This window comes from Enhydra lutris, unplaced genomic scaffold, assembly GCF_002288905.1.
Source record: "Enhydra lutris kenyoni isolate GAN:26980312 unplaced genomic scaffold, ASM228890v2 scaffoldscaffold21, whole genome shotgun sequence".
In the NCBI taxonomy this organism is placed as follows: Eukaryota; Metazoa; Chordata; class Mammalia; order Carnivora; family Mustelidae; genus Enhydra; species Enhydra lutris.
This window is the reverse complement of record NW_019154105.1, coordinates 49,179,346-49,251,434: the sequence shown is the minus strand read 5'-3', so window position 1 is coordinate 49,251,434 and position 72,089 is coordinate 49,179,346. Positions and strand designations below refer to the sequence as shown.

The following is a 72,089-nucleotide window of genomic DNA, read 5'->3' as shown; positions in this document are numbered from 1 at the left end:
AATTTAAATAGTCATTCTTAAAATTTTAGACTATTTTGTAATATCAATACTCTCAGCAAGTCAGGATTGGGAAAACTTAGATCACTAAAATAAGCTGATTTTTTTAAATGAAAAAGTTAACATCCATACTTGTCATACCTAATGAAGCTAAGAGGAAATGTTACTATAAGACGTAGTAAGCCTTTCTTTTTTAATAAAAAAAAGTGCCGAGAAATATTTAAGGAGGCAACTGTTATCACCACTTGCAAATTGTAAAAAGCTGTTTAGGGCATCTTTTCTTAGACATATAGAAAGGCCTTCCCTCTTAAACTACTATTCTGACATTCACTTCAGAAGGTGCAGCAGTAAGATAATCAAATGGAATGCATAAATCAAGAGTTTTTCAGGCAACTGGAGTAATTCGTAATCTTTTAGTACTATACCAATGTTAATGAACAGTAGAACTTCTGGGTTTCATTTTATATTTTCAACAACTACAAAGGAATTAGATCACTAATTTAAATGCTCTGTATTGTTTAAAAAAGAAAAAAAAAGCAGTGACATATTTTAATTTAGATACAAACTGCTGATTTTTCATCAACTATGTTACACACCAAAGTCTTAATCTGCATCTCTCTAAGTTTCAAATTCAAATTCTCATAAGCAGAAACAAATCTGATAGACAGGAAATGCCTTTTATAGACTCCTACATTTTCTACCCGAACAGTAACAGCAAAATACTTATTTCAGCGATGAGGACAAATCTAAAATACTATTCTACCTAGTATGGCTGCCACAGTAATCACACTGTGGTCACACATAAGCTAAGAGAAGCCTGATGAGTAATTAATATGTACTTAATTTGTAGTTAGCTATTTCCAAAAAAAAGAGGAAATGTTTCCTTAGTAACACCCCTAGAGGCTGTTTTTAAACTTACTGAGGCAGACATGGCTATTAAAAAAATTGAGATTTTCCTAATATTCCATTTCTAATACTTTAACAAATCAGTTTTAACTGGTTCTAGCAATCACTTCCTAACGCTACTAGAATTCAGTTTTAACTGCAGCTAACATCTTAAGACTACAGACACAATGCTAAGGTAAAATAAATCTTACCTATCACTAGTATGGGAGTAATTAGACAAAAAAGAAAATATTTGTGAGTCAAGTTCACATCCATCTACAAATACTCTGTGTAAAGGGTAATGAGAGGTAATCCAATAAGCAAAGAAGCTTAAATACCTTAATGCACAAGATACTGAATCCTATAATATTTGACAGCTTAAGGTCCTAAATGCTCTCCCATTAATATCACTACATTTTTAAAATATCATTTAGGAGATCGTACCACTATTTCCTACACTACTACTTAGCTAAGCAGTTTTTTCCTGATATATTAAAGGCACTACAAAACCTGAACTATTTTTTTTTTTGCCACAGTTAAATCTATAACTGACATTTATTATAAAATACTTCTGTAAAGGGAGAAATTTATAAGCACCCAAAGCAAATGTATATAGAAAGATCTTACTTAAAAGAAATGAAATATTATTGATTTTCTATGTCTTTTGTGCTATATTTAACTTAATTTTAAAAGACTCTTCACTAGAGATAAACTGAACTGCATACCTGAATGCTAATGTCAGCTATATTTCTAGAATAAAAATACAAAACTTTACACCATAGTTCAGGATGTTAATGGACGGGAAGTTGAATTATATTAAGCATTATCTCTCACATGGCCTTTTGTAAATTGATTTGCAGTCGTGAAGCCCAACATTTAGCCTATCCCTCCCCATAGCCCCCAAATGTGCATAATTCACAAAATTTTAAGGGAAAATGTCCTAAGTAATCATGTTTTCTGAAACATACTGTTTCATGTTACAAGAGCAGACGAAAAGAGAATTTCGCAAATTATTATAGGATGTCTTATAGGGTTGGTAATAAATCAGAAGGGAAACCTAACAAGTGGTCTAACATGTTCACAATACCATGGAAGGGCAGATGGACAAGAGCCTATGGGTACAGATCCATGCACACCGAGGTCCGTAGGTGTGGATACCAGTACTAAATGCAGCACACGGTTGGGCCTGCGGCCTTCCGAAAGAACCTGGGCATTCTCGGCCGGCTGTGCAGCTCAGGCTGAAGTGCAGCTTCCACACACTCTTCTGTCAAGACCCCACAGCCAGGCCCAAAATGAGATGCTTCTGTTGACATCAACAACTCCACTTTCAGGGCGAAATCTACTCCTGTTTCCAAACTTAGCTTTGTTACAGGACAGTGTTTGCAGCTGTATGTCTGATGTTCTTCTAGAAGTTAGCTTGTCTTCCAGAGCCTCAGCTAACAAATGCTAGCCACTGGAGCAGCCATCTGCTGTCATTCCTCTTCCATACTCGGCCAATTCAGCAGGTATTTGCAACAGTGAATGATTATCTGCTTGCCCTGTTCAGCAAAGTGCTCTTTTAAAGGAAAGCTAAGCAGAATGATGGCGTTCTCTGGAAGCAAACAGAAGTCAGGAGAAACTTCTAAGACTGATCTTTCTTTCTGCTGAGAGAAACTCCTAGAAATAGTGTCTTAAATTTTAACCCCTTTTCTTAAAGGCCTCTTCAGTTAAATTTATGGCCATTTCTCCCCTGGTGAAAATGTGTGGCTCGGCAAGGGGCTAAGGGCAGAGGTTCAATTCACACACACAGTTCCACTCTCTCTGATCCTTTCACCCTTCAAAAAAGAAGACTTGAGAAGGAATGGCTTCAAGCTGAGTTCTTGTCTGCCTCTGCTGTGAAAAGATAAAGCCCTTTCTGAAGAGATATACTAGATGAAATAACCTCTAAAAATATCATTGTGGTGAATAAGGGCACAGGAAAAAAAAAATCCTAAGTTTTCTTTTAACACTCCTTTTTTTAGTACGCAATAACACCGATAATATGAAAAGGAGCTCTCAGTGATGGTATATAAATAGCTCTGGCTGAAGCAAAATAGCTTTACCTTAGCTTCTCCAGAGCTGAACCGATAAACTATCACGATTAAATTTTCACAGTTCAAAAGCAAGTCCATTTAAACAAAAGAAGCCCTTACTTCTGCAACAAATCCAATAAAAAAACAATATTTATGCTACATATATGCAATTAGGGTTTATCGAGGACATCCACATTTTTCAAGGAAAAGATCTGCCTGTTGAATGAAGTTGTTAAAGAGTAAACTTTTACTCACTTAAAATGACAGAGTTCTCAAAGGAGCACTTCGATCCTTTGAAGATTACTTCAGGTAGACTCTAAGTACATTCTATACAAAGAATTTTTAAATAAAACCAATTAATATATTAGAGCCTTTGGGGTTTTACATACCTCTAGTAGCTAAGAACAGAGAGTCACGAGATCTTAAGTTTTAGGGCGCCAATGCCTAGCCCAGAGCGGGAAAGCCCTCCCTCAATGCTGGATGAGTGAGCGGAAGCAGTGAGAAGAAGGTGATGAGACACAAAGCGCAGAGGCTTTAGAATCACACAGACCTGGTTTCAGGGGCAGCTCTGGCACTTTTTGTGCTCTTTGGGTAAGTACTTAATGTCTCTGAGCCTCAATTTCATCTGTAAAACGGGGGTAATACCTACCTCATAAACTTGCTTTAAGTAGCACATGAAATAATATAATAAACCTCACAGAGCTCCTCGCACACAGCAAACATTCATAAAAATGCTGACTTCCCACCCACCTACTTTTCCCTCCTAAAAGAGTTTCCAGATAAAATAACATTAGTGGTGTGTCTGGGTGGCGCCGTCAGGTGAGCATCCAACTCTTTGTTTCGGCTCAGGTCATGATCTCAGGGTCGGGAGTTTGAGCCCTGCCTAGGGCTCTGCGCTCAGTGCAGAGTCTGCTCAGATTCTTTCTCGTTCTCCTCTGCCCCCCAACCTCATACTCGCATTCGCTCACTTGCTCTCTCTCAAATAAGTAAATAAGTCTTTTTAAAAATAACTAAAAAATAGGGGCACCTGGGTGGCTCAGTGGGTTGAGCCTCTGCCTTCAGCTCAGGTCATGATCTCAGGGTCCTGGGATCGAGCCCCGCATCAGGCTGTCTGCTCAGCGGCGAGCCTGCCTCCCCCTCTCTCTCTGCCTGCCTTTCTGCCTACTTGTGATCTCTGTCAAATAAATAAACAAAATCTTAAAAAAAAAAAAACTAAAAAATAGTAACTAACATTAGCTGGCAGGACCCTTACAGACATATGCTAATACCCTGTAGCTACAATCTTATTCTTGTCCTATCCCTGTGAATTCAACTCTACTCCATCTAGATAAAAGGAAAAGAACAAAGTTCTGGATGTTACAAAGAGAGGTTACCTCTTGATATCTGAGATGGAGCCATCTGATTCATAAATATCACTAGAATATAAAATCTGGCCTACAGAATATTTATACAATGATTAACAAAGTCCCCATGGGAAGCAAAGCCGGGCTACCTGCTGGATCTATTTACCAGTCAAGCTACATATTCCTACAGGTCATTCCCAAAGCAGGTGGTTTTTCTTTTTCATGCTAAGCAAAAGTTACACACGCATGGGTATTTGGAATTCCCTAAAAGTATCTGAAAATTTTAAAGTCAAAACCTCAATGTGAAAAGTCAAAAGAACCATGGCATCATGGAAATTCTTAGATTCCAAAAAGATGACAGGGCACCCCTAAAATCAACAAGTCCAAAATCCCAAGGTAAGGAAATTATCTTGGAAGAGAAATACCTGCTAGGGAGGAAGAACTACTTCCAGAAGTATAATAACGGTCACACACAACAGGTATCACCATTTCAACTCACTTCTTTTCACAAATTTCCAACTAAAAATATATAGAGAAATATTTCTATGACAACATCTAACTCATAATGTAAGTCAGGATCAAAAAGTTAATTTACTTTCTAATTATCCAGAAAGATACTTATTCTGTGCAACGTAAGAGATGACTATATGAAACTAAACCTAGGTGTTCCCAAATACCATCCATTAGTTCATTCCACCAACATCTGATGAGCATCTACTAATATCAAGCAAAGGACATGAAGAGTAGAGGGATGAATGCAAACTCCAAGGTGGAAGCTAGTCTCCCAGACTACCTATAATCAAGGACCAAATTTCATTTCAGAGACCTGATGGTGATTCTGGGGGGCATGCACTCAGATAATCAGCTTAATTTGCTAGTTCAATAAATTTAACTACAAAATCACTCAAGACCTGTTTTAGTTTATTAAAACTAAACTAAGTTATTAGAGCAAATATATAATAATATTAGTTATCATATACAGTTTCAATTCAAGAACAGAAATAGGAAATATTAAATAGTATATTTGCTTGATATAATAAAAAGAGCATATAAAAAGTTTTAAAGTTTCTATCTATATTATAAAGAATAATCTTTAAATGTCTAACTTAAAACTTTATGTAATAGTCTTATCAGAGCTATTATAGATTCCAAAAATGAATTTTTAGCCAAATCTGCAGAGGGATCATTGTAAGGTAAAGAGCAGCCACAATATAAGACTGTATCTAGGATAATGGAAAAGATCAGAAATAAAGAGGTAACTAACAAGTTATATTGTTAAGCTTTGATATTTGGGATATTTATACAGTCTGTCTCAAACTCCATAAAATATTATCAACCTATGTATTCAAATGCTAGGACACTGTTATATTTCTTTTCCAAGTTTCTGCTATAGATACAAGTGACCTCTGTGTCCCCTAAACAATGGGTTTCAAACTAGGGTGTGCATCAAATTCATCAGGGAAGTCTGTTACAAATGCAGGTGTTTGAGCCCCACTCCAGAGTGACTGACTCTGAATTTATCCCAAAGGAAGACCAGTTTTATGAAGTTACCTAGAACAAACTCTCCAATAACTGGCATAGTACTTTGCTTTCTAGATTCAGTCTAAAATACCCTTTAACAGTTCAACAGTTATTTTAGCCATCCATTCGAGTTAATGATGACACCATAGGAGTCTAATAAATGGATGAGCTGTACTTCTGTAGAACAGATGTCTCTTCCTCAGGGAGGCCTTCCCCATCCCTGTTGGAACTGGGTTAGCTGCCACACGCTCCCCTACCTTCTGCTTGTCCTTTTCATAATGCCGGACAGATTTTTAATTGTTTATTTAATATCTAGATTTCCCCTGACTATAATTTCCATGACGGTAGAGACTATGCAAGTCTCATTTGTGAATTTACCTTAGGGCCTATGCATAAACATTTCTCTGCCTGAATAAAGAATGACAGGGTCCAATACTGCCAAAGTAATGTGAGAGCAGACTATAAAGGATCATGATGGCAGGCTAAGGAATATGGACTTTGTCTTGCCGGCAACCATAACCCAAAGCAGAATAACTTGAAGAACTTTAAAATATTAATCTAGCACTCTGCTATGCTATAACATAGCATATTAGAGTAGACTAAAATTGGGGATTGGGAGAAGAATTGGTCAATTACTGTAAGCATCCAGGTGTACTACGGTAAGGGTCTGAGCTACACGTGGTGGCAGTGGAAGGGGAAAGGAGGAAATGTATGTTGAGAAACATTACAAAGGACTCAAGGGTGTAAGGGGAATCAAAATATCAGTGTTAGAAATCGAGTTTATTTTTTTTTTTTAAGATTCTATCGATTTGAGAGAGAGAGAGAGAAAGAGCAGGAGCAGGAGGGAGAGGCAGAAGCAGACTCTTTGCTAAGCAGGGAGGCCGATGTGGGGCTTGATCCAAGGACCTGGGGATCATGACCAGAGCCAAAGGCAGACGCTTAACTGACTAAGCCACCCAGGCACCCCAGAAATCTAGTTTAAAACGGAAAAGGGAATTTGTTGGTTCATCTCACAGCCAAGTCTACAAGCAAGCATGGCTCGATCCAGAGACTCAAATGACTTTTAGTTTGTTTCCCTTTTGTATTCTCGAGTCCTAAGAAGGCTTTCTTGGCATGGCCAGAAATATGGCAGCTGAGTATTATCTCCTTATATATCTGCAAAGCAGCAAACCCTCTCTCTCTAAAGGACCTATCAAACCTGCTGGATGCAATCTACCTCTACATGCCCACCTGCAAACCAAGTTAGCCAGATCACATGCCCACTGCTCTGGACAGAGCAGGAAGGGGTGCTGTGATTGATAGTCTCACTAGGATCACCTGGAGTCAGGGATGGGCCATTCCCAACAACAGTGATTCTGCACAAGGCAAATACGTTATATCCTTTCTAAAATATAACTGCGCTTTTTTGGCCACGATCACTAAATTTATTCATTGTTTTTGCCTTCACTGGCTATTAGTAGACCCAAGTCTTCAGATTTATAGCTATATAAGATAACTATATAGCTACCAGGCCAGACTATTTATCTACATAAGGAAAGAGCAGTAGAGTTCAGAGGTTAAGACAGTGGATCAAAGGCTCAACTGCCTAGCTTTGAACCCATGTCTCACAGTTTACCTCATACATGTTAGCTCTCTATCCTTCTACTTCCTGTAAAAATGAGGGTAATGGGAACACCTCACAAAAAAATCTGTGAGTTCAAACATCTTTTTCATAGTGAAACAATCAGTTATAGGAGAGCTAAGGCCCACTGGCATCTAATACAACTAAGTTCTCATATAAACAATATAAACCCATGATAGTTTTGCTCATTTATAATCAGGCTTCATCCGTCATGTGGAAAAGGTTCCTTGGAACATTTATTGAGGTCTTCTCTTTGTAGCTACAACAATCTATGACCATGATGATTACCTCTGGGAGTATATCAAACCGGACTTTTATTCTAATCATTTGAAAATCTTTGTTAGGTTTATTGAGGCATAATTTACATATAGCAAAATTTCAGAGGCCCATTATTTAGGGGTCCACTTCTATGAATTTGGACAAACATACACAGTTGTGAAACTACTCCCATTGCCAAGATACAGCCCATTTTCCCATCCCATGAGTCCCTTCCCTCAACCCACAACTGTCCACCACTGATTTTTTTCTCTGTCCTGATATTTTTTGCCTTTTCCAGAATGGCATATAAATGAAACCAAACAACATGCAGCCTTTTGAGTCTGGCTTATTTCATTTAGTATAATGCATTTGAGAGCCATTATTTTGTTGCTTATATCAGTAATTTGTTCCTTTTTATTGCTGAGTATATATGCACCACAGTTTGTTTATACACCAGATGATGGACATTTGAGTTGTTTCCAGGGTTTGGCAATTATGAATAAAATCACTATGAACATTCATGTATAGGTTTTTGTACAGACATAAATTTTCATTTCCCTTGAGTGAATAGCTAGGAGTGGGAAAGCTACTTTATACAGTGAGCATATGTTTAACTTTATAAAAGCCGTGAAAGTGTTTTCCAAAGTTACTGTACCATTTGTGTTCTCACCAGCAATGTCTGAGAGTTCTCTACTTGCTTGAGCTCTTTGCCAGCATTTAGTATTGTCAGTGTTCTTTATATTAGCCCTCCTACTAGGTGTGTAGTGGTATCTCCCAGGTTTTCAGGGGCATTTCCTAAAGACTGAGGTTGAGCCTCTTTTCCTATATCTCATAAATCTTAAGAGATGTCCTCATAATACAAAGTAAGCAATTACTTTCCTATGGACTGAACTGGTGGGGGGAAAGGGATAACTAGAGGAAAGTAGGAACAAAATTTTTCAACTTCTGTTACATATTCATAAGGCTGTTGAGAGGATCTATCAGAAAATACAAAAAAAATACATAAATATATTATAAATCTCAGGGATTATAATTACTACTAAATGTTAGAAATTTACACAAATACAAAAACTGTACCAGGGGCCTCTAGGTCTCCCAGATGGGAGATGAATAAAACATTTTAGTCTGACCCACCCTGCCAACACTGTCTCTGTCTACAATTTTGGAGTTGTCCTGAATTAATTAAGCCAGTTTTTAGTGTTGGAGACAAAGTCCAGTTTTCAAGCACAAATGTCACTTTTCTTTTCACAGCCAACATAACCAATGAGTTCAGCATTCCAGTAATGACAAGAGATGAATGTATTACTTTAGAATGAGAAGCTGGCCAACTTCTGACCTGGTTCTTCCTCTGTGACTGTCATCTCACACCTACACACGTCTTCAGACTTCCAAAAACTAAGAAGAAAAAAACTTGTCCATTTGTCTCTCAAGACCCTCTATCTTTAAGTGATAAATGAACTGAATTTTACTAAACTTAGTAAGAATCTCTGATGTAAGAGTTTCTAAAAAAAAAAAAAAAAAAAAGCAAACTCACCTGTCCAAGATCACTCACAATATCTGAATAAACAGGACAAAATGATTAACTGAAATCACCTGGAATGATTCCACATCAAAGTAAATCCCTTAGGATCACACTAGCCATCTATACTCTCAACGTGGCAAACCAAAGGCAAAAACACCAATAATTTGGAATAATTCTAGTCAAGATTTTAGACCTATTTTATACCAAAAGGGAAAGCTTACCTTTCTTTCTTTTAATAGCTTCTTATAGCCATTTGATCCAAGTGATAATAAAGTAATAAGGACATCTAAAGAAGGTGAAGCTGAAGCTCTTCCTGAGATAAGATAAATAAATTATATTCAGGAAGGGGGGAAAACCTTTAGAAATTAAGATTTTTTTTTTTTTTATAGTAGCCTAGGTATAAATGGATTTTTGTTAGTTATTTCTTTACCTGGATACATCTTGCTGATTTCCTGAATGAAGGAATCATTAAAGCCAGCAATTATAGCGCCACCTACTGGAACCATAAAATTTTTGTCCAAGCTCTGAACGAAAGCATCTATTCTGCCAACACGAGCCCCCTAGAATGAAAGAACATGTAATGTTAAACATTGGCTTCTTGGAAAAAAACCAACAACTGCTATTAAGAAATAAATACCATTAAATAATGCATGAAAAATCATAAATAGATCAAATATCTTATTTTCTTTGTAACAGTGCCAATAAAACATTTTTAGTGATGAAAAAGTTTTTAAATATTGCTCCTTTTATGTGAAAGAGCACTTTATTTACAATCTGCTTTTATACCAAAAAAAAAAAAAATCATTAAATCCTCACAACAACCTAGGGAGGAAGGCAGAGTTTCAGTATTAGTTTAGGTGGGGACTCAGCTTTTCACCTTAGAGTTGGCTAGGAGAGTAGTTTCCTCCCTGAGAATACCAACAGTCCATCCTGCAACTATTAAGTCATTTTAAACACCCTCTGTGAGTTCAAGACTGGCCATCAGTATCTAATGGACGGCAGCCACCCATGTTGCCCATCAATCAGTTATACATTTACATCCTTCCCTTTGATGCTGGGACAATCGGCCATCTGCATGACCACTTTAAGCAACAAGCTCTGCTCCCACCACCACTCAGATCACAAAAAAGAAGAAAAAATATATTTTTAACATCAACTAATGGAATTTTTTTTGTATACTCTTGGCACTGTTTTTGTATAACTCACGTTTCCTAATGTTATCATCTTAGATGATCTCACTCCACTGCAAATGAATTTCAAGTGAAAATCTAATATCCCAGTGAAAAACTGAATACTTAACTTACCGGAAACGTAAAAACTAAGTTCTAGTCCCCATCCAACATAGTCTGTGACCTTCTATCTAATGTGCTTCAATTTTCTCCTCTTAAAAATAGAGATATTATCTAAATTTCAACTAAGATCGTTTTTTTCTTTATCTGTAGTGACAGATTTTCAATCTGTATTCACAATCTACATTCCTATTAATATTACAACCACATTTGACCTTCATCTTCACACTTTCCCTCCACATCCATATCTGAGGGCGAACAGAAGGAGCAGATAGCTGGTCTAATCTGAGAGACCAGATCCAGGCAATAGGGAAAAGCACAAAAGCAGGAAAGGGAAGCAGACTACTTTGGAAGCTACCGCATGATTGTTTAAATCTTAACCTTTCCCTGTTACTCTTCTGATGTCCTCATAAATTAAAATCAAAGAAAATCTTACCATATCACAAGGAAACAGAAAGAAGCATATAATGACTGATGGAATAAATATCCAAACAGCACGCAAAGTAGTATAACATAAAAACAAAGAGGAATTCTTAGCGTTGTCTTTTATTAACATTTAAGTACTGTCCAAGGCTTCCTGAGAGAAATGTGAGTCTCAATCAGGAGCAGGAGTTTTAAGTGAACAATCACTGCCAGACTTTGCTAGAACCCTTCATCACTAAAACACAGAAAGCATAAAGGGCAGCGCACTCCGTGGCAAGAAAACAAACAGCCTGACAAATAACAAATGGTTTTATCAAAGAAACAGACTGAATAAGCCCCAATATATACCTACATATGTTTTAAAAGAAAAATAAAATAAATGTGGAAGTAAAATATGGGTTTTTCATTTTTTTTAAATGAAAACATTATTTTGCCAGTTTTACTGAGATATAACTGACACATTCTGTGTATGTTTGAGGTGTACAATACGATGATTTAATATATGCATATATTATGAAGTGACTACCATAGTAAGTTTAGTTAATATCCATCAAATATGGCTCAATACGTTAACTGCTTCACAAAAAAGAACAACAACAAAAAAAAGTAGCAAGTTGGACCCACTCTCGCTGAAGTCAGAGGATATCAATGAGGAGGGGAAAAAAACACCAGAAGACTGAAAGGGCTTACGTAAAACAGGGAACATATGAGCATGTGCTATGAAGGAAAGGGCTAACATTTATCAGTTCATTTGTTTCCTTGTTTATTCACAAAAGAAATATCTGGGCACCTATCAGGTGCCAAACATTGCTTAAGGTGCTAGGGGTCCTGGTAGCAAATAAAACAGATTACTATTCATATAATAAAAATTTCTGCTGAAATTTACTGAGAACTTACTAAACATCAGGCACTGTTCTAAGCACTCTATATTTTTAACCCATTTAGCCCTCATAATAACCATATGAGGTAGATGCTACTATAATAGCTATTTTACAGATGAGAAAATTAAGGCATAATAAAATTAAAGTGGCCTGCCCAAGGTCAGAAATGTACTTAACAGCACAGCTGGGATTCAAATCCAGGCAGTTAAAGCACCTTATTGAAAGTCACACAGGCAATCAAAGGCACAGCGGGTCCTAAAACTGAGGTAACCTGGAGGAAGAGCCCACGTTTATAAAACAAAATATTATTCCTGTGGCATTTCCATTCTTCCAGCTACCCAAGCCAAAGCCCTGGAGTCCCTGAATTCTCATTTCCTCATACCTCACGTCTGATTCATCAGCACACCCTGTAAGATCCACTCTCAAAATACATCTGAATCCAACCATGTCTTAACCCTTAATGGCCACCACCCTGGCCTGAGGCACCAACACACTTCATGTGGGCTCTGCAACAGCCTTCCACTCTTGCCTTCCTACAGTCTACTCCCCACATAGCAGCCAGAATGAGGGCTGAAAAATGTAAATTACATGTCACTCTTCTGCTCAAAACCCTCCCGTAGCTGACAACCATACCACAGATAAAATCCCCAATCCTCAGGGCACCTCAAATCTCTTACTATCATTGCTGTCCTCATTCGCCCTGGTCCAGCCATATTGGCCTCCTTGCTCTTCCTCACATCCTCCGAGCACACTCCTGCCTCAGAGTCTTGGCACTTACTTGCTGCTGTTACCTTCTGTCTGGACTCTGGAGAGCTGCAGGGCTCACCCCTTCCTATTACTCAGGGCTCTGCTCAAATGTTACTTCCTGGAGAGGACTTCCCAGATCACTCCATTTACTCTGACACCCCCTCCCCAATCCAGAGCATTTATCAAGACCTGTCATACTTATTGTTTATTGTCTCCTTCTGCTCCAGGAATATAAGGACACTGTGGTATTTACTACTGTATCCCCAGTGCCTAACCTGATGCCTGGCACATCAGGGGGAACCCTGTATCTGTTGAATGACCTGACAAGTAGGTCTGTGAATAAGTAGTATAACACCTACTTTTTGCAAATTCTTAGTAAATGAAGCTGCTGCTTCCCACACTCTGGGAGCTTTGTAATCCATTCCAACTCTAAATCAATCTTACGTATTTCTGTGACTTTACGACATCCCTCTCCATTAATCTGTCCTACCATCCGTACTCCATCAGTCTCCTAAATTAGTCAGTTTACTATATAAACAGAAGTAGTGGTTCCTCAAAGCCACCTTCCTGGGGATGACACATGCATACCAAAATATTTTATATGCTCTTCATTAAACCATTCTGGAGCATCATCTTTAAAATAAAAAAAGAAAAAACTGGGGTGCCTGGGTGGCTCAGTCAGTTAAGCATCTCCCTTTGGCTCAGGTCACGGTCTCAGAGTACCATTGCTCAGCGGGGAGACTGTTTTTCCCTCTGCCCCTCACCCTGCTCTCATGCTCCCTCTCTAATAAATAAATAAAATCTTTCAAAAATAAAAATAAAATGAATAAAGCTGAAACATTTTAGTTATAGCTTTCTCCACTGACTGATTACTACAATACTATCTTCTCAAGAATGTATTTGCAATTTCAGCACTCTGTTTTTTAAGAGAAAATATGAGGCTCTGAAGTCACACTGAACTAAATGGGCCATTTTGTAGCTACGGGACCTAGGGCCAGTCACTTAATCCTTCAGAGTTTGTTTCTTCATTTGCAGAAAGGAAATAAATAATAAGTACACCTTAAATTGTTAGGATTAAGCTAATAAACTTTAAAAGTCTAGCAGAATGCCTGACAAATGGTGGGTACTCAATAAATGGCATTACTAATGGCATATTACTAAGAAGAACTATGGAGATGAATTAAAACTATAATTTTTTTTAGAATGTCATCAACAGCAAGTCTCACTCAATAAGACCCAAGTATTTCCTTGGCTTAAAGCAACAGTGCCACCAACTCATTTTGTGAGGGCCAATTTGGGAACATTAAAACATTTAAGTACAGTTTTTTTTTTTCCTTTTAAGAAATGCTCATTTTAGAAGTTAATATAGTATCTGCAACAATACAGTAACTATTTAAATATCACTCACCCATCTTAAAGTGTTATTTTCTGATTAAAGTTTCAGTAAAATCACCTCACAAATTAGAAGTGATGACAAAGTAGAGCATGCTTTCAAAATAACTGAGACTGCTAAAAATTAAAGAGGAAAAGGGAAAAGGGAAATAAAAACAAATCACTGAAATAAAATGTTTTCAAGAATTCCAGTATAGAGGGTGCCTGAGTGGCTCAGTTGGTTAGGTGTCTGCCTTCCATTCAGGTCATGATCCCAGAGTCCTAGGATTAAGCCCTGCATCGGGCTCCCTGCTCAGCCAGGAGTCTGCCTCTCCCTCTGACCCTCCCCTTTCTCGTGCTCTCTCTCAAATAAATAAATAAGATCTTAAAAAAAAAAAAAAAAGATTTCCAGTGTAGAAAATTATACAACCTTTCTTGGCTACCACTCACAGTGGAAATAATCTTGTCTAGAATTATGACAGAGGGGTGCCTGGGTGGCTCAGTGGGTTAATAAGCCTCTGCCTTCAGCTCAGGGTCGTGATCTCAGGGTCCTGGGATCGAGCCCTGCATTGGGCTCTCTGCTCAGCAGGGAGCCTGCTTCCCCCTCTCTCTCTCTGCCTGCCTCTCTGCCTACTTGTGATCTCTGTCAAATAAATAAATAAAAATCTTTAAAAAAATAGAATTATGATGGAAAAGTTCCTTAAAAAGTTAAGGAATAATGGAAAAGGATATGAAAGTATGGTTTGTTGGGCATTGCCCAGTGAAATTGACCCTTCAGCATTCATATCTGAGACTGGTTTGTTGGGCATTGCCCAGTGAAATTGACCCTTCAGCATTCATATCTGTGCCTCTGCCCTGAAGTGGCTTCAGGGGGCCTCCCAGGTCTGGCATTCTCCCCAAGGATTGGGCTTCCTCCCCAGATCTTAAGGTGCTAAGAAGACATCCCGGCCCCCAAAGGGGCCCTGTGCCTTCTGCTCACTGGTTTGCCAGATTTAACAGAAATGTACTCCTCCTTTTTTCCAAACGTATTAAAAAGGAATATTTCTAGAACAGGCTTACAGTCAACCCTATTGGTTATTGCTCTAGAGTGAGAAAGTCAGTTGATCATTTGTCCAAGAGATATTTACTAAGGCCCTTCCACGTACAGAGGAGAAGGAGGAAAATGTACGAAGTAGATCAATGACACCCCCCAGAAAGGAGGCAATCCAGGGTATGGGCAGGGGAGGCTGGGCAGGCGAAATTGAATCTGGTGCCATCACCACTGTGCGCTGAATCGACTTTATTTCTCAATGTGTCTAAGCAAGTGAAAGATGGAGACAAAAAGGCAGCAGGAGTCTCAGAAGGTATGGTTAGGCTTGAATAGTTTTGCAATACAGAAGGCGCAGGCATAAGCCACATCTTGAGAGTGAAGGAGTATTTGGAGTTGGTGCCTGGTAACTCCAGGCTGGGGTCTGTGGCTGTGCTGAACCCCCTCCCCCGTACAGAAGCCCTGCCATCTTGGAGGCCCTCCACACAAAGGCCAGGCTGGAGCCCCACAGCAGCCCTGCTCTCCGGTCTATGCCCCCCGCCCTGCATCCCCCCCGCTGGCACTGTGCATGCCTGACACTCAGCCGATCTTTTTAAAAGTGAGAGACAAACAAAACTGTGTGCAGAATTGGATGTTTATTTCCACCATCTGCGTGGCAATACAAGTTCAAGTTTTAATGGCATCCGCTCTCCATCAGTATTAGGGGACCGTTTAAACATCCACAGCCATTTACTGATTATAAACACACACTAAAAAAAAAAGGCGGCAAGTGGCATGTGGCCCCCGCACCTGCTGCCTTTGTGTGCGTCAGTCAATTTCATGCCTAGGAAGTGCCGGGCTCCGTGGGGATGGCCATATACGCAGCTTGCTTGGTTGGGAGTTGTGCTGTTTTTCTTTTTTTCAGGGGGAATAGCATAAACCAAGTTGGCCCCAAAATACTCTTACTGCAAATAGATGGGAATGGAAAATAGACAATGATCATAAATGCAAACCAAAAAAAAAAAAAAATCCTCTGAATTTCCTAATGTCAAAAGGTCCATTTGCTTATAATTAGTAGATTAAAACTGGAGAGTATTTTTACTGGCTTTCAAGAAAAGTCCCAGGGGTCGCTGTGCAAAAGGCTCCTGTCTCCCGCCCTTCCACTGACCCTCCCACCTCACCCACAGCCACCCCTGAACGTTTGAGTCACCTGGCAATGGCAAATAGGGCATACATTGGACACAGTGAGAGCAGCCATGGGAAATTGAAGGAACAAAGAGAACTTGATGCGTTTTATAGGGAAACAAAAGTTTACCCCAAAGCTGTGTGAATGTTCTTTGGATCAACTTTTCTATCTTGCAAAGGGTTTCTCCACCTCCTTCAGACCCGCCCCTGCCCTGTCATGAGTCCACCCTTGGCTTTGGCCTCAATTCTGACCTTGAATTAGCTGCTCAATTTTGGGTCGCATTCTAGAAACCTGTTCTTATTGGGGAAAGCTGAAGGGGCTGGGGCAGGGGTGTCCCATCGGACCAGTGTGCTCCCTAGGACCTGTGGATCTCACCTTTCCAGGTTAACCTCTCCAAGGAGAAGGGTTTGGTTTGTTTTGTTGTTGTTGTTGTTGTTGTTTTTGGCTTTGTTTTGCTTTGTTCTGTTTTGGATTTTTTTTTTTCCCTGCCCCTGACAGCTTCCTAGCTCAAACTACTATCTGCATTTGTGGTGTAAAGGACCCATTATTGCCTCTGACCCGATTTTTGGAGGGGGAAGTGCAGAACAGCACTCTGTTTCTTGCCTAGTCAAAAACTCCAAGTACTTCCTAAGAGTTCCTTTGTCTCTCTGATGTGATGCACAAGGCACGTGAAACCCAAGGCCAACTCTCGCTACCGGAGCATCACCTTCACTCCTCTGATCCATCCCAGGGGGCCTGTCTGCCTCCTTTCCCTCTGAACACTGGTTTTGGATGGCACTCTAGTTTCCATGGCTCATTAAACCTGGCCAGCTGGAGCCAACATAACGGCTCACTCCTTTGATACATTTATTTAGAACAAGGGTTCCTCTATCTAGAACGATTACCTCCACTGCCCTGTGGGCCAAAGTAGTTGGGGTTCTAATTCACAGCCTTATGCTAAGGAAGCTGGCGTTGAACTTGTACACATATATGGACTGAAGTCCATTTTTAGGTGAACCAGCAAAACTGGGAGCAGGTCCAATCGTAACTTCCCCAGCGTCCTGGGACGTCTTCGGGAGCCCATGCAGAGCACAAATCTCCTTCATGAATCCAGTATCACCCATCTGTGGAAAAGTTGTTAGAAAAAAACCAGCTCAGGTGTTTTGCATCTCCTCTCTCTGCACTGGTCACATTTTCATTGGTTCCTCGAGCTACTTCTCGCCTCTTTGCCCTTTTCCACTAAAATCTACCCCCAGGAAATCTTATTTGGATCCTGATTCAAACATAAAAAGAAAGGTAATTAGAAAAATGGGACACTGACAGCATTATTTGATGCTATCAAGATATTGTTATTAATTCTTTTAAAGTGTGATAATGGTATTGTAACTTTTTTAAAAAAAATGAGTCTTTTACTTAGGAGATATATATTTAAATGAGCTGTGAAATGATGCCTGGTAGTTAATTAAAATAAGGTGGTGCTGGGGACACAAAATTAGACGTGAGTTGATAAGTGTCAAAGCTGAGTAATGGATATGAGACTTCATTATATGGTTCTCTCTCTTTTATATATGTCTGAAATTTTCTGCCAGAAAAGGTCTTTTTGTTTTTGTTTTAAATAACCTGCTCCTGAGGCACCTGGGTGGCTCAGTGAGTTAAGCATCTGCCCTCAGCTGAGGTCATAATCTCAGGGTCCTGGGATTGAGCCCCATGTCAGGCCCTCAGCTCAGCGGGGAGTCTGCTTCTCCCTCTCCCTCTGCCTCTCCCATCCCCGCCACCTGGCTGGAACTCTCTCTCTCAAGTACATAAAATCTTTTACAAATTAAATAATTAAACAACCCACTCCTAGGGAAACGTGATAAACTCATCTATGGTAAAATGTTGCTAACTGATTAGGATAAATGGCAGCGTTCTATTTCTTGATGTATCTGCATTTTATTTTACTCTTTTTAAGATTTTATTTTATTTATTCTGAGAGAGAGAGAGGGAGAGAGAGAGAGAGAGTACATGGGCAGGGTAAGGAACAGAGGCAGAGGGAGAGAAAATCTCAAGCAGACTCCATGCTGAGTGCAGAGCCCAATGTGGGGCTCGATCTCATGACCCTGAGATCAGGACCTGAATCGAAATCAAGAGTCAGACACCTAACGGATTGAGCTGCCCAAGTGCCCCAACGTTAGCGACCTATTAACAGGAGAAAACAGACTTAAGACAGAACAATGAGTCCAACCCTGGTGGGTGGGGCAGAAGCAAAGAGCAGGGCGGGGAAGGAGCGGGCCAGGAGGGAACAGGCCACGTGAACCAAGACCTCACAGCGCAGTTCATCTCCGTGTTCTTGTTTTCATCTGACCAAATAAGATCTAATAAAGATCACACGGCTGTATTGTGAAATGATGGTTTTTGGTGCTACTTAATAAAAGATACTTTCCATTTCTCCATTCTCAAGTAAAAATAGCTACCGTCAGACCACTTGCTCTGAATCAGAGTCTTTGCTCAGTACTTGACACATATGAGCTCAAAGGACCTTTATTAACCCTTTTAGATTTTTTTGTCCCCATTTCACAGATGCATCAAAAGTGACTTGTGCAAGTCCCCTTGGCCCAGGGGGAGCCTGCCTTTTAATTACTTCACAGCCACGACAGGGCCTTGAACGAAACTCCTCCCGAAGGTTGGTCAGTGGAGGGGATTTACTTCTCTCCCAGCATACTGAGTACTCATCAGAGTTGTGTTCAATTACAAAGTCTTGCTACATAGTCAAAAACATTAATTAGTATTTTAAGTTACAAAACAGCTAACAAATGATGCCAGACAAAAACAATATAAGAATCTGGGATGGCCAACAAGTGAAAGATTAATTAGGCTAATGAGGAACTGTATTATGCATTCATATTATTTAAATAGTAATAAGCGGATGCCCTCTGGGTTTGTCTGGTCTGTTTAGAGCCAGGGAGAGAGGGGTGGGAGACGTGGTCCTGGGAAAGGTAGGCAGGGGACTAGAGCGCACCCTGAGGCCACAGGTGTCCTAGGTTGGAGTCTCAGGGAAGCAGAGGCTGAGAAAGAACCTGCATTATGTACTTAAGAATACAATGGGTTTAGGGGGAGTAAGGCCTGTCAAAGAAGGGGGGTGCAGGCTGCGGCAGGAGGAGCCAGCAGATTGCAATGCAGAACCCACCAAATTCAGCCTGCCCTGTGGCGGGATCTGAAGCAAAGACAACCCCTTTGAGAAATCCTACATCAGGTGGAAAGAGCCAGGCCGTCGTGTCACTGCCTTGCTCGGAAATGGGCCAAAGGTGTGACTTTGGCTCAAAAACGGAGGTTTGTGCTAAACTTGAAGGAGCTGAAGGCAGGGAGGCTGTCAGCTAAGTGCCCTCCCTGCAGCTGGGTAGTTAGTCCTTTCTTGAAGGGAGGTCTGAGCAAGGTCTCTGTGTCGGTCACAACAACCAGGAGTTTGGGGACTCTGTTCTAGAAGTAGTAGAAAGCCACAGTAGAGTTTCAATCAGACATGACGGGATTTCATATATAGTTCTAGAAGTATTTAGTAATACCTAGCGAATCATTCCTACCACAAATATTTGAGAGTCTGTCACGGGCCAGGTACTCTTTGGGTGCTTGGGATACATGAGTGGACGAAACAAAGATCCCGCTCTAGTGGAGGTTCTGTTCTAACCGAATGGACAGAGACAAACAACAGGACACAATAAATATGTAAATTACATGGTACGCTGGATGTATGCTCATGTGTGGTTCGTGAGATCAGTATCCCCCCGGGGTTTGCTAGCAATGCTGACTTAGCCCCAGATCTACTGATTCCAAATCTGCATTTTTTTTTTAAAGATTTTATTTATTTATTTGACAGAGATCACAAGTAGGCAGAGAGGCAGGCAGAGAGAGAGAGAGAGGAGGAAGCAGGCTCCCCACGGAGCAGAGAGCCCGACATGGGGCTCGATCCCAGGACCCCGGGATCATGACCTGAGCCGAAGGCAGAGGCTTTAACCCACTGAGCCACCCAGGCGCCCCCCAAATCTGCATTTTAAAGAGAACCCAAGGAGATTCTTACACACAGTAAAACTGAGGCTTCATTCTCAATTTTAAGACCATTTTTAGAGACACTATTAAGGGAGGGAGGGGAGTAACCACGGTATTAAAAATGAATAGTCTGGGGGCATCTGCTGGTAGCTCAGGTCATGATCTCAGGGTCCTGGGATGGAGCCTCAAAGTCGGGCTCCCCACCGAGTGGGGAGTCTGCTTCTCCCTCTTCCTCTGCCCCTCCCCCACTGCTCATGCACATGCTCTCTCTCTCTCAAATAAATATTTTTAAAAAGTAAATAAAAATAAACAAAAGAGATTGTCTGGGTAGACATCATCAAAAAGGAAAATTCTGATTAAAAACAAGAAGCAGGGGAGGCGTGTAGCCAAGCATCTGGGTCGGAGGGTTCCCGGGTCGGGGGGGGGGGGGTTGGAGGTATCCAGGATCAAGGCTCTGAGGCAGAGTGTGCCCGCAGTGTTTGAGGCACAGCAAGGCAGCCAGGTGGGCTGGAGTGGAGGAGGCAAAGGTAAAGCATGGGAAGAAAAGTCAGAAAAATCCCACAAGCTGCAGAACCCTGGGGCCAGCCAGGACTTTGGCGTCTGCTCAGTAGCAGTACCAGAGTCCGAGCAGACAACCGATAGGATCAGTGTCTTAAAGGTTCACCCTGGATATTGTATTCCCAATAGACTGCAAAGGGGCCTGGATAGAAGGCAGGGAGGTTCTTTGCGGGGGGGGGGGGGGCCGGGGGGGGGGGGGATACTGCAATAGTCCAGACCAGGAACAGACAGTTCAGATGTGGCTGGGAGCAGAGGAGGAGGTAAGGAGGGGTTTGATTCTGGATACTGTTTAAAGGTAGACACAATATGATTTCTTGATGGGTAAGACATAGACTGTGAGAAAGAGAGGAGCAGAGGATCTCTCCAAGGTTTTCGGATTAAATAATTGAAAGAACAGAAGACTATTCAACTGAGAAAGGGAAGGCTGTGGGTGGAACACGTTTTCTGGGGGAAAAGATCAAGGAATCACCCTTGGCATGAGGGAGATAAATGTCTAGCACATCTAAAAGATGAATAGGCAGTTTCATTGAGTGTGGAGTTGAGGGAAGAGGTCTACTAGAGACGTAAATTTGGGAGTGTTAGTCATTCTGCTGAATGTGGAAAGCCATCTAAGAATAGGGCTAAATATAATGAACTTAGCTATGCTTGCGGGTCTGCTGGCTATCCCAAAAACTTTAGTCCATAATACAGCCAATTTGGAAGTCACTAGGGCATGAACTGTTTCTGTCCATCTCTCCTGAGTTCTCCTGAGTGATCCGAATCCAAGTCCATAAAATAGTGAATGCATTTTAAATATGTTTCTTGAAAATAATTCTCAAGTGTAAACAGAAAACAAAAAGAAATTCATAGTGGGGCGCCTGGGTGGCTCAGTGGGTTAAGCCGCTGCCTTCGGCTCAGGTCATGATCTCAGGGTCCTGGGATCGAGCCCCGCATCGGGCTCTCTGCTCAGCAGGGAACCTGCTTCCTCCTCTCTCTACCTGCCTCTCTGCCTGCTTGTGATCTCTCTCTGTCAAATAAATAAATAAAATCTTTAAAAAAAAAAAAAAAGAAAAGAAATTCATAGAAACCAAAATAGAAACTCTGAAAGTTAAAAAAAAAAAAAAAAGTGGTCATCTAAAATCAACCACATACTTTTTAACTTCCACTGGAGAAGGGACAAAATCCATTGATGACCCCCCCCTCAAAAAGAGTTCTACTAAATTAACTAGAAAATGAATGTATTTTAATTTAACTCTAGTACAAATTAACTTTATGTAGCACATCATAGCAGTTATTAACAGAAAGTGCTATATCAGGCACTGAGTTAAATCTTTACATATATTATCATCTTATTTAATTCTCAATCCTATAAGATTGTACCCATTTCACATATGATGGGACCAATACTCAGAGGTTAAATATGTGAGCTCACATGGTTAATAAGTACCCATGCAGAGATCCAGCTCCAAAACAAATGAGAACTACCTGCAAAATTCAAACAGCACAATTTAAAAATGAAATCTGAAGAAGTAACACATTTTATTTTCAAATAAAAGATAAAGTGTTTCTTTTAGAAAAGATGAAACGCATCTAACTTTCTGTAGTCAACAGATCTTTTGCAAAAGGTTGCTGTAATGTCATCTCCTTCCTCTTTAAACAACAACAAACTAGCCCCCAACCCCGTGAGACTTGTGATTCGCATTATAAATAGGACTTTTCTTGCTGATTGGTACTGATGACTGAATCAAAAAATGAGTAAGTAATTTACTGGTGTTCATTATCTGTACTTTTCAGATTTTATCTCCAGCCATGATTAGGTAAACTAAGGAAATGCACTGTCAATTATTTATTAAAAATTTATTTCATGTTGTAAATTATATAATTCATTTTTAAAGTCTACACCGAAAATATTTTTTGAAACATCTTTCTCCTTTGGTAAAGCGTACAGGGTAGCAGGCTGACATCAGCTTCAATTCTAGTAGGTAGAGTCCCCTCACAATTACACAGTGAAATGTAGCTTTTCTTCACATTTCTCTAGAAGTTCAAGTTGACACTGCTTACTAAAAACAGGACAGTATAAACACTTCCAGATTCTGCCTAAGGCCTTAGATTGACCTAAATAGTACGTAGGAGATTATAAAGATATATTCATTAGCCCTGCACTCATCGGCTGATCTGTGTACACACCATATGGCTGAAGGAACAGGAAAACAAGACGAAAGGCACAAAGGGATGTGGTGGGGACGTCTCACACCTGTACACTAAGCGCGGCCACAAGAGACAGAGAATCAACACAATGGGACAGACAAGGAAAAGCTGCTGATGGGAATTGTTTTTTAACCGCTAACAGAATATTCATAGTTTTTATTTAGAAGGTACCTAACTTCTGAGATGATCAGGCTTCTGTGTATACAAACCGGATTATATTTTTGTTCCCAAATAAAGTCAACCTCATGAATGCAAAATACAACAAAATCACTTAAGGGCTTGGGAGAAATTAGGACATCTTAGGAAATGAGAGGAGAAACCCCAAGTCTTGTGTGCACCCGATGTGTATGTTTGCAAAAACCTTTCTCTGAGCGTTACATGAATGAGACTCACCAGTTTGCTTCAATTATTTTCAACTGTTAGCTATTCTCCTCTTTGAAAGAACACAGAATTTTACTCTCATGATGAGCTACTAATTCAAGATTAAAGTAATATCACTAGTTAAAAAAAAAGTTTTTAGTTCATTTAACTTTTACTAAAGCCTCTCATAGACATATTGTCTACAAATGAAAACACAGCCTATAGCTTGGGCTCGATGACAGTCATGATGGGGTGCTTACAGAAACAGAACCACAGGAAAGTTATGTGCTGGGGAGAAAACCAGAAAAAACTTAATTTATATTTAAATTTACCATTCTGTATATCAAGGGCCTATTGCTGAACAGAACTGTATTCAATAATTCACATTCTATAACTTCACTCAACTAATGCAAAAAGCTAACTAGAAAGATTTATGGTGGAACACTGAACTCCTGAGGCTGGTATCATGTATCATTCCCTCACAGAGTGAGAATTCATCAACAGAGGACATAAGAGCCAAATTGAGAGCTGGATTTTAAAATACCTTTCCCTGCTGTCTGTAGAAGTAACACATTGTGTAGTGACCTAAAGAATATTTTGTGTTATTCCATTTTCTTTTCTGGGAAGACTACCACAGTCCAATGACTTTAAAAACCAAACTCCAAAACTCTACCTGAGAGCCTTATTAGGGGCAGCTGGATCGTGAGGACAGGTCATCTTAGTCATGACTGGAAAATGGATCAGCCATTGCCCCTCCACCACAGTTCAAGGGTAATGAAGGCCAATTACGAGGTTTACCGATCAGTACTAGCAACTTAAAGTGAATTTAATTGTACATACATACTTTTTTTACACTTACATGTGGAAATGGGCGAGAGTGAGCAAAAACAACACTGGGGTGGGAGCAAAGGCAAGCCCGAATCAGCAGAACCTACAGCACCCCTTCAGAAACTCTTGTGAATTCCAGGACCTCAAGGTCAAATTTAAACCAGCAGGAACAGAGCTGTTACTCCAAAACCTCTGAAAAGAAAGAACTAATAATAAAAACTGCAGCTGATTTTATGCACCAGGAATGAAATGTTACAACACATCTATCATTCACATGTGGGTTCATGTAATTTATCTTCAATTAGAATTATTATCTATTCAGCAGCTGAAGCCCAAGAACTGCTGATACACTGCAGATGAGAAAACATTTGCTGGTCTCTCGGCTCCGGCCTTCTCAAGCTAAATGACGCTCACACGGTATAGATCACTTGTTCTAGAAACCCGCCCTGGCTCCCAGGGCATCCAGGAAGCTGTGCCAGCAGCACTTAGCATCTGCAACACGGCTCCATTCCCTCTTGCAGACTCCAGAGGCATGGTTGGGACCCTTTCGCTTTATTGGTTCTACAGCTCGGTCCCAAATCCACATAAAAAACCTCACACCACCTTTTCACCCAGGTATGACTCCTCCGGAGTGTGTTGTTACAGCTATTTAAAAAAAAAAAAAAAAGATATCTAAAATATTAGAACCCCAAATACAATAATTAACTTAAAAGTAACCTTTACAATATTGATAATTAAACTTTATGACGTCCAAGGAGGTCAAGCTAGGGTTAGAGTATTTTAACTTACGCACTGACAGGGGTGGTATCTGTCTGAGCTCGTATGTGAGACAGTTTACACCAGCAAGTGACAGAGAAAAACACAACCCAGAAACCAAGGCCGCATTCTCAACTGCAGTGTTTTTGAAAGCATGTTCAGTGGGATGCCAGTAAGTTTTTAGTTGAGAAAAGGGTGCCACATTTGGATAAGGGCACACTTAAGTTAATTTCCAAGGAATTCTCAGAGCCTTTAATGTGCTGATAGGCAGGTTTACGAAGGCCCAAAATGATCTGCCCATGGAATACTTTATCCCTGTGAGCATCTCATAGAAACACCGCTCCAGCGAGCAGGTCTTGAGGAATATGGCTTTGGCATTTTGGCGTATTCAAAAGCTTCGCTCATTCCTCAGGCTTGGAGGCATTAGTCTATTTCTTAAAACATAAACAACAAAAATTGTTACAGCCGGTAAGTCTGGAATATCAGACTAAGAAAGTGAGCGTGTGGGAGGGGGGAGGAGGCAAATACACCTGTTCATCCTACTACATCATTTTCACCTTCCTAGCAAAAACAGATCCCCAAATACCCAAGTTAACCACTCTTGATAATGGCTGTGCATAACACCTGAACTAACCAGTATGCAAAGCCTGCTTAGAGCAGAAACAGTGGGAGAAAGCTTTCACTGGCCCAAATGGAAAAACGCACAAATGCCATATAATCTCAGGTTTAGAACAGGCAGCCCAGCTTATCACTTAAGAATCTAACGCTATATAATTTGGTAACATTTAATGCTTTCTTCTTTGAAGCACTACTGAATAAGGAAAGTTGCTGTGGGAAACTTTGCTTGAGGAGTTGGGTTATGGTGGTATTTCTCCTTCTCAGCATTTCTGAGATTTGGGGCTGTGTTCCAGAAAGCCACTCATCCACTGTGGGATGTTGAGCAGCAGGACCCCTGGCCTCCAGCTCTAGATGTCAAGAGCACGCCACAGGTTGTGAGCACTAAAAATGTCCCCAGGTGTTGCTTAGATATAAGCAAATCATCCCCGGCTGAGAACCACTAAGTGAAAGCTAAAGCTTACGCTGGACTCTGCTTCCCTGGGGAATGACCATTTCACAGGCAGAATGTGACTTACAGACACCAACATCTTGTAAATAGCAGTAGTGGATCTTTCTCAATTCTCTGTGACCAGAAACAGAAGTCATTTGTGAATGGTAGAGAATGGTCAGGAAGAAACAATTTACACATTTCAAAAAGAATTAGAAGTAATTTTACTTGTCACGCTAGTAAGAATGATCTGAATCATAACGCTTAATTGACAAATATTCTAACAATTAGAAAAATCCTAATGGTAGTTTTATCTGTTAAGGAACATAATAATTGAGGCAGTCTAAGAATAAAAAAAATAGCAAGTCATCAGATGGCTAGCTCAGACCCCAGTCTGTACCTCGACCAAATATCCTCCAAATCCTCCAAGACATTCTCAGTTCCAAAACCTCAAGCCCTATCTTTAAACTGCTTTGTTTGTACTGTAGCCTCATCACTTCTTTCAAATAGTCAAAAAGAAACCTTACACATGTCATGAAGAATTCTGGGACGTGTCAAGAAGCACATTATCTAGTTTTAAGGCCATTTCTTCAATATCTACATCTTCAGTTTTGTTGTAATTTTCAACTGCAGATGCATTACTCTCTTTATTTTGTTCTTTTCTTACTGTCTTTAAACACTTGTCAAGTCTCTTCACGAACAAGTCCACATCCTGTGTCTTCATTCCAACGGCTGCTGCAGCGTTGAGGTAAGCGCAAGGGTAATTATTTGTATGTGCCATAAAGCCTCGGAAGGTGTGGCCACTCACGGCTTGCACAGACCCAAGAGGCACAACCCTGAAAGGGAGAAGATTTAGCAATTTAATATGTCTGGTGGTGTTAACAGAATATTACCCATAAACAACAGATACCAGTATTACTAAGCCTTAGATCTACTGATAAAGAAGTTAAAAACAGCCATAAATCAGGGCCTATGAAAATAGACGGTGGCAGCCTTAAGATAAAATTATACAATACACGGCTATTCTCCGTAGAAGAGTGCTGCCTGGAGATGACCAATGACTTATCTTCCATTAAAAGCTATTACTTCTAGGAATCACAAATACCTTTGCCCCTTCTTCAAAGAGAAAAAAAAAGAAAATTATTTCTGTTTTTGTACTAAATATGGAATCTGACTTCACATATATATACTTCAAATGGAATACTGAAATTTCTAAGTCAAACCACGTTGACGAATTGCTGTGTATCACCTCCAACAATCAACAAACCAAAATTCCACCTATCTGATCCGTGCTATGCAATGGAGGGTTTTAATGCAAGGATCCAGAAAGAATTCTGTGACTGCTTACGGGGGTGGTGGTCAGCATAAAGGGATATTTGGTGATGGCACATGCATTCTGTAAGCTTGATTTCATTGGCATACTTGATATAAGCAGATTTCTAACGGTACTTTAAAAAAAAATAAGTCAATTAAATCATCCTAAACAAAAAGACAAATAGTGGCAACACTAAAAGCAAGGCCAAGAAAACCATTTTAGAAGCGTCAAAACTATGCCATGAATGGATATAATTCATCAAGGTAAAAGCTGAATTAATCTAAGATTTTTTTCTTTTAAAAAGTTGTCCTTTGATGTGAAATCTCTAATCTCTGGTAGTCAGAGAGAAATTCTTTAATAAAGGGACGTAAAGAAGAGTACTTAGAGCAAGATAGTTCTTTCCAAGTCCTTTTTCTCTGACCTCATCAAATATAAAATGAAAAATGAAATGCATTTTTAAGACATGTACATGTAAGAGCAAAAAGTCCATTTTTCAAAGGCAGTACTTAGACAAGAATTGCCTAACTTTTTGGTTTAGGAAATGAGCTTTTCCTTAAAAATGTTTTCATCTGAATTTAGTAATGAAGATGACTTATCTCTAGCACCAAAATGTGACACCACTGAAGATGATCCAACAAAGGAAAATAACGATAAAAATCTGTACAGAGGGGTGATGCAACTTTGTTTCTGGATGTCCATGAAAACAGACAAGGTCCCTCTCCTTCTGAGACTGCTTCAAGTGCAGGCCTTCCACACATGGGCTACCATAGCCCTACACACTCTCCGCCTCATCGTTCCTTCACCCATGAGGAACACTCACACGGAGCTCAGCATATACTTGGGGTCAACTGTTTAGGAAAAATACAGTTAGGTTTTTGGAGACGCAAATAAGTCCAGGCCTCTTTCACACATACCTACCTGGCTCCAGAAACCTGTCTGGTAAAAAGCATTGAGCCAAGCTGAGTGACAGATCTGTCCCGGTGTTCGCTTAGTGTCTTAAGTGTCATAGCTGAAAAAGAAAAAAGGATCCCAATACGCCTTGGTTCAGCAGCACAGAATCCCTCAAAAATCAACACTTAATGAAGGAGACCCTACTTTTGTGTGTGTGTTAAAATACACACAACATAAAACTTACCATCTTAACCATTTCTAGGCATACAGCTCGGTGCTATTAAACACATTCATACTGTTGTGCAAACACCACCACCATCCACGCCCATAGTTCTTTTCATCTTGTAAGACTGAAACACTGCACCTACTCAACAGTAACTCTTCATTCTCCTCCTGCCCATCCCCACCCCCACAACCACCATCCTGTTTCCTGTCTCTATGATTCTGACTACTCTAAGTACCTCTGACAAAAGGATCATGTACTTTTTTGTAACTGGCATGGAGACATTATTTTTTATTCATTGCCAAGTGGCATGATTTCATTTTAATGCACTAAATAAATGATAGTAAGGATCTGTTTACCTATCAGACAAAAAGATGTTAATACAAATTAACACAGTAAGAATCAGAATAGAATTTCCCTATCACCCTTCTAAAGAGTGAACTTGCCAATTGAAAATGGAACACTGTCATGATCAATATGGCAGTTTATTCAAATTCAACCGTGTTTTAAGAACATATAAGATGAGAATGTGGGAAATTTTCAGTACATATGTGAGACTAAGTAAAATCAACTTCTGCATATGAAAAGGAGAATGATCTTTCTGATGTTATGTGAGTAAACTATATTCTCACCACTACTGCTTGCTACCATTTCCTGATATGGTATACTATATACTTGATAACCTCAACCATTTTTTAAAAAAGATTTTTAAAAATTTATTTGAGAAAGAGGGAGGGAGAGCAGTAGGGACAGGAGCAGAGGGAGAGGGACAAGCAGATTCTGTGCTGAGCTCAGAGCCCAACATGGGGCTCAATCATGACCCTGAGATCATGACCTGAGCCTAAATCAAGAGTACTAAATCAAGAGCCTAATCAAGATACTTAACCTACGGAACCACCCAGGTGCCCCTTAACCATTCTTTAACAATTTTGTTTGTGAAGGATCGTTGTCTCTATTTTATAGATAGGGGAAAGGAGGTTAGAGGTTAGTAAATGGCAGAACTGGGATTCAAACCATACCTTATCATCTTCTACAACATTTACATAGATTAGAAACCAGCCAAGGACTAACTAGGGTGGGTTTTATTATGTATCAGTGGCAAATGGTTTTCCATGGAAGCCTATTCCTGAAATAGGCTTCAGTTACAAATGATTGAGTCCTTACTTTCCTTAGATACACATAAAATATGAAGTTGGGTAACTGTCATTCACAAAAGGGATAATAAGGAAACTTGAAAGTTAAATGCATAAAAGTCAACATTCATATTAACCTGTTTCATAGTCCTTGTACTATGTGACAAAAATATATAGTCCTTATAAAAGGAAATTATCATGAATACAGAGTTCTCTAACATAGACAGTCAGGAAAACAATCACAGTATTAAAAACAACACAGATTTAATTTCTAATATTATAGTTTTTTGTAAACTGGTAGAAACTTTTTAAAATTTTTAGAGTTCTTACTAGTGACTAAATTATTTTGGTTAGAAGCAGGAGTTAAAGTATCATTTTCTGCATATGCATTATAATACTTAATATCAATTTGGATTCTTTTCAGTGTATACTTTTTATCTCAGAAATACATTAAAGCATTTCAAAAGGCTAAACTTTTTCAATTTCCAAATTAATACTGTAATGAATTTAGAAATATCATTGTAACCACAAAGAATTCATACTCTTTCTAGAAATACCAGCGCCCTGCTGGGGAGGGTTAAGAAGCAATGATTTTTTTTTTTTTCCTTAAGAAAAATATATTACCTAAAGATATGGGATTGTGAGGTGTATACAACAGTCTTTCATTGTAGCATTCTGACAGCTTCTCTAGTTGGCTGGACAAATATGAAAACATTTCCTGCAACAACAAAATGGTACATTTTTAAAAAAATCAAATAAATGCTTACTGCAACTTGCCAGATTAAATAAAACAAAATCTATTTGATATGATGTCTGTGCTGTAAATTAACTCATCTACATGCCCTACCAGCAATTCTTCCTTTGACACAATATAGTGAGATTCGAAGCTGCCACAATGATCAGAAACCACAGGATTTAGGTAAAGAAGGCAAAGGACCAGCATATTTCCTGCTTTGGGGCTATTATGTATCTATCACAAATTCATCCTCTTTTCAGAACCTCCAGGGCAACCACTGGAATCCAAGCAGCCATCAACCCGTTTCCTGGACCGCAGCAAAGATTCTAAATGATTTCTCTGCCAACTTCCCAGCCCCTCTAATCTGTTCTACATGCACAGGCCCTATGCAGTCTTTGAAAAGCATAAATCAGATCATGTCCTTCCCAATGACTGACTCCATTCTCTGTAAGTATTACCTAGAAGGCCCCAAATGAACTAGCCAGCCAACACAGCCAACTGAGTAACAGTCATTCCCCCACTTAGTAGAGCACCACAGCAGCCTCCTTTCCAACTGCTGAACGTGTCAAGCTCCTTCTGGGGTCAGAACCTTGATGCCTGCTTCCCCTGAATGGGACCTCCCTTTATGACTTCCCTATTAATGTACTCCCATCTCCCTCCAACCACTACATATTCTGGGTTTTCCACTGTACCTATCACAATCTGAAAATACCTCATGGACTTGCTTAAATGAATACTCCCGGTGACTACCTGCTCAAATGGGAAAACTTGAAAGCAGGGACTTGGTGTTCTTCACTGTTTTCCAAACACCAAGAAGACTGTGCCAGACTTTTAGTATGTGAGTAACTTAGGAAAAAGTACTTTAAAATGCATTTTCTTTAAATTGCACAAACTCAAAATCAACAATTCCCTCAAATCAAAAGAATATAGCAACTAAAAATGAAAAACTGTATTCTTAATACTCTGGAAAATAAATAATATCTAATAGTAGAAAATAAAATAAAAATATTTTAGAAGTATAAAATTTCATGTACACATGTAAGTAGTTCAACAAAGTTTAATAAAATATTGTAAATAAATATTAAATTGTCAACTGTTTGACTGAAAATTATACTTTCTTCTAGAAAGTAAGCTCTTTATAAAGTGTTAATATAAAAATATGCCCAAATAAGTCTTTCCTGAAGAAGCCCATTTGCACTCACTTCCTCCAAGTTATAGTCAAAACACATAAAACTCTAGAGATACACCAAAGAGCCAATGACCAACAGAGCTTGACCCAAAAAGAGACAGCAGGAAATGATATTTCTACTTCAAAGGCCACAAAAACTGCTTCAATTTTTTCTAAGGTAAAAGTTAGATAGTCTGATCCTACTAAATCCATCTTTTGTTAAGTAAAGATTAAGAAGAGGAAAAGTTGTACCAAGTTTGTCAATTATTAATGAGTCTACTTAAGACCACAAACATTTTTACCCTTGTCAACATGGTATATTTTATACTCTGACCTGAAAAAAATTTAAATAGTCATTCTTAAAATTTTAGACTATTTTGTAATATCAATACTCTCAGCAAGTCAGGATTGGGAAAACTTAGATCACTAAAATAAGCTGATTTTTTTAAATGAAAAAGTTAACATCCATACTTGTCATACCTAATGAAGCTAAGAGGAAATGTTACTATAAGACGTAGTAAGCCTTTCTTTTTTAATAAAAAAAAGTGCCGAGAAATATTTAAGGAGGCAACTGTTATCACCACTTGCAAATTGTAAAAAGCTGTTTAGGGCATCTTTTCTTAGACATATAGAAAGGCCTTCCCTCTTAAACTACTATTCTGACATTCACTTCAGAAGGTGCAGCAGTAAGATAATCAAATGGAATGCATAAATCAAGAGTTTTTCAGGCAACTGGAGTAATTCGTAATCTTTTAGTACTATACCAATGTTAATGAACAGTAGAACTTCTGGGTTTCATTTTATATTTTCAACAACTACAAAGGAATTAGATCACTAATTTAAATGCTCTGTATTGTTTAAAAAAGAAAAAAAAAGCAGTGACATATTTTAATTTAGATACAAACTGCTGATTTTTCATCAACTATGTTACACACCAAAGTCTTAATCTGCATCTCTCTAAGTTTCAAATTCAAATTCTCATAAGCAGAAACAAATCTGATAGACAGGAAATGCCTTTTATAGACTCCTACATTTTCTACCCGAACAGTAACAGCAAAATACTTATTTCAGCGATGAGGACAAATCTAAAATACTATTCTACCTAGTATGGCTGCCACAGTAATCACACTGTGGTCACACATAAGCTAAGAGAAGCCTGATGAGTAATTAATATGTACTTAATTTGTAGTTAGCTATTTCCAAAAAAAAGAGGAAATGTTTCCTTAGTAACACCCCTAGAGGCTGTTTTTAAACTTACTGAGGCAGACATGGCTATTAAAAAAATTGAGATTTTCCTAATATTCCATTTCTAATACTTTAACAAATCAGTTTTAACTGGTTCTAGCAATCACTTCCTAACGCTACTAGAATTCAGTTTTAACTGCAGCTAACATCTTAAGACTACAGACACAATGCTAAGGTAAAATAAATCTTACCTATCACTAGTATGGGAGTAATTAGACAAAAAAGAAAATATTTGTGAGTCAAGTTCACATCCATCTACAAATACTCTGTGTAAAGGGTAATGAGAGGTAATCCAATAAGCAAAGAAGCTTAAATACCTTAATGCACAAGATACTGAATCCTATAATATTTGACAGCTTAAGGTCCTAAATGCTCTCCCATTAATATCACTACATTTTTAAAATATCATTTAGGAGATCGTACCACTATTTCCTACACTACTACTTAGCTAAGCAGTTTTTTCCTGATATATTAAAGGCACTACAAAACCTGAACTATTTTTTTTTTGCCACAGTTAAATCTATAACTGACATTTATTATAAAATACTTCTGTAAAGGGAGAAATTTATAAGCACCCAAAGCAAATGTATATAGAAAGATCTTACTTAAAAGAAATGAAATATTATTGATTTTCTATGTCTTTTGTGCTATATTTAACTTAATTTTAAAAGACTCTTCACTAGAGATAAACTGAACTGCATACCTGAATGCTAATGTCAGCTATATTTCTAGAATAAAAATACAAAACTTTACACCATAGTTCAGGATGTTAATGGACGGGAAGTTGAATTATATTAAGCATTATCTCTCACATGGCCTTTTGTAAATTGATTTGCAGTCGTGAAGCCCAACATTTAGCCTATCCCTCCCCATAGCCCCCAAATGTGCATAATTCACAAAATTTTAAGGGAAAATGTCCTAAGTAATCATGTTTTCTGAAACATACTGTTTCATGTTACAAGAGCAGACGAAAAGAGAATTTCGCAAATTATTATAGGATGTCTTATAGGGTTGGTAATAAATCAGAAGGGAAACCTAACAAGTGGTCTAACATGTTCACAATACCATGGAAGGGCAGATGGACAAGAGCCTATGGGTACAGATCCATGCACACCGAGGTCCGTAGGTGTGGATACCAGTACTAAATGCAGCACACGGTTGGGCCTGCGGCCTTCCGAAAGAACCTGGGCATTCTCGGCCGGCTGTGCAGCTCAGGCTGAAGTGCAGCTTCCACACACTCTTCTGTCAAGACCCCACAGCCAGGCCCAAAATGAGATGCTTCTGTTGACATCAACAACTCCACTTTCAGGGCGAAATCTACTCCTGTTTCCAAACTTAGCTTTGTTACAGGACAGTGTTTGCAGCTGTATGTCTGATGTTCTTCTAGAAGTTAGCTTGTCTTCCAGAGCCTCAGCTAACAAATGCTAGCCACTGGAGCAGCCATCTGCTGTCATTCCTCTTCCATACTCGGCCAATTCAGCAGGTATTTGCAACAGTGAATGATTATCTGCTTGCCCTGTTCAGCAAAGTGCTCTTTTAAAGGAAAGCTAAGCAGAATGATGGCGTTCTCTGGAAGCAAACAGAAGTCAGGAGAAACTTCTAAGACTGATCTTTCTTTCTGCTGAGAGAAACTCCTAGAAATAGTGTCTTAAATTTTAACCCCTTTTCTTAAAGGCCTCTTCAGTTAAATTTATGGCCATTTCTCCCCTGGTGAAAATGTGTGGCTCGGCAAGGGGCTAAGGGCAGAGGTTCAATTCACACACACAGTTCCACTCTCTCTGATCCTTTCACCCTTCAAAAAAGAAGACTTGAGAAGGAATGGCTTCAAGCTGAGTTCTTGTCTGCCTCTGCTGTGAAAAGATAAAGCCCTTTCTGAAGAGATATACTAGATGAAATAACCTCTAAAAATATCATTGTGGTGAATAAGGGCACAGGAAAAAAAAAATCCTAAGTTTTCTTTTAACACTCCTTTTTTTAGTACGCAATAACACCGATAATATGAAAAGGAGCTCTCAGTGATGGTATATAAATAGCTCTGGCTGAAGCAAAATAGCTTTACCTTAGCTTCTCCAGAGCTGAACCGATAAACTATCACGATTAAATTTTCACAGTTCAAAAGCAAGTCCATTTAAACAAAAGAAGCCCTTACTTCTGCAACAAATCCAATAAAAAAACAATATTTATGCTACATATATGCAATTAGGGTTTATCGAGGACATCCACATTTTTCAAGGAAAAGATCTGCCTGTTGAATGAAGTTGTTAAAGAGTAAACTTTTACTCACTTAAAATGACAGAGTTCTCAAAGGAGCACTTCGATCCTTTGAAGATTACTTCAGGTAGACTCTAAGTACATTCTATACAAAGAATTTTTAAATAAAACCAATTAATATATTAGAGCCTTTGGGGTTTTACATACCTCTAGTAGCTAAGAACAGAGAGTCACGAGATCTTAAGTTTTAGGGCGCCAATGCCTAGCCCAGAGCGGGAAAGCCCTCCCTCAATGCTGGATGAGTGAGCGGAAGCAGTGAGAAGAAGGTGATGAGACACAAAGCGCAGAGGCTTTAGAATCACACAGACCTGGTTTCAGGGGCAGCTCTGGCACTTTTTGTGCTCTTTGGGTAAGTACTTAATGTCTCTGAGCCTCAATTTCATCTGTAAAACGGGGGTAATACCTACCTCATAAACTTGCTTTAAGTAGCACATGAAATAATATAATAAACCTCACAGAGCTCCTCGCACACAGCAAACATTCATAAAAATGCTGACTTCCCACCCACCTACTTTTCCCTCCTAAAAGAGTTTCCAGATAAAATAACATTAGTGGTGTGTCTGGGTGGCGCCGTCAGGTGAGCATCCAACTCTTTGTTTCGGCTCAGGTCATGATCTCAGGGTCGGGAGTTTGAGCCCTGCCTAGGGCTCTGCGCTCAGTGCAGAGTCTGCTCAGATTCTTTCTCGTTCTCCTCTGCCCCCCAACCTCATACTCGCATTCGCTCACTTGCTCTCTCTCAAATAAGTAAATAAGTCTTTTTAAAAATAACTAAAAAATAGGGGCACCTGGGTGGCTCAGTGGGTTGAGCCTCTGCCTTCAGCTCAGGTCATGATCTCAGGGTCCTGGGATCGAGCCCCGCATCAGGCTGTCTGCTCAGCGGCGAGCCTGCCTCCCCCTCTCTCTCTGCCTGCCTTTCTGCCTACTTGTGATCTCTGTCAAATAAATAAACAAAATCTTAAAAAAAAAAAAACTAAAAAATAGTAACTAACATTAGCTGGCAGGACCCTTACAGACATATGCTAATACCCTGTAGCTACAATCTTATTCTTGTCCTATCCCTGTGAATTCAACTCTACTCCATCTAGATAAAAGGAAAAGAACAAAGTTCTGGATGTTACAAAGAGAGGTTACCTCTTGATATCTGAGATGGAGCCATCTGATTCATAAATATCACTAGAATATAAAATCTGGCCTACAGAATATTTATACAATGATTAACAAAGTCCCCATGGGAAGCAAAGCCGGGCTACCTGCTGGATCTATTTACCAGTCAAGCTACATATTCCTACAGGTCATTCCCAAAGCAGGTGGTTTTTCTTTTTCATGCTAAGCAAAAGTTACACACGCATGGGTATTTGGAATTCCCTAAAAGTATCTGAAAATTTTAAAGTCAAAACCTCAATGTGAAAAGTCAAAAGAACCATGGCATCATGGAAATTCTTAGATTCCAAAAAGATGACAGGGCACCCCTAAAATCAACAAGTCCAAAATCCCAAGGTAAGGAAATTATCTTGGAAGAGAAATACCTGCTAGGGAGGAAGAACTACTTCCAGAAGTATAATAACGGTCACACACAACAGGTATCACCATTTCAACTCACTTCTTTTCACAAATTTCCAACTAAAAATATATAGAGAAATATTTCTATGACAACATCTAACTCATAATGTAAGTCAGGATCAAAAAGTTAATTTACTTTCTAATTATCCAGAAAGATACTTATTCTGTGCAACGTAAGAGATGACTATATGAAACTAAACCTAGGTGTTCCCAAATACCATCCATTAGTTCATTCCACCAACATCTGATGAGCATCTACTAATATCAAGCAAAGGACATGAAGAGTAGAGGGATGAATGCAAACTCCAAGGTGGAAGCTAGTCTCCCAGACTACCTATAATCAAGGACCAAATTTCATTTCAGAGACCTGATGGTGATTCTGGGGGGCATGCACTCAGATAATCAGCTTAATTTGCTAGTTCAATAAATTTAACTACAAAATCACTCAAGACCTGTTTTAGTTTATTAAAACTAAACTAAGTTATTAGAGCAAATATATAATAATATTAGTTATCATATACAGTTTCAATTCAAGAACAGAAATAGGAAATATTAAATAGTATATTTGCTTGATATAATAAAAAGAGCATATAAAAAGTTTTAAAGTTTCTATCTATATTATAAAGAATAATCTTTAAATGTCTAACTTAAAACTTTATGTAATAGTCTTATCAGAGCTATTATAGATTCCAAAAATGAATTTTTAGCCAAATCTGCAGAGGGATCATTGTAAGGTAAAGAGCAGCCACAATATAAGACTGTATCTAGGATAATGGAAAAGATCAGAAATAAAGAGGTAACTAACAAGTTATATTGTTAAGCTTTGATATTTGGGATATTTATACAGTCTGTCTCAAACTCCATAAAATATTATCAACCTATGTATTCAAATGCTAGGACACTGTTATATTTCTTTTCCAAGTTTCTGCTATAGATACAAGTGACCTCTGTGTCCCCTAAACAATGGGTTTCAAACTAGGGTGTGCATCAAATTCATCAGGGAAGTCTGTTACAAATGCAGGTGTTTGAGCCCCACTCCAGAGTGACTGACTCTGAATTTATCCCAAAGGAAGACCAGTTTTATGAAGTTACCTAGAACAAACTCTCCAATAACTGGCATAGTACTTTGCTTTCTAGATTCAGTCTAAAATACCCTTTAACAGTTCAACAGTTATTTTAGCCATCCATTCGAGTTAATGATGACACCATAGGAGTCTAATAAATGGATGAGCTGTACTTCTGTAGAACAGATGTCTCTTCCTCAGGGAGGCCTTCCCCATCCCTGTTGGAACTGGGTTAGCTGCCACACGCTCCCCTACCTTCTGCTTGTCCTTTTCATAATGCCGGACAGATTTTTAATTGTTTATTTAATATCTAGATTTCCCCTGACTATAATTTCCATGACGGTAGAGACTATGCAAGTCTCATTTGTGAATTTACCTTAGGGCCTATGCATAAACATTTCTCTGCCTGAATAAAGAATGACAGGGTCCAATACTGCCAAAGTAATGTGAGAGCAGACTATAAAGGATCATGATGGCAGGCTAAGGAATATGGACTTTGTCTTGCCGGCAACCATAACCCAAAGCAGAATAACTTGAAGAACTTTAAAATATTAATCTAGCACTCTGCTATGCTATAACATAGCATATTAGAGTAGACTAAAATTGGGGATTGGGAGAAGAATTGGTCAATTACTGTAAGCATCCAGGTGTACTACGGTAAGGGTCTGAGCTACACGTGGTGGCAGTGGAAGGGGAAAGGAGGAAATGTATGTTGAGAAACATTACAAAGGACTCAAGGGTGTAAGGGGAATCAAAATATCAGTGTTAGAAATCGAGTTTATTTTTTTTTTTTAAGATTCTATCGATTTGAGAGAGAGAGAGAGAAAGAGCAGGAGCAGGAGGGAGAGGCAGAAGCAGACTCTTTGCTAAGCAGGGAGGCCGATGTGGGGCTTGATCCAAGGACCTGGGGATCATGACCAGAGCCAAAGGCAGACGCTTAACTGACTAAGCCACCCAGGCACCCCAGAAATCTAGTTTAAAACGGAAAAGGGAATTTGTTGGTTCATCTCACAGCCAAGTCTACAAGCAAGCATGGCTCGATCCAGAGACTCAAATGACTTTTAGTTTGTTTCCCTTTTGTATTCTCGAGTCCTAAGAAGGCTTTCTTGGCATGGCCAGAAATATGGCAGCTGAGTATTATCTCCTTATATATCTGCAAAGCAGCAAACCCTCTCTCTCTAAAGGACCTATCAAACCTGCTGGATGCAATCTACCTCTACATGCCCACCTGCAAACCAAGTTAGCCAGATCACATGCCCACTGCTCTGGACAGAGCAGGAAGGGGTGCTGTGATTGATAGTCTCACTAGGATCACCTGGAGTCAGGGATGGGCCATTCCCAACAACAGTGATTCTGCACAAGGCAAATACGTTATATCCTTTCTAAAATATAACTGCGCTTTTTTGGCCACGATCACTAAATTTATTCATTGTTTTTGCCTTCACTGGCTATTAGTAGACCCAAGTCTTCAGATTTATAGCTATATAAGATAACTATATAGCTACCAGGCCAGACTATTTATCTACATAAGGAAAGAGCAGTAGAGTTCAGAGGTTAAGACAGTGGATCAAAGGCTCAACTGCCTAGCTTTGAACCCATGTCTCACAGTTTACCTCATACATGTTAGCTCTCTATCCTTCTACTTCCTGTAAAAATGAGGGTAATGGGAACACCTCACAAAAAAATCTGTGAGTTCAAACATCTTTTTCATAGTGAAACAATCAGTTATAGGAGAGCTAAGGCCCACTGGCATCTAATACAACTAAGTTCTCATATAAACAATATAAACCCATGATAGTTTTGCTCATTTATAATCAGGCTTCATCCGTCATGTGGAAAAGGTTCCTTGGAACATTTATTGAGGTCTTCTCTTTGTAGCTACAACAATCTATGACCATGATGATTACCTCTGGGAGTATATCAAACCGGACTTTTATTCTAATCATTTGAAAATCTTTGTTAGGTTTATTGAGGCATAATTTACATATAGCAAAATTTCAGAGGCCCATTATTTAGGGGTCCACTTCTATGAATTTGGACAAACATACACAGTTGTGAAACTACTCCCATTGCCAAGATACAGCCCATTTTCCCATCCCATGAGTCCCTTCCCTCAACCCACAACTGTCCACCACTGATTTTTTTCTCTGTCCTGATATTTTTTGCCTTTTCCAGAATGGCATATAAATGAAACCAAACAACATGCAGCCTTTTGAGTCTGGCTTATTTCATTTAGTATAATGCATTTGAGAGCCATTATTTTGTTGCTTATATCAGTAATTTGTTCCTTTTTATTGCTGAGTATATATGCACCACAGTTTGTTTATACACCAGATGATGGACATTTGAGTTGTTTCCAGGGTTTGGCAATTATGAATAAAATCACTATGAACATTCATGTATAGGTTTTTGTACAGACATAAATTTTCATTTCCCTTGAGTGAATAGCTAGGAGTGGGAAAGCTACTTTATACAGTGAGCATATGTTTAACTTTATAAAAGCCGTGAAAGTGTTTTCCAAAGTTACTGTACCATTTGTGTTCTCACCAGCAATGTCTGAGAGTTCTCTACTTGCTTGAGCTCTTTGCCAGCATTTAGTATTGTCAGTGTTCTTTATATTAGCCCTCCTACTAGGTGTGTAGTGGTATCTCCCAGGTTTTCAGGGGCATTTCCTAAAGACTGAGGTTGAGCCTCTTTTCCTATATCTCATAAATCTTAAGAGATGTCCTCATAATACAAAGTAAGCAATTACTTTCCTATGGACTGAACTGGTGGGGGGAAAGGGATAACTAGAGGAAAGTAGGAACAAAATTTTTCAACTTCTGTTACATATTCATAAGGCTGTTGAGAGGATCTATCAGAAAATACAAAAAAAATACATAAATATATTATAAATCTCAGGGATTATAATTACTACTAAATGTTAGAAATTTACACAAATACAAAAACTGTACCAGGGGCCTCTAGGTCTCCCAGATGGGAGATGAATAAAACATTTTAGTCTGACCCACCCTGCCAACACTGTCTCTGTCTACAATTTTGGAGTTGTCCTGAATTAATTAAGCCAGTTTTTAGTGTTGGAGACAAAGTCCAGTTTTCAAGCACAAATGTCACTTTTCTTTTCACAGCCAACATAACCAATGAGTTCAGCATTCCAGTAATGACAAGAGATGAATGTATTACTTTAGAATGAGAAGCTGGCCAACTTCTGACCTGGTTCTTCCTCTGTGACTGTCATCTCACACCTACACACGTCTTCAGACTTCCAAAAACTAAGAAGAAAAAAACTTGTCCATTTGTCTCTCAAGACCCTCTATCTTTAAGTGATAAATGAACTGAATTTTACTAAACTTAGTAAGAATCTCTGATGTAAGAGTTTCTAAAAAAAAAAAAAAAAAAAAAGCAAACTCACCTGTCCAAGATCACTCACAATATCTGAATAAACAGGACAAAATGATTAACTGAAATCACCTGGAATGATTCCACATCAAAGTAAATCCCTTAGGATCACACTAGCCATCTATACTCTCAACGTGGCAAACCAAAGGCAAAAACACCAATAATTTGGAATAATTCTAGTCAAGATTTTAGACCTATTTTATACCAAAAGGGAAAGCTTACCTTTCTTTCTTTTAATAGCTTCTTATAGCCATTTGATCCAAGTGATAATAAAGTAATAAGGACATCTAAAGAAGGTGAAGCTGAAGCTCTTCCTGAGATAAGATAAATAAATTATATTCAGGAAGGGGGGAAAACCTTTAGAAATTAAGATTTTTTTTTTTTTTATAGTAGCCTAGGTATAAATGGATTTTTGTTAGTTATTTCTTTACCTGGATACATCTTGCTGATTTCCTGAATGAAGGAATCATTAAAGCCAGCAATTATAGCGCCACCTACTGGAACCATAAAATTTTTGTCCAAGCTCTGAACGAAAGCATCTATTCTGCCAACACGAGCCCCCTAGAATGAAAGAACATGTAATGTTAAACATTGGCTTCTTGGAAAAAAACCAACAACTGCTATTAAGAAATAAATACCATTAAATAATGCATGAAAAATCATAAATAGATCAAATATCTTATTTTCTTTGTAACAGTGCCAATAAAACATTTTTAGTGATGAAAAAGTTTTTAAATATTGCTCCTTTTATGTGAAAGAGCACTTTATTTACAATCTGCTTTTATACCAAAAAAAAAAAAAAATCATTAAATCCTCACAACAACCTAGGGAGGAAGGCAGAGTTTCAGTATTAGTTTAGGTGGGGACTCAGCTTTTCACCTTAGAGTTGGCTAGGAGAGTAGTTTCCTCCCTGAGAATACCAACAGTCCATCCTGCAACTATTAAGTCATTTTAAACACCCTCTGTGAGTTCAAGACTGGCCATCAGTATCTAATGGACGGCAGCCACCCATGTTGCCCATCAATCAGTTATACATTTACATCCTTCCCTTTGATGCTGGGACAATCGGCCATCTGCATGACCACTTTAAGCAACAAGCTCTGCTCCCACCACCACTCAGATCACAAAAAAGAAGAAAAAATATATTTTTAACATCAACTAATGGAATTTTTTTTGTATACTCTTGGCACTGTTTTTGTATAACTCACGTTTCCTAATGTTATCATCTTAGATGATCTCACTCCACTGCAAATGAATTTCAAGTGAAAATCTAATATCCCAGTGAAAAACTGAATACTTAACTTACCGGAAACGTAAAAACTAAGTTCTAGTCCCCATCCAACATAGTCTGTGACCTTCTATCTAATGTGCTTCAATTTTCTCCTCTTAAAAATAGAGATATTATCTAAATTTCAACTAAGATCGTTTTTTTCTTTATCTGTAGTGACAGATTTTCAATCTGTATTCACAATCTACATTCCTATTAATATTACAACCACATTTGACCTTCATCTTCACACTTTCCCTCCACATCCATATCTGAGGGCGAACAGAAGGAGCAGATAGCTGGTCTAATCTGAGAGACCAGATCCAGGCAATAGGGAAAAGCACAAAAGCAGGAAAGGGAAGCAGACTACTTTGGAAGCTACCGCATGATTGTTTAAATCTTAACCTTTCCCTGTTACTCTTCTGATGTCCTCATAAATTAAAATCAAAGAAAATCTTACCATATCACAAGGAAACAGAAAGAAGCATATAATGACTGATGGAATAAATATCCAAACAGCACGCAAAGTAGTATAACATAAAAACAAAGAGGAATTCTTAGCGTTGTCTTTTATTAACATTTAAGTACTGTCCAAGGCTTCCTGAGAGAAATGTGAGTCTCAATCAGGAGCAGGAGTTTTAAGTGAACAATCACTGCCAGACTTTGCTAGAACCCTTCATCACTAAAACACAGAAAGCATAAAGGGCAGCGCACTCCGTGGCAAGAAAACAAACAGCCTGACAAATAACAAATGGTTTTATCAAAGAAACAGACTGAATAAGCCCCAATATATACCTACATATGTTTTAAAAGAAAAATAAAATAAATGTGGAAGTAAAATATGGGTTTTTCATTTTTTTTAAATGAAAACATTATTTTGCCAGTTTTACTGAGATATAACTGACACATTCTGTGTATGTTTGAGGTGTACAATACGATGATTTAATATATGCATATATTATGAAGTGACTACCATAGTAAGTTTAGTTAATATCCATCAAATATGGCTCAATACGTTAACTGCTTCACAAAAAAGAACAACAACAAAAAAAAGTAGCAAGTTGGACCCACTCTCGCTGAAGTCAGAGGATATCAATGAGGAGGGGAAAAAAACACCAGAAGACTGAAAGGGCTTACGTAAAACAGGGAACATATGAGCATGTGCTATGAAGGAAAGGGCTAACATTTATCAGTTCATTTGTTTCCTTGTTTATTCACAAAAGAAATATCTGGGCACCTATCAGGTGCCAAACATTGCTTAAGGTGCTAGGGGTCCTGGTAGCAAATAAAACAGATTACTATTCATATAATAAAAATTTCTGCTGAAATTTACTGAGAACTTACTAAACATCAGGCACTGTTCTAAGCACTCTATATTTTTAACCCATTTAGCCCTCATAATAACCATATGAGGTAGATGCTACTATAATAGCTATTTTACAGATGAGAAAATTAAGGCATAATAAAATTAAAGTGGCCTGCCCAAGGTCAGAAATGTACTTAACAGCACAGCTGGGATTCAAATCCAGGCAGTTAAAGCACCTTATTGAAAGTCACACAGGCAATCAAAGGCACAGCGGGTCCTAAAACTGAGGTAACCTGGAGGAAGAGCCCACGTTTATAAAACAAAATATTATTCCTGTGGCATTTCCATTCTTCCAGCTACCCAAGCCAAAGCCCTGGAGTCCCTGAATTCTCATTTCCTCATACCTCACGTCTGATTCATCAGCACACCCTGTAAGATCCACTCTCAAAATACATCTGAATCCAACCATGTCTTAACCCTTAATGGCCACCACCCTGGCCTGAGGCACCAACACACTTCATGTGGGCTCTGCAACAGCCTTCCACTCTTGCCTTCCTACAGTCTACTCCCCACATAGCAGCCAGAATGAGGGCTGAAAAATGTAAATTACATGTCACTCTTCTGCTCAAAACCCTCCCGTAGCTGACAACCATACCACAGATAAAATCCCCAATCCTCAGGGCACCTCAAATCTCTTACTATCATTGCTGTCCTCATTCGCCCTGGTCCAGCCATATTGGCCTCCTTGCTCTTCCTCACATCCTCCGAGCACACTCCTGCCTCAGAGTCTTGGCACTTACTTGCTGCTGTTACCTTCTGTCTGGACTCTGGAGAGCTGCAGGGCTCACCCCTTCCTATTACTCAGGGCTCTGCTCAAATGTTACTTCCTGGAGAGGACTTCCCAGATCACTCCATTTACTCTGACACCCCCTCCCCAATCCAGAGCATTTATCAAGACCTGTCATACTTATTGTTTATTGTCTCCTTCTGCTCCAGGAATATAAGGACACTGTGGTATTTACTACTGTATCCCCAGTGCCTAACCTGATGCCTGGCACATCAGGGGGAACCCTGTATCTGTTGAATGACCTGACAAGTAGGTCTGTGAATAAGTAGTATAACACCTACTTTTTGCAAATTCTTAGTAAATGAAGCTGCTGCTTCCCACACTCTGGGAGCTTTGTAATCCATTCCAACTCTAAATCAATCTTACGTATTTCTGTGACTTTACGACATCCCTCTCCATTAATCTGTCCTACCATCCGTACTCCATCAGTCTCCTAAATTAGTCAGTTTACTATATAAACAGAAGTAGTGGTTCCTCAAAGCCACCTTCCTGGGGATGACACATGCATACCAAAATATTTTATATGCTCTTCATTAAACCATTCTGGAGCATCATCTTTAAAATAAAAAAAGAAAAAACTGGGGTGCCTGGGTGGCTCAGTCAGTTAAGCATCTCCCTTTGGCTCAGGTCACGGTCTCAGAGTACCATTGCTCAGCGGGGAGACTGTTTTTCCCTCTGCCCCTCACCCTGCTCTCATGCTCCCTCTCTAATAAATAAATAAAATCTTTCAAAAATAAAAATAAAATGAATAAAGCTGAAACATTTTAGTTATAGCTTTCTCCACTGACTGATTACTACAATACTATCTTCTCAAGAATGTATTTGCAATTTCAGCACTCTGTTTTTTAAGAGAAAATATGAGGCTCTGAAGTCACACTGAACTAAATGGGCCATTTTGTAGCTACGGGACCTAGGGCCAGTCACTTAATCCTTCAGAGTTTGTTTCTTCATTTGCAGAAAGGAAATAAATAATAAGTACACCTTAAATTGTTAGGATTAAGCTAATAAACTTTAAAAGTCTAGCAGAATGCCTGACAAATGGTGGGTACTCAATAAATGGCATTACTAATGGCATATTACTAAGAAGAACTATGGAGATGAATTAAAACTATAATTTTTTTTAGAATGTCATCAACAGCAAGTCTCACTCAATAAGACCCAAGTATTTCCTTGGCTTAAAGCAACAGTGCCACCAACTCATTTTGTGAGGGCCAATTTGGGAACATTAAAACATTTAAGTACAGTTTTTTTTTTTCCTTTTAAGAAATGCTCATTTTAGAAGTTAATATAGTATCTGCAACAATACAGTAACTATTTAAATATCACTCACCCATCTTAAAGTGTTATTTTCTGATTAAAGTTTCAGTAAAATCACCTCACAAATTAGAAGTGATGACAAAGTAGAGCATGCTTTCAAAATAACTGAGACTGCTAAAAATTAAAGAGGAAAAGGGAAAAGGGAAATAAAAACAAATCACTGAAATAAAATGTTTTCAAGAATTCCAGTATAGAGGGTGCCTGAGTGGCTCAGTTGGTTAGGTGTCTGCCTTCCATTCAGGTCATGATCCCAGAGTCCTAGGATTAAGCCCTGCATCGGGCTCCCTGCTCAGCCAGGAGTCTGCCTCTCCCTCTGACCCTCCCCTTTCTCGTGCTCTCTCTCAAATAAATAAATAAGATCTTAAAAAAAAAAAAAAAAGATTTCCAGTGTAGAAAATTATACAACCTTTCTTGGCTACCACTCACAGTGGAAATAATCTTGTCTAGAATTATGACAGAGGGGTGCCTGGGTGGCTCAGTGGGTTAATAAGCCTCTGCCTTCAGCTCAGGGTCGTGATCTCAGGGTCCTGGGATCGAGCCCTGCATTGGGCTCTCTGCTCAGCAGGGAGCCTGCTTCCCCCTCTCTCTCTCTGCCTGCCTCTCTGCCTACTTGTGATCTCTGTCAAATAAATAAATAAAAATCTTTAAAAAAATAGAATTATGATGGAAAAGTTCCTTAAAAAGTTAAGGAATAATGGAAAAGGATATGAAAGTAACGATAAATAGTCTTCCTCTGGCATAACATGCCTACCAGCCACTCCACCTGGAGATTTATATAAACTAATCATTTCCTCACTGGTTAGCTGAATTTGAGTTGGGCTTCTGTTACCTGCACCTAGTTGTGCCCTGATACAACCTTTCAGTAAAGAAGTTAAGCAAATCAGCTAATACTATCATATAAACTACATTTATATGAGAAATGATACTAGTATACTCCAAAAATTATTATTTTTTTTTTTTACCAGCTAGGACCTACTGGGCTAAGGACATTCACCACTGCACTGGAGAAGGCCACAGATAATCTATGAGTAAGTCTTCCCCAGGTAACACAAACCACATGTGTGTCAAAACTGAGTATGTGATTAACACCATTATGCACATAGATTATATAACTCATACTATACATGGATAATAGCTATCCACATCTTAATACAAGTAATTAACCACTCTAAGTAAATATAATATTTCATTTATTCATCCAATTTTTCCAGGAACCAGTCACTGAATATCAATTATGTAACACATTCTGTCTTAAGTATTGAAGACATAACAGTGAACAAAACAAAGTCCTTTCTCTAACAAAATCTTAATTCTAGTTATTACCAATAACTAAACAATAAAAAAAATAAACATCATATCAAATGGTGATATGTGCTATGGAGAAAAAGAACAAGAGGCCATCAATTTTAAGAAGCACCCAAATTTTCCACACTACTAGGTAAGAAAAAACATTGTCAATTAACACTATAAGACACCACTGATTCTAAGACACCCCAATTTTACAGACGTTATAATGTGGAAAACTGTGTACTTTAGAATAAATGAGTATGATATAAAATAGGAAAAGGGAGTCAGAAAATGCAGGCAAAAAAAAGGAACCTGAAATTTTAGATAGGGTGTCTGAGAGAGTTAAAAAGCCATGCAGCTCTCTGGAAGAGGAACCCAGTGAGAGGACGGAACAAGAGCAAAAGCAGGGCAGTGCGCACACACATGGCACAATGAACAGAAAAAATGTGCCCAGAGGCAGCGGGTCAGAGAGAGAGGGCAGTAGTAAATGAAACTGGAGAAGATGCAAAGGCCTGAGTACACAAAGCCTCGCAAGCCATGGCTATGCCTCTAATTCTGAGCAGGACGGGATGCCCAGGAGTATTTTCAAAATAAGAATCTACAACAGGGGTGCCGGGGTGGTAAAGTCAGTTAAGTATCTGACTCTAGGTTTTGGCTCAGAGCGTGATCTCAGCGTTGTGGGATGCAGCCCTGTGTCGGGAGGAATCTGCTAGATTCTCTCTCCCTCTCGCTCTGCTCCTAACCCCCACATGCACACTCTCTCTCTCACTAAAATAAATAAATAAATCTTAAAAAAAAAAAAAAAAAAAAAAACTCTATGGGGCGCCTGGGTGGCTCAGTCTGTTAAGTGTCTTGTTCGGCTCATGCCCTGATCCCAGGGTCCAGGGAGGGAGGGCTGAGTTGGGCTCCCTGCTCAATGGGGAGTCTGCTTCTCCCTCTCTCTCTGTCCTCCCCAGCTCGTGTTCTTTCTCTCTCTCTTTCCCTCAAAATAAATAAATAAATAAAATTTTTAAAAAAGAATCTAAAACAGATGACTAGAATCTGGTTGATCCTTAAAATAACAAAATCATAACTTTTTTTTAAACCTGCCAACTTCATAGTTATACACTCAAATGTTTACAAATGAAGCCATTTCAACCCTAGGATAATAAGTTATAGTGATTCCTTAAATACGGAATAAATCATCAACATAGTTTTAAAAATACAATAACCCAGTATATTAGAAAAGCAACAATACTGGTAATGAAACAATCTCAGAAAGTTAAAAAAAAAAATAAGCTACTAAGTAGTTCTATGTTGGTCCTGACCAAAGCTATCAGTCTAATGACCAGCAAAGAAGAGTCACTTTTACCATATGGATATTAGATGCCAATTTCTTTTTTTTTTTTTTTTTTTTTTTTAAGAAGGAGAGAGAAAGAGATCAAAGTAGGCAGAGAGGCAGGCAGAGAGAGAGGAGGAGGCAGGCTCCCCGCCGAGCAGAGAGCCCAATGCGGGGCTCGATCCCAGGATCCCGAGATCACGACCTGAGCTGAAGGCAGAGGCTTAATCCACTGAGCCACCCAGGCGCCCCTTAGATGCCAATTTCTAATGCTCCATGAAGGTGAGGATATCACAGTCGATTTTACTATATTAAGTGGTAAGAAAAACGAAGGAATAATCTTGTAATATATGAAAATCATTTTTTCCCGACATTATCTTTTTAAACTCTCTTACCTGCTGGATGAGGTGCATACACTTTGAAGACTGCACTCCGTATGCATTGTTGACTATATGTGGGATGCCATAATTAGCACAGATCACAGCCAGTTCTTCTACTCTACAAACATAAATATTCAACAGAAAGACATATTCCTACTGTGCTTTTATAAATTACAGTGTGAAAACTTCTTTAATTCAATAGTTATTCTTAATGTACACCAGAAAAAAAATGGGAAAACTGAAATTTCTACAGTGGTATTTTAGCATTTTCAGCAGCAGGCACTTTAGGATAAACCTAAAAAAGCTTTTAAATTAATATTACCAATAAATGAGAAAACGGGTATTTATCAAAATCTGTACAGATGGTAGCTTTTAAATCACTTTAAGATTTCCCATATAAAAAACAAGAAGCAGATGATAATGACCCCTTCACAAGGTGGTATGTTCATTTTTAAATGCTTTTGGTTGCTTATCATACTAAAGCTAATAGCTGCAAAATAATTAGCATGTCTTGAAATCTCAGGAAATCTTACATTTAACATCTCGTAAAGTAAAAAATACATTTTCAAGTAGACTTTAATGTATTAAAAAATACAGAACATTAAATGTTTCAGTACCAAAATAACATTTTCCAACAACTTGCAAACTAAAGGATCTTTTAAATAGCTGCTGGTTTTAAATTCACTCTTACTTTTTCATTTGACGCTCCTTATATTAAAACAATTTGAGAGTCTAACTCTATGCAAAGTAAGGTAATAAATTTCAATTAGAGTGTAATAAATGATGTTCCCTTGCAAAACCAAATACTACTTATGACTGAGGCCATTTCTAATAGAAATGTCTTCACATGCTATGAAGCCAAAACTAAATCCTATGATTTAATAAAATTAAATTTTTTAAAAAAATGTTCTTTCTACAATACAAAGAATTTGGAAGCAAAGCATTTTTACTCAATAAAAGTTCTTTCCCATAAGGATGTATTTCAAATATATATTATATGGTTTTATCATTTATTTTTACAAAATACATTTTCTTTTTTAGATGTTTATTAATATGTTCTTAAAGTACAGATAGGAATGACATTATTCTGTTCTTCTGTCAGAGGTTTTCAGTTTACTATTTCCTTAAGGTATTATGAATTAAAAAGTCATTTTATCATTCATTTTCATAAACCTCACAAACTGACAGAGGAACCTTTCTATTACCCAAATTAATCAAATGTTGTTTTTAAAAAACAAAACTTTTCTGGGTACGAACAAGTATTTTCTTCATAAAAGTCACTTTTGTATGTTTGTGTTCTAATAAAAGCATTCCTTAATAATAAAGCTCCCTTAAAGTATGATACTATAACATAAAGTACTATTTTAAGAAGGAAAAAAAAATCACTTGTGAATTATTTTAAATATTCAGAATTGATCAAATCTGCTAGTATTTAGGGGGTGCATAAAGGTATTTAATGAAAGGCAAGGAGACAAAAAATATCCTCCATGTGGATCAAACTGTATTGTAACTTAGTGGCCAATTTAAGATGTCTGTCAGAAGAAATGATATGCCTTTTTTTTACATTTCCTTTGACTGATCTGGTCCCACAATATTCTGTCCAATTAACTGATAAATACTATATATATATATCCCTATTCAAATTAAGACTATAAAAAATAAGCTTAATGTAAAGAAATCAAAATATATTTTAAATTTAATAAAATCAGACATTCAAACATATTAATAACTGTGCATCACTATTTTCCTAAAGTTTACTCTTGTCAGAAACATTCATTAGATAACAGAACTAAAAAGTGGCATTTAAGAATTTGCTGATAAAAAACTTTTGTGGTTTATTTCCAAAGGAGAGAAAAATGTAAAATACTTAACTCTATACCAAGTATACTGTAAACATCTAAAAAAAATCAAAATGAAACAAAACTAACCTCAAGCATAAACAATCTATCACAAATACCCATGTGCTATTTTTGGAAATGTGACTTATTTCTATCACATGAAAATTTTTCTAGATAGGAAAATCATCAATGAAGAATGAATAGTGATGTTTATTTAATATTTCAATGCAAATTTAAAAACTGATTGGTAAGTAATGCATAAACAAGTAAAGCATATGCAATATAATCTTAAAATAGAATTTGCAGTCCCAAATTAAACAAGGTAAATTTTCAAGAGCATGGTCTTAACATGTCTCTTAAAACATGCCTATAAAATAATAAATAGTAACATACATTCATTAATGCCAAATTGTGTGATTCCATGAATTAAATAAAACTAAAGTATAATTTGATCTTAAAAAATAGACCAAAGTCAATATAGTTTTTAAAATTACCAGCACTTGTTCAAAATGTTAAAATGAAACAAAGAGTTGCTGTCAAAACTAGAAATCTGTATTACTATACCCAAGCCTATTACATTTTCAGAATTAAATCTGTGGACATCCTTTATAAAAGTATGCTTTTATTTTCTTAAATATATGCATTCTTCTCAAAATGCAGAGACATCCACTGTGTACACTTAAGTGTACATGTGAGTTAATCTTGTAATTAAAAAACTCAAAAGGTAATAAATAATCCTAAAATTTCCTATTCAAAAAATCTGTTAATACTAATAGTTCTTATATAGGGAAACTAACTGTAAGATCAAAGCGATAGAGATAGCAATGAAAACAAGTAAATCCAACATTATGCTTAGAAGTTTCTACTAAATAATGAGGCAAAGATGCAAAGAGATCAGAAACAGAAAAAAGCAAGAACACAGAGATGTTCTGTGTCTACACAGGTGATAAAGAGATCTCCACTTGGTATTAGTTGTTTTTCCTTCTTCTATATCAAATTTTTATCTTCCCAAACCACCAAGCTTTTTCTCTGCTAGTCCATTTACCTATTTACTGCCCAATGTTACTTAAGCATCTTTGAGAATCAGCATATCTGCATTTTATTTAAAAGACCCAATGAAAACCTAAAGGACAATATTTGCAAATGATTTACCTATCAGGACCCCTTGGAGCAAAACAGGATGTAGTGGAATGAACACACAGAACGGAATCAGGCCCAAGTTCCTGGACTTTAGACTCCACTGCTTTCAGGTCTGTGCGCAGCTCGTCACCTTCTAAAACATTCTCTATCACCACAGGCTCAAAACCTAACCAAGCCAATCAGAAATCAAAAATGTTAGATAAACTAAAATAAGGGAAGATCCTGGAACTCTAGGAAGCAGTGTTATTCCACACAAGAACTCTAAATCCCGTCAGTGAACCCTCCCTGAATAATAGAGACATGGCTTGATACTGGTAGGACTCAAAAGCAGGCCAAAATAATGTGAAGGACTAGTAGACCACAAATAGGACCACAAATTTATTTAACACTTAGATAGGACTACAAAGATTAATTCTGGGAAGGAAAACCAATGTCAAATAAATACCTATAAAAGTAGTAACACAGTCATTGATGACAAAAAGGATCATTTGGCACAATTCAACTTCAGACCCCAGAAAAGTAAATCTACTCATTCTCTGGCAACATTTCACTTTTTTTAAAAAGATTTTATTTATTTATTTAATTGACAGAGAGAGAGAGACAGCAAGAGATAGGGAACAGAGCAGAGGGAGTGGGAGAGGGAGAAGCAGGCTTCCCGCAGAGCAGGGAGCCCAATGTGGGGCTCAATCCCAGGACCCTGGCACCATGACCTGAGCGGAAGGCAGACACCTAATTGATTGAGCCATCCAGGCACCCCGGGCAACATTTCATTTTTAAGTTCACTTTATTTCAGAGATGGACAAGAATAACAATACATTCAAGTACTAAAACAAATCACAATCACCAATTTAATATTTTACTCCTAAAGAAAAAGTAATGAACTTTAGTAGTTTACTGACCACTGACCTATCCCACAGTTTCACAAAGGCCTTCTACAATTTAAATATAAAAACTATTTCTCAATTTTCAATTGAATTAGTACACTTAATTAGCATATGATCAAAGGTCGCCCCAAATAATAACTGTGTAATCTTGCATGGTGAACACTTAGGTATCCATAAACTTCAAGAGTTGTATGTGCAATATATACACCAAACACTGCACAGAGCACTTAGATAACCTAATATTTTGTAATGCTACTAAGTACTTAGGGTGTAAGTAAAATCTAAGTGGTCAGAGTCTTACAAACTGGATAGAAAATAAACTTGGGAGATTTTACACATCAAGTTATTATGTAGTCACATCTTCAGTATTCCTAAATAGCAAATCTACAGCAGGCTGGACTTATGCACTTAGGGGCTCTAAGAGACTTAGAAACCATTTACCTCAACTCACTCATTTCAAAGATAAGGGAGCCAAAGTTCAGGAAAATTTAGTGGCTTCCCCAAGGTCACACAGCAAATTAAAGCACAGTTATAAGCAAGTAGTTTTCTTCTGTGCTTAATAATCCATATCAAGTTGTCTGCATTCTATCTATAGAAATATAAAAACCTGGCCACTGTAAAATCATCAATTCAATTATACTGGCTCAGAGATGTCCGGGTTTTATATCTATACCTTCATAGCTTTCAAACAAACAAAACTTGGGCGCCTGGGTGGCTCAGTGGGTTAAGCCGCTGCCTTCGGCTCAGGTCGTGATCTCAGGGTCCTGGGATCGAGTCCCGCATCGGGCTCTCTGCTCAGCGGAGAGCCTGCTTCCTCCTCTCTCTCTCTCTCTGCCTGCCTCTCTGCCTACTTGTGATCTTTCTCTGTCAAATAAATAAATTAAAAAAAAAAAAAAAAAAAAAAACTTAAATAAGTAGTGCTTCCTAATGACAGCTTATTTTCTATTATTTTTCAAATTCTCTCGACCCAACCCTATTTTTGCCTTCAAACATTTAAAATGCAAGTTTTTTTGGAGGATACAACTATCTGGCTTCCTAAGAATATATCCTAAGAAAGGATTAACTGTACATTGTAATACAAATCCTAATATCATTTGGAAAAGTTTCCCATTTTTCAATATGGCAACCTTTCCCATAAGTTTGGTAATTAGTTCTTTGGTTAACAGGATGTAAGTAAACAGACTTGACAACTTCATACTACTTAACATAAATCAGTGTATCTTTTTATCAATTTCTGCTATATGTCCTTACTATGAATCCCTTTAAATGGATTTCTTTAGGATTATTTATGCAGTTTAATTATAGGCCAATATAGTTTACTTCCTACAACAGACTGAGGCTATTCAAAATTAACCTTAAGTTCCCAAATTCACCTTGACTTAAGCAAGCTAAATACTAAAATACCAACGTAAAGTTTTTGCCTCACCTATATGTAATGATGCCTGGATCCTTACCCTTGCGTTTATGGTAATAATTTATATGTATCCCATTTATGTATCTACACCCACCATTCCTAAAGCCCCTTAGTACCTTTATGCTCCAGGGATTACTGCTGGGTATTTCATATGTCATCCTGCTCAATGCTCAAAACAATGTTGTGAGACAGATAATCATATTCCCATTTCAAAGAATAGGGATATATGATACAGACATTCCACTTTGGAGTATAGACCCTAAAGAATTCAAAGCAGGGACTCGAACAGGTATTCTTGCACCCATGTTTACTCAGCATTATTCACAAGAGCCAAAAGGTGAAAGCAATCCAGGTAGTAATCAACGAATGAATGAATGAACAAAATGTAAGATATAAATATACACAGAGGAGTATTACTCTTAGAAAAGGAAAGAAATTCTGATACATGCTACAACATGGATGAACTTTAAAGATATTGTGCTATATGAAATAAGCCCAGTCTCAAAAGGACAAATACACTATATTCCACTTATATGAAGGACCCAGAGTAGTCAAATTCATGGACACATGAAAGTAGAACGGTGAATTCTAGGAACTGGGAGTAGCAGGGAAGGAGGAGTTATTGTTTAATGGGTAGAGATCCAATTTAAGAGGATGGAAAAGTTCTGGAGATGGTGTTACATAATGATTGCACAACACTGTGAATGTATTTAATGTCATAGAATCTTAGCCTTAAAAATGATTAAAATTGGGGCACCTGGGTGGCTCAGTTGATTAAGCATCTGCCTTAGGCTCAGGTCATGATCTCAAGGTCCTGGGATGGAGATGCCACTGGGCTCCTTGCTAAGCAGGGAATCTGCTTTTCCCTCTCCCTCTGCCTCTACTACCCCCCTGCTCGTGCTTGCACTTGCTCTCTCTCTCAAATGAATGAAATATTTTAAAAAATAAATAATCAAATTAAAATGATTAAACCAGTAAATCTTATTATGTATATTTTATTACAATAAAAAGGAAGAATAAGAACACATTTAGTTTCTTTTTCATTCAATCACCTCTAAAAGGGTAAATTTTCCACATTATGCATGTCACTTTTTTTCTTTTACCTGCAGTGATCATGGATTTAAAGCAGGACTTCTGGTCTATTCTCGGCCATATAATATACTTTGCTTTCGGTCTCTTATGTCGTAATGTTAAGAAACACAAGGTTAGACTCATACCAGTTGCCATGGGAACTACAAAGCAGTTGGTCACTGTAGGGACACCTACAAATAAGAAGTAAAGGAGAAATTAGTTATTTCACTAAAAAACCAGCATCCTTCTTGCAGAAATGATATAATTCTTCAATCAAATAGTAAGAGTTATAGACAGTGCTTCCTCTGTACTTGACCTCAGGAAGCTCACTGCCAAATTCATCCTCCAGGCTTATGGCTCTGATTTTCCATTTTTTCCTAAAGGATTTTTAAAAATACGTATGTCTTTATGTCTTTTCAAGAGCCCTTCAGGACCTGTTTGGAAAGAGGCATTAACTAAAGATATTAAGCAAAGGTGGGTGTGGCTGGTCAGCCAAAATATTATGATTAATATAGTACATACCAGCCAACTTTAAGATGTCCAGGACCAAAGAATTGGTAATTTTGTTCAAAAGGCTAGAACCTGCAGCTTTTGGTTGCACAGCAGAAATATCACCCGATCGTCCAATTCCGTGAATGAACCTAAGCAAAAAATGGGCCAACAACTGGACAAAAATATTCAGTGTTCTAAGTAATTCACTGTGTAAGTATACAGATACAATAATAAAAAAAAAACACTAGAGGCAACACTTGACTATTGCAGATATATTTCATAAACTATTAAAAATGTGAAAATATCCTAGTTAAACTGAAATCAATTATATTGCAGTAGCTAGTCTCCAAAGATGGCCACCATCAATTCCTTTTCTCTCTAGGCACACACACTTCTGTCAATACCAAGAAATGGAATCAAATTCCTCTCCACTTGAATCTGAATTGGCCTTAGTGACTTGGTTGGCCAGGAAGCATCTAGCGGAAGTGATGCTCTGGAATTTCTGATCTAGGTCAAATAAGACCTAAAGCTTCACCTGGCCTCTGGAAGGGCCTGCTCTTGCAGGAGCTCCCTCCTATAACCCAGATGCCATGCTGGGAGAGGCCCATGCTAGGTGTGAAGGCCATCTGAGCTCCCAGCCGTCTAAGTCAGTCAACCTGGATAAATTGCCCCAGTTGACCTAATAGCTAAACTCTCAGCCAACTACTGACTACAACTGCATGAGAGACTGGAAGCAATAATCATACTGCTGAGCCCAGTTAACTTACCACAGTACTGTGAAAGACAATAATAAATTACTGTTTTAAGCCACTAAATTTTCAGGTGGTTTGTTAGCAGCAATAGAAAACCAGAATATATATGACATTAGATTCTCTTCTTTCTTTCATTTCCTGAACCAGAGAAGTGGACTAAGTTTCAATGGGGATGAGCTGCTATTTCAAATATAGCCTTAATTTAAAAAATACTACAGGTCACCCTTGGCGGGGGGGGGGGGTGGTGGTTAGGGGTGCCTGACAGTCAAAAATCTATGTATAACTTTGATTCCCCCAAAACTTAATTACTAATAGCCTACTATTGACTGGAAGCCTTACCAGTAACATAAACAGTCAATTAGCACATATTTTATATGTTATATGTATAGTACAGTGTTTTCTTACCATAAAACAAGTTAAAGAAAATGTTAAGAAGATCATAAGGAAGAGCAAATACATTTACAATATTGTCCTGCATTCACTGAAAAAAATCCACATGAACTGCACAGTTCAAACCCATATTATTCAAGGGTCAACTGTATACACTCCTTGAAAAATCAGTATGCAAATCCACTCATTTTAAATTAGATGAAATTATACACATGAAAGATACATCTGAGTATTTTTCAAAATCAAAAATGTTTGTACTACTTGTAGTAATATCAGAAATTCATCACACTGGGATTATCACAAAACACTGGTGTCTGTGAAACATACTGAAACATAATGTACAAAGCATTTTTTAACAAATATTATAAATCATGTTATCAGCCCATTTTAACCACGAATTTTTCAGCCAAGTTACAGATCATTATCATTAGTTCTGACTGCAATGGTTTTGATTGAAATAAAATTCTACTAATGCTCAGAAAAATTTCACCACTGAAAATTTCAAGACAGGAGTTTTTAAAAGTTAACCTATATTTCACAGAAAAGTGGAAGAACAGAGAAATGATCATATTTGGAAACACTACCAATTAAATGGTTAGCAGAATTGACGAAAAGCTTTCTAAAATATTGCAAAAGGAAAGTGACTTAATAATCTAAAGTTTAGCATACCATTCCTACATCTACTGCAACAAAACAAGCTATTTATAAAATAGGATTCGGTTTAGATACTGACGAACATTTTAAAGTTCTACCTACATATCATTCTCTAAAGAACCGTGCAATACCAGAAAAGAAATATGGCAAACTATCAACAACCTTAACATAGTTTAAACTCTTAAAACCAAACAGATTTATTATGTTAAATGCATAGGCAGTATTCTTAAACACCCAGAACGTGACAGGATAACTAGAACCTTCTCCCAACTGTCTTGAAAAGCAACTACTCACACAAACTGTTTCCATCTCCCTGTTGCATCTGGTTTATATGTCCATTTGAAGAGGGAAGAAGTAGGTCACCAATAGATGTTTTATAATTTAACATTAGTATTAACACCATTGTTTTTAACCAAAAAAAAAAAAAAAAGAAAGAAAGAAAGAAAGAAAGAAAGAAAGGTTTTCTACTTTAAAAATATACCTGTAATGACGCCGAGCAACTAAGGCAGATGCCACTCTCCCTTCCCTTTCTCCCACACCACAATTGCCCAGGAAATTGTTGCTATCCATGATTGCAAGTTCATGTAAAAAAAGTTCAAGTGTACTTTCATCCCAACCATCCTCTGGACACTTGCCCTGGAAAAAAATAGAAAAGCTTATATTTCAGAAAATCATCCCCTAGAACTGTACTTCAATGAATTTTTTAAACTTTGCAGTGTGTATTTTGCCATGCTTCTTGCTTTCTAAACTTAGGACATAAATTCAGCACAAAGAAGAAACCTCGAAGAGGCAAAACATTTGTTACACGGCATTACAATTATCTACAGATTCCTAGAAGGGATAATAAATGAATACGATGACATTTACTCGGGTTTAAAGTTATAGTAAGTTAAGGTAACTGAAAACAAATAAATTGTATCTTCAGTGAGGATTCTTCAAACCAGACTGCTAAGACTAGGTCTTGTCAAACTTGAGTGAAATTAAAATTCGGATTACTGGCAGGAACGAGACCCGTGAGGTCTGCAGCAGTTCTTGGTTCGAGTTACTGTGTCCTGGTTTACAAACACAAAGCACTCCCCCAGTCCTTGGGATAGTCAAAGAGAGAAGGTGCGAACTTTGCCCTCTTCGCAAACAAAACAGTAAAGCAACTGGGACTTCCCCTCACTTCACGTCCCCAAGTTAGGAAAAAACAGAGGACTCAAAATCCGGACTCCCACAAGCTCCCTTAACTACACGCTCTGGGTTTTGCTGGTTTATGGTGAGGCTGAGAATCTGCTGAGAGCAGCAAGTCAGCCCAGCGCACCGCAAGCTGCGAGACACTCCGGGCACAGGTCTCAACCAACAAACAGGTGCGGGTTGGCAGTACGCGGGACTAAAGGGGCGCTGGGCGGAGCCAGAGGCTCTGGGGGGCGCGGCAGCTGGGGAGTGACCCGACAGCTCGGTACCTTCTCCAGAAGCAGCCTTATGAGGTGCTCATGCGAGCGGCGGGCCTCACAGCCCTGCCGCACATAAGCCGGCGACACCAGCCGCTCGCCCGCCGCGAAGCTCTCGCGGTTCATTTTGTTGGTGGCGACAGTGATCAGCAAATACTCGATACACGCCGTACACACTAACTGAACCAGGATGCAACTCGCCGCCCGGACGGTACGGCAAGGCCTTGGGACAAAAATCTTGTCTCGTTTACGCACATGCGCAAACTGCCCTAGTTTGTGCGCCAGAAACCGTGGATTTGAGCATGCGCAGGGCTGTCCGTGCGTAAAGCGACTTTCGGAGAGTATCCATGAGACCGACTTGGAGGAAGACTTCTGCCCTTGTGCAGAGAGGCTGAGAAGAGTAAGGGGGAACGGAACTGTCTGGGCTTCTCTGGAGAAAAGCTTCCGTAGCTTGCTCTGCGTTCCAGCCCTGTTGAAGGGTGAGATTTGTGCAGTCTGTGCTTCAGTCTTACTTACACCGTGTTTCTCATATTCCACAACCTTTCCTCCTTACTTTCGTAGGTCTCCATATTTGCCATTGCCTGACAGCCCGCTATGAAATAGCAGTGCCTCTGCAATAGAGAATTTTTACCCCCAACACTAATCACCCACCACCTGATTTTACTTTTTTCTTGTACACCCCACGACCACACACCAATGGATGTAAATTTTCTAAAGGTACAGATTTGGTTTTCGTTGCTATACCCCCAATGGATGTAAATTTTCTAAAGGTACAGATTTGGTTTTCGTTGCTATACCCCCAAGCACCTAGAACAGTGCCCAGAATACAGTAGGGGCTAAAAACAAACAAACAAACAAACAAACATATTGATGAATTGCTTTGACCCTTCAACAACCTAGCGCTCGATATGGGAGATACAGAAATGAAAAGGTAGGATCCCTGCCTTCAGTTTCCTTGCACTCGTCTCCTTAGGTGAGCCTACAGTAATTCCTGACATTGCTCTTGTTCAGTGGTGGGCTAGAGTCCACTCGAACTGGTTCCAGTTCTGCTTTCCAAGAGCTGATTGTTAAATGTTCAGTAATTTTATGGGCTGGTTTTTAAATACGGCTGTTTTTTAACAATAGATTATGTAAGTTTACAGTAAAGTTAACTATATGAAAAGCAAACGTGATAACTACACAAACTTGTCACTTCCTACCTACTTTTTCTACATTTTACTGTTATCTGTGCTTTTGAGATTATTTACATCTCTTGTATCTGGACAGTGGAAATAGGACATGATGGTGTACTGTTGCACATCTCTTTTCAACTCCCTTTTAATGGCATCGTATTGTAAGCTTGAAATTGGCCATGGTGGGAGTATTTATATAATAAATACTCAACAAATGCTGCAAATGAGGCTTTGACCTTCCTGCCACTCCCCCCAGGAATTAATTGTTTAACAAGTACCAACTCACTGCTGTTCCTACTAATTGTTCCCAGGGTATCGATACCCACCATTTGTCAGCCTGGCACTTGTCAAACTGCATTTCAGTCGTTAATTTTCTGTTTTCCTCAACTAGACTGCGAGCCCCTGTTTGACAAGGCAATATTTGATATCTGTGTTCAAAGCACAGAACTAAACACATAATAGATATTTGACAAATTTTTATTGAATGATATACCATTGAGAACTTTGTGAAATTATGCAGAAAGATAAAACACAAAAATAATGAGAATTTAGCTTATTTTTTAAAGTAAGCATCAGCCTTTAAACTTTTGAAGTGATGAGTTCTTATTCCCAAAATATAACTCTTCTTGCAATTTCTCCTTTGGGAAAGCCTTCAAAACTGATTTGTCGATCACAAGCAAATGTGCAAAAATCACAAGAGCCATCTCATTACTGAGTGGATACGCTAGGTTTCTGAGCCAGCAGTTTCTCTCACCTTAGTTTCTGGTCTTAATTTGGGAAAAAATGTTTGTTTCTACAAACTAAATCCATAATCAAGCTCTGCCTTCATAGAAGTTATTTTAAAAAATACAAGCTTGGAGGCAGTTGCAAAAGAAGTGTTCGGAAATTATTTTCATCCATTCTCTCACCCAATGTGCACTTATTGAGCATCTAATATTTTTAATAGGACAACATAAGAATAATTTCATTGCCCTTTCAAGACATAACATAGTTAAAAATAGATCCAACATTCATAGATCTGAACTTTGCTTGTGTTGCTGGTTGTATGACTTTGGATACATTACTCATATTCCCTGAGCTTTGCTTTCCTCACTTGTAAAACAGAGACATGGAGAAGACCATCATGGTGATTAAATGAGATGTAATTGTTCAGGCCATCTTCGCCTTGATAGACTTGACAAGGACCAGACACTGTCTGATAGGATTAGAACCCCAGTCCATAATCTCTGCAACAGGTAGCTCAGGAAGCCAGACTACAACCCCTGCATCTATCTTGCCAGAACATTTAGGACTCAGTCGATGCCTGCCAGCTTCCCAGGTTTTTCACTCTCTTCCAACTCAGGACCAAGCAGAGAAAGCCAGATATGCTCTCCCTAAACCAGTGATCTAAGATGCTCTTTTCTAGTTAGCCTACCTCCATCTTCCCCTTGCCAGCAAACCCCAGTCAGAGCTCATCTGAACCCTTCCCAGTTTTCACCATAAAGCTTTTCCACTTCCCTGGCTGCCCTTGAGTTTGCCAAATGCACCTGATGGTGACTTACTCCCTTGCTCTAGCGAGCTCTGAATGAAGTTTCTGTTTATTATCTGGGTGGTCTTTGTTTCTTGCCACAGTTTTCCTAAAGACTGCACTGAGACACAGTCTGCACTGTCCATCACCTCCTGGACCCCAAGCTTTGATCCAATGTGGTCCCCACAGAGGACCCTTGTGCCTTGCTGTGTGTGGTTTGTAATGTCTGTGCCTACATCATCAGTGTTGGGTCCAAACTCTGCTATCTTTGCATTGAGTTCCTCAGCTATTTATTCTACTTAAGTTATCCTTGGTGGAATCACACTATTCCTTTTCATCCTTTTGGGGGGGGCTCTCTTTTATACTTTCATTTTGTATTGTGTTATCTGAAAGTATGATTTGTCATAAGAAGGAGGATCATAGGGTAGAACACAGCCATAGGCCCTATAAACCTGCTGTTCAAGCCAGCCTCACAGACCAATGAGTTTGCAGTTCTCACCAGATGGGCATCCATTGGACAAACTTCACTGTGGATCAGTTTTATTAACTGGGTGAGGCACCCCTTCCTAATTTGCCTTCAATTTAGAGGGAGTGCTCTCTCTAATTTTCTACCTGCCAGGGAGTCAGTGTTTGGAGGGGGCCAGCCTTCAGGCGGGGCGCTTGACACACAAAGAACACAAGCATCACTTTCAATCAGTCTTTGCAGGCTCTTCTGGGGTTGTCTGAGCCTAAATCCGCTCCTCCTCCAGGAAAAACTGCTGCTTCTTATATGTGTTGTCATTATAATCCTGGCTCTGGTGGCTGTCTCTCTAAATGGTGTAACTTCAGCTGTAAGTGTTTGCGCCTCAGTGGCCACTCTGCAGAACATTTGACTTGAATAAATTTTGTATTTAATGAGCACCCTAGAAAAGAAGGGGAATTAGGATTTCCTAGGTCAATGGGCAGCAGTTTTTAATTGGTATAGCAAAGCCTCCAAAAGAAATTCTGGTTCAAAAATTATTTCATTAAAAGATTATTTGGCCAAAGCTAGTGAGCAATTTGACAAGCCTAAGCAACAAGAAACTAAACTCATTTCCTAGTAAATCCTCCCTCTCCTTGTCTTCCCCTTGCCTCCCTATATCCAATATCCCCTTTCCTCTTTATCCTTCTCATCTCTGTCTTTCTTCACTTCTGTCAATTACGTCTGTCTCTTCCTCTTGAGCAGACCCTCTATGATTTCCCAACAACCTTCTAGCACCATAAAATGTCAGTTGCCTCTAAAGATCCATCTCTCTTATGAGCCAGTTATACAGCAACTGTAGAATTTAAACTTTGGACCCAAGATGAATTAAGAGCTGTAGTTAAGGGCCTCCCTACAAGACCCCCAACAAGACCAGGAACTATTCCTAGAAGAATTTACAATTATTTTGTGTGTATATGATTCAGGGTTACCCAGCCTACATCAGCTTGTCCATGTGTTGGTCAGGACCACAGATGCTAAATCTTGAATAGCAAAAGCTGATTGGATTGACCCAGAAAGAGATCTACAGCATCTCTTTTGCCATAATAAAGCTAGGGTCAAAAAAAAAAAAAAAAAAAAAGCCTGAAAAGTAGGGCAAAGCCTCTTACCAGTAATATCCCTAAACATTTCCAATAAAAATTGATTGGACCATAATTTAATAATGAAAACAGAAAAGTAAAAATGAAAGAGATTTTTGTGCTAGACTAGAAAATCCCTCTGACAACATTTGGGAGGTTCACCAAAGGTGTCAGTGTGAAAGAAGCCCTTTCATCTCAATCTGTCAATGGAGTTAAACCTGAAGCTGAAGACTGATTCAAAAATAGAATAGGAAATAGCACCTTTTCCTGAACAGTTGTTGGAACATTTTAAGAAGGGTTTCAAATAAATGGGTGATGAGTATTAAGGAGGGCACTTATAGTGATGAGCACTGGGTTTTTTATGTAAGTGATGAATCACTAAATTCTACTCCTGAAAATTAGTAGGTCTACTAATAGACTTATTATTTTGTCTTTCAAACAACTCCCAGATTTTTTTCCTACCTGCCAGTTCTTAACTGTAGCACTTGAATCCTTGAATGAAAAACATTACTTTCTGCTCTGTGATAGCATTCCTGCAAATTTAATAAGGAGAGACTTACTCTACAAATGGAATTGTAATATTAAATGCTTAACAGAGGAACTATTAAGGTTCTGGAGGACTCCTCTATTCATAATCAAGTTGTGTCTGAGATAAATATATATTATTTATATATATATATATATTTATATATTTATATATATATGCCTTTGTCCTCCTGGATAAAAACCTTGTCATCACACCTGACATTCTCTGACCTTCAAAGTCTCTTGATGCAGAAAAAAATAATTGGAGCAGAACCCAGAGAGTAGATAGATCCTACCAAACTGCTACCCAATATCTCCAATATCCTTTGAAGCCAGAAGCAAAGGAAGGGAAGCCAGAAGCAAAGGAAAGGTTCAAAGCTATACTTGAAGGTCTTATCCAGGGGCACCTCGGTGGCTCAGTTGGTTAAACATCTGATACTTGACTTTGGTTCAGGTCACCATCTCAGGATCATGATCTCAGGGCTGTGAGATTGAGCCCTGTGTCTAGGCTCTGCACTCAGTGCAGAGTCTGTTTGAGATTCTCTCTCTCTCTCTCTCCTTCTCCCTCTGCCTCTCCCCTAAATAAAATCTTTGAAGGTCTTATATCCAAAGGCCTTCTCAGACCATGCACAAACCCCTGTAACACTCCACTCTTGTCAGTAAAGAAACCAAACAGGTAAAGATTATTAATTTTTTCAAGACTTCAGGAAAATCAATAAAATTGTTGTCCCTTGCTTCCCACTAGTACCTAACCCAAATATCATCTTGGCATAATTCTACCTAAAGTGAGTTGCTTTCTTGTAGTCAGTCTTTGCTTTGCCTTTTTCAGTGTGCCAATCCAGGAAAGCATATTGCATTCAGTTATCATGTCTCCTTCATTTCTTGTTTTCCATGACTGTGACAATTTTGAGGAATACTGATCAGGTATTTTCTAGAATGTCCCACAACTGGAGTTGGATATTTTCTCATGGTTAGACTAGGGTTATTGGTTTTGGAGAATGCCACAGAGGGGCACTGCTTTTCTTATATCAGGTGTACATGATATTCAAATGACTTAATCACTTATGGTATCCTAGATTGGATTCTGAAGTGGAAGGAAGACACTAATGAGAAAACTAGAGAAATCCAAGTAATAACTGAAGAGTGGTCAAGAGTATGTGTCAAGTTGGCTTCTTAGTTTTGGTAAATGTATTATGGTAAGATAAAATTAACATTAGGGGAAACTGGATGAAGGATATATGAAAACCTTCTGTTTTATCTCTGTAATTCTAAAATCATTCCAAAATAAAAAGTTTATTTTTAAAAAATTAAAGGGACATTTTCAGATAAAAACTGAGAATTTTCACCAATAGAGCACCATGAAAGGAAACCCTAAAGGGTGTCCTTAAGGCAAAAGAAAAATGGTTTCAGATGGAATATCAAATGCAAGAAGGGGTAAAAAGCAACAAAAATGGTTAGTTAATTGTGAATGAAAGTGGGTTAATATTAGCTATATAAAAAACTACAGTTATGTGTTGAGGGGTTTATATAAGAGCTTAATTGATGTTTAATTAGGGAGGGGTGTAGTAAATAGAGTAGAAGTATTCCAAGGGCTTTGTACTCCTAGAGTGACCCATAGAGTTTATTAGAAGGGAGAATCTTGGTGTTTTCTCCCGACTTGCTAAGTCAAAATTCCCATTTCAACAGAGTCTTCCTCTGTGATTTACATACACATTAAAGTTTAGGAAATTCTGTCCCAAAGGTATTTGTATTATCTCAAAAGAGAATAAAAGTACCAATTGACATTAGATTTTTACAAATCTAGAACTTATTCTTTAATCTCTAGGGTAACCAATTATGAAATAATAAAAAATTATATAATTTCTAAATGAATACAGGAAAAAAAAGAAAAATAATAAAAAATGACCAGTTCAAAAGAAGGCAGGAAAGAGAGAAAAAAAAATGAGTAGGACACATAGAAACCAGTATTAAATATAAGTGAGCTAAATATTCCTTTTAGAAAATGATAATTATCAGACGAGATTTTTTTTAAAGATTTTTATTTATTTATTTATTTTACAGAGAGATCACAAGTAGGCAGGGAGGCAGGCAGAGAGAGAGAGGAAGCAGGCTCCCCACTGAGCAGAGAGCCCAACGTGGGGCTCGATCCCAGGACCCTGGGATCATGACCTGAGCCGAAGGCAGAGGCCTAACCCACTGAGCCACCCAGGCATCCCATCAGACTAAATTTTTAACAACAAAAGCAATTGCATGCTCTTTCCTGAAAGCACATCTAAAACCAAAACCTATGAAAAAATTAAAAGTTGAAAGAAAAGGAATGGGGAAAGTTATAATTTGCACACATTAACAAAAAGAAAGCCAACATAGATTACTAATATTACTTTAAATGTAGACTTTAAGACAATTAGCATTATTAAACATAAAGAGGAATACATCATAATGATAGATTCAATTCACCAGGAAGATAGATTATTTCTAAATTTGTATATACATAATAACATAGTTTAAAAATAGGTAAAGTCAAAACTGAAAAATGAAAAATAGACAAATTTACAGTCATACTGGAATATTGAACTGATAGTACAAGTTAACCCCCCAAATTAGTAAAGACACAGAAACACGATGTTTGGCAACTTGACCTAATGTACATTCATTCGTAGAATACTATACCAAACTGCAAAGCGTACATTCTTTTCAGGTCCACATGAAACATTTACCAGAATTGACTGTATCCTGGATCATATAAGTCACAACATATTTCAATGCTGTGAAATCATGCAGAGCGCACTCTCTGACATAAAACAACTAAGCTAAGAATCAACAATAAAAACAAGGCTTATTTGGAAATTAAGCATAATCTATACATCAAAAAAATAATACAGTAGAAATTAAAAAGAATGTTTAACTGAACGGTAATAAAAATACCACATATCAAGATTTACAGGAAATAGCTCAAACCATACTTAGAAGGAAACTTTTAAAGTATACAAGAGGGGAGTGGGGGGAATAGGAGGGAAAGCATATAGTAGAAAAGGAAAAAAAAAAGGCTTTACTCTCTGAGCTAAGATTTTATCTCAAAATTTAGTAAAAGAACAGAAAATAAACCCAAAGAATATGGAAGGAAAGAAAGAAGAAAGACCAGAAATTAGGGAAATAGAAAACAAAAAGTAGATTAGTGAAACCAATAGTGGTTTCTGTGGGGAAAAAAAAAAAGCCACAGGTGAAGTGAGGAGAGTCCAGGTCCAAAGGCCAGGAAACTGCAAGAGGGCAGTGTGGGGGGAGGTTGATGGGCAGCAAGGGGCTAAGGAGGGAGAGAAGGGGCCAGATTTTCAATGGGGGATTTGAAGTGAAATGCTGTACCTTCTGGAAGAAATCCCCATCCTCCATATCCTTATGAAACATTTAGTAAAATAGTCTTTTCTTATTAATCCACTATAGGTTTGGGTGTATTTGGGGGAGGCCTTGAAACACTATATCCTGCTGTCAGGGTGGTCACAGAGTGAAATAAAGATAGTTCAAAAGCACCTGTTCCTCTGATTTACACTAATAAACATTTGTACCGAGCCCCCATGCTGGGTACTGCTCTATCCTTACCTGCAATGGCTCATCCAATCCTCCCAGGAACACTACAAGGCAGGTATGAGTATCTTCACTCCACTTAGGGGCTGGCAAAGCTGAGTGTTAAGCAGGATGGCCCCGGTGGTCAAGGTAAATAGCCAGGATTGTGACCAGACGTCTGACTTCAGGGACTGTGCTCTCTCCCACTCTTCCACCCTGTCAATATGTAGTATCAGGGTGCTATCCAATGGGATGTGCATGGAGTAACAAGATTAGAACCAGAAGGGGAGAGAGGACAAGTTGCCAAGAAGTGTACTGAGCCACAAAGCTCATTAGACCCTATGAACAGAAGAGCACCCCACAGTACTAGGACCGAGATTCCTTGATGCTCAAAGTGCAGAAAGCATTATAGACCCTTCTGCTCCAGAACCACTCACACCTCTTCGGTCAGCAATGTCGTCATGCCTCACTCCACCCCTTCCTCCCCCTCCCCCTGCCAATGCCACCACCTAGACCAGGCCTCTGCCATCTCCCCTTGGACAAATGCAGTGGCCTCTCTGCACTGCACTCTCCACTCTCCACTTTGGCTTATCATCCCTTATCCCACTCCAGTCCCCACTCAGCAGCAAGAAGTATCTTTTAACTAGACATCAAATCACATGCTTCCTCTTTAAAGTTTGCCCAGCAGGCTGAGCATGCAATCCATACTCTTGATCTTGACTTGTAAGGCCCTACAAGGTCCAGCCCCCCACAGACACTGAGCACTATCCTCCCTCAACTGATGAGCTCCCACCTCACTGACCTCCCTACAGACCCAGAAACACACCTGTTTCTTTTCTCACCTCAGGACCTATACACATGCTCTGCCTGCTGCCTTCAATGACCTTGCCCTCTTCATTTTTCATGGCTGGCTTCTAGTTCCCCTCCAGTATAAATGTCATCTCATGTGAGAAGCCTTCCCTGAATGTCTTATCTAATCAAGAACTTAATTTGAAGTAAATGGTATGTATATTCACTTAAAATTCTTTTACGAATTGATTGCTTATGTAATGTCTGGAATGGGAGCTTCTGGAAGCTTGTATTTATTCACCTAATCTTCCTAGCACTTAGCACAGGGCCCAGCACATGGAATGCATTCACAAACATTTTTGAATGGAGAAATGATAATGGATTCTAAAGATTGCTTATCATTTGGTGGTTGCTGAATGAACCCAGGTGAGGAGAGAGGACAGAAGGCAGACACACAGGAACAAATTGGTGACATTTCAGATTATGAGGGCATTTTGAATTGTAGAGGAGATATTTTCCATTGGCAGATGCAAATAACAAATAAGGACTGTACCATTTTGTCATTCCATTCACATGTGTTCCAGAATGTTTGGGGTAGGGGAAATGACAAGTGTCTTGAGAAGCATGGCAGGATATGGCTGTCATAAACCTCATTAACGAGGCCTCTTAAGCAATTCAAAGCAAAATAACTTCCACGCCAACGCCAAGCTTCAAAGAGCAGTTGGAAGGAGGGAGTTGGGGAAGAGCAGAATCAGTAACTAGGTTGCTCAGAGAAGTCTCCCGTGATTGGGGGTGGGGGGGAAGTAGTAATTACATTTTGCTGAGACTCAGAATTCAGAAACTTGGTCTCGCCTTCATCTTCTCTATTTCAGATGGAAAGAGATGAAATAAAAGTTGATGTGGATGTAGCAGAAGGTAATTTAAGACCTTCCCTGGGATGAGTAAAGCAGTTCTCTCTCCAGAGGGTGGAGAGGTAGGTAGAGAAACCGCCTCTGAGCACTAAATCTGCAGAGATGGATATAATCCCTGTAAAAGCAGGAGCGAGAGAAAAGCTGCAGGAAACTTGTCTGGGGTCTATGAACTGGCCCAGAGCCTGGGGCTTGCTGACGCTTGAAAGGGAGCGAGGACGAGTCTCCCAGGCCTTTGACATAGAGAAAGGGCAGGAAGTAGAGCCCGGATAAAGGCAAGTGGTCAAGCGGTGCTGGGGAAGGCGGCTCTGGAATCAGGCAGATGGAGTCCTCGACTGGCTCTTTGTCTTCCTCCCCATAAGTTTGTGTGAATTACCGGGTCTCTCTAGGTCCCAGCTGTGTCTCTGCGAAAGGGGATCATAATAATGAGGAAAAGGCAATGAGGGATGGCAGGGGCTCGGCTCAGCTCGGGGCCCAGAGGAGCGCTCGGCAAATGTGAGGCCATGATCTCTGTTGTTACACCTAGTCATGGCCATGGTAGCGAGGGAGCCACCGGACCCGGAGTGTGCACTGGCTTGCCCAGCTTCCTTCTCAGGGACCTTACCCGAGGCTGGATAACTACAAACTACATTCTCCAAACTCCCTCCCAACATGCATTCCAGAAGCAAATTAAGCATAACTCCTTAGATGTACTTGCATCAGACTTGGAAGGTGGAGAGCATTTTCTTGCTTCTTTCAACTGTGTTGTCATTGGCAAGCAAGGCAGTGGTGCCATGAGGGTTTTTTGGCCTTTTAGGGTCCATCCTCTGGGTGTCCAGAGGCAGTGTGGCTTCCTGACACAAGAACAGTCTCGGAATGGCTTCTTGGCATCATAGCCCCCACGGTGGTCTTAGAGGCGGTAGCTCCTTTGGTGGGTTAGTTCTGTAGTATTCTGGGAGTCAGTTCTAGAAGCCCAGTCTAGAGTCCACATCTCTAGACCACCTAATGATTTTGTAAACATCTTATTCCCTATACTAAGTCCCCTCATAGCTAAAATATCTAGAGTCACATCTGCTTCCTTCATTCAATCCTAACTGCTACTCTAGGCGTTTGCATTTCTTTTCTCCAAAATCTCACTCATGTACCACATTTTTTTACAAGTGAAAAACAAGTTCAAAGCATCATTCACTTCACCAAAAATAAATAATAACTTTTCCTGCGTGATTCACACCTACAGAAAGACTAATGAAATGCCCTATCCCTAAGTAACTAAGCTTAAGGCATCATCGTCCCCTGTAACAGCTGCCCAAACTGCAATTACAATGCTGGGAAGGGAATATCAGAGTCAGAGTTATGAGAATACAGCCAAATTCACAATCACAAACCAAGAAAGTGAAGCCGAATCAATGGACTTTCTTACAGAATGTTGAAAATGGAGACATTGAGCGAAAAGAATTTGTCCAGTACTGCCCAAGAAAGATTGAGCAATGATGACTCAATATGAGTCTTTCCATTAGTTGGACAGATTCAGCCTTTTCATCAAGAATGACTCATCATGCCTCCCTGATGACTGTATGACTTAAAAATACCCACTCCCTTTGCAATGGGCTCAAGATGTTTTTGGAAGGAGCAGGAAATAAGCACAGTCTGCATCCTTCTCATCTTAGTTGCCCTATTGATAAAAGATCAGGCTGACAATTGGACTCCTATGCTAGTGGGGTTATCACTTCTCTATCTCCACAAACACTAATAAGTTAGCATTCTAGACTTATTTCAAGCCTTGTGAGTCTGAAATCATCTTATCAATGCTTCAGTTCTACAGAGCCTGAGAACCATTTCTACAGAGAACTGAGAACCATTTGTGAACCTCTAGACCTGAGTCAGAATCTTGAGCTTGACTCTATGAAAGCTCATCAACTCTGAGACTGTCTTCTGTCCTCAAAGTCTGACTTGCATTCCCAAGAAGATGAACATAACCTCTTTGGTCAGTTCTTAATTATGAGCATGTGGCTTATTCAAAACCATGTATTTTCATTAAATTGGGAGACTAATTGAAAAGACAAAGCTCTTGGATTTAAGAGATAGAGGTTCAAATCCTGACTCTACAGCTTCCTGGCTCTGTGCTCTTGGACAAATTATTTTACTTCTCTGTTTCACTTTCCTAATCTATAAAAAGGAGCCAATATGAATACCTCCTTTGTATGAGATGATGGATCTACAAAGTAACTATGTTCAATAGATAGTAGCACTCAATAAATTGTAGAAATTGATATTATTTGCTGAATGCTGCAGGAATACAAACATGGGCAAGCCACAAGCAAAAACCCTTTAGAAATATCTCATCTAGTAGAGGAGGATGCCATCTGTATATAGGTAACTATAATTAATTATCTGAATGAGATGTGCTATATGGTTGAAGACCCCATTCAATTTAGACATCAAGCTTAAGTGGGAGGTAGCATTTGAAAGTGGATTAAGGCTCTGTCTAAAAATAGAAAGAGTGCTCCAGGAGAAGGGAAGAGAAGAGGGAGAGCAATAACGGTAGAGATTAAAAAAAAACAACAAAAAACAAAAACAAAAAAACAAATCTGGTAGGCCTTCCTGGGGAAGGCCCTCAAGGTCAATTAGAACTTGAATAGTTGGATTGCAAAAGCAACCACAAATGCCTCTGCTCCCCAGCCTCCACACCCTTAGGTAACTGTCATCCTGGTGCTGAAATTGGTCATGCAATTTGCTTTGACCAGTAGGGTGGATGGTAGCAAATGTGATTCAGGTAGAGGTAAGAAAAGGGCTCGCACATATGGACTTACCTGATGCCGCATGTGGAATCTTTCTGCCACCATGTGAACAAGCCTGCTCTATCCTGTTGGATGATGAGGACAAAAAATGTAGTCTAGATCCCCTGTGTTGCTCCAGTCCATAGTCAGCACCGCCCAGGGAACAACGACCTAGTGTCCTGCAGCTGGCTCTAGATCTAAGCCTCAGCCCAGTAAAGACCAGCAAAAGAATCCTCAGCTGGACCCAAATTAAAACCCACAAGACTGTGAACAAAATAAATGGTGGTTGTTTTAAGCCACTGCATTTTGGGGTGGCTTGTTAATGCAGCAAAATCTTACTGATAATGAGGAACCATGAAAAGTAGGGGCAGGTGAGAGATGGGATATGCTATCCAGATGGAAGTACACTTGGGAAATTGGAGGTCCATCGTAAATACTAGATTAGACAGAATAATTATTAATGTAAATAGAGTTCAAAATAAGTAAGTTGCGGGGCGCCTGGGTGGCTCAGTGGGTTAGGGCCTCTGCCTTCGGATCGGGTCGTGATCCCAGGGTCCTGGGATCGAGCCCCGCATCGGACTCTCTGCTCGGCAGGGAGCCTGCTTCCTCCTCTCTCTCTCTCTCTCTCTGCCTGCCTCTCTGCTTACTTGTGATCTCTGTCTGTCAA

The 72,089-nt window shown here is 38.8% G+C and overlaps 2 protein-coding genes across 3 annotated transcripts in view; both read right to left on the bottom strand.

Moving 5' to 3' along the window:
* Positions 1–10,275, bottom strand: part of LOC111148868 (O-phosphoseryl-tRNA(Sec) selenium transferase-like) — a 17,198-nt gene extending 6,923 nt beyond the window's left edge. The window contains exons 1-3 of the mRNA XM_022505663.1: positions 10,237–10,275; positions 9,629–9,758; positions 9,420–9,511 (exon numbers count right to left, since the gene is read on the bottom strand). Of these exons, the coding sequence (XP_022361371.1) occupies positions 9,420–9,511; positions 9,629–9,758; positions 10,237–10,275 (261 nt within the window). The remainder of the gene's footprint in view (positions 1–9,419; positions 9,512–9,628; positions 9,759–10,236) is intronic.
* A 14,444-nt stretch (positions 10,276–24,719) lies between these two features.
* On the bottom strand, positions 24,720–58,755 carry LOC111149021 (Sep (O-phosphoserine) tRNA:Sec (selenocysteine) tRNA synthase). Of its 2 annotated transcripts, XM_022505906.1 has the most exons (12): positions 58,642–58,755; positions 57,678–57,832; positions 55,431–55,549; positions 54,941–55,099; positions 51,552–51,705; positions 48,577–48,679; positions 41,271–41,400; positions 41,062–41,153; positions 30,021–30,114; positions 28,068–28,158; positions 26,362–26,670; positions 24,720–25,969 (listed from the first exon to the last, which is right to left on the bottom strand). In XM_022505906.1, the coding sequence occupies exons 1-11, from the start codon at positions 58,753–58,755 to the stop codon at positions 26,367–26,369; spliced, it is 1,515 nt and encodes a 504-aa protein (XP_022361614.1). In that variant the 3' UTR covers positions 24,720–25,969; positions 26,362–26,366. The 2 variants fall into 2 exon arrangements, with proteins under 2 accessions (XP_022361614.1, XP_022361613.1); XM_022505905.1 differs by having other exon boundaries at positions 24,720–26,670.
* Between the last annotated feature and the right edge of the window lie 13,334 nt (positions 58,756–72,089).

Coding starts and splice junctions, on each gene's coding strand:
- LOC111149021 (XM_022505905.1), bottom strand. CDS start 58,755: ATGAACCGCGAGAGCTTCGCGGCGGGCGAGCGGCTGGTGTCGCCGGCT. Junction 41,154..41,270: donor AATCAGCAAGATGTATCCAG/GTAAAGAAATAA, acceptor ATCTTATCTCAG/GAAGAGCTTCAGCTTCACCT. Junction 28,159..30,020: donor TCACAATCCCATATCTTTAG/GTAATATATTTT, acceptor TTTCTTTTTCAG/CTATGACACTTAAGACACTA.